Source organism: Cololabis saira, chromosome 3 (genome assembly GCF_033807715.1).
Source record: "Cololabis saira isolate AMF1-May2022 chromosome 3, fColSai1.1, whole genome shotgun sequence".
NCBI lineage: Eukaryota > Metazoa > Chordata > Actinopteri > Beloniformes > Belonidae > Cololabis > Cololabis saira.
In genome coordinates this window covers 34,140,935-34,212,544 of record NC_084589.1, presented here as the reverse complement: position 1 = coordinate 34,212,544, position 71,610 = coordinate 34,140,935, and the positions used below count along the sequence as shown (strand labels likewise).

At 40.1% G+C, this 71,610-nt stretch overlaps 5 protein-coding genes across 5 annotated transcripts in view; 3 read left to right on the top strand and 2 right to left on the bottom strand.

The window, feature by feature from the left end:
* LOC133440631 (hemicentin-1-like) overlaps positions 1 to 1,450 on the top strand; it is a 6,798-nt gene extending 5,348 nt beyond the window's left edge. Inside the window, exons 6-8 of the mRNA XM_061717953.1 lie at positions 332 to 410; positions 802 to 898; positions 1,013 to 1,450. Of these exons, the coding sequence (XP_061573937.1) occupies positions 332 to 410; positions 802 to 898; positions 1,013 to 1,075 (239 nt within the window). The 3' untranslated portion in view covers positions 1,076 to 1,450. The remainder of the gene's footprint in view (positions 1 to 331; positions 411 to 801; positions 899 to 1,012) is intronic.
* Positions 1,451 to 8,758: 7,308 nt separating this feature from the next.
* LOC133440630 (sialic acid-binding Ig-like lectin 5) lies at positions 8,759 to 22,148 on the top strand. The gene is made up of 9 exons (XM_061717952.1): positions 8,759 to 8,815; positions 12,991 to 13,048; positions 14,105 to 14,455; positions 15,010 to 15,381; positions 16,578 to 16,835; positions 16,944 to 17,252; positions 20,313 to 20,388; positions 21,123 to 21,213; positions 21,319 to 22,148. Exons 2-9 carry the CDS (start codon positions 13,009 to 13,011, stop codon positions 21,685 to 21,687), a joined length of 1,866 nt encoding a protein of 621 aa, XP_061573936.1. The 5' UTR covers positions 8,759 to 8,815; positions 12,991 to 13,008; the 3' UTR covers positions 21,688 to 22,148.
* A 13,055-nt stretch (positions 22,149 to 35,203) lies between these two features.
* Positions 35,204 to 37,394, top strand: LOC133440629 (sialic acid-binding Ig-like lectin 12). The gene is made up of 5 exons (XM_061717951.1): positions 35,204 to 35,249; positions 35,370 to 35,711; positions 35,855 to 36,166; positions 36,981 to 37,089; positions 37,328 to 37,394. The coding sequence occupies exons 1-5, from the start codon at positions 35,204 to 35,206 to the stop codon at positions 37,392 to 37,394; spliced, it is 876 nt and encodes a 291-aa protein (XP_061573935.1).
* A 2,517-nt stretch (positions 37,395 to 39,911) lies between these two features.
* LOC133437661 (putative nuclease HARBI1) lies at positions 39,912 to 49,066 on the bottom strand. Its single transcript, XM_061717320.1, has 4 exons — positions 48,837 to 49,066; positions 46,832 to 47,263; positions 45,272 to 45,483; positions 39,912 to 45,142 (listed from the first exon to the last, which is right to left on the bottom strand). The coding sequence occupies exons 1-4, from the start codon at positions 49,052 to 49,054 to the stop codon at positions 44,721 to 44,723; spliced, it is 1,284 nt and encodes a 427-aa protein (XP_061573304.1). The 5' UTR covers positions 49,055 to 49,066; the 3' UTR covers positions 39,912 to 44,720.
* A 13,908-nt stretch (positions 49,067 to 62,974) lies between these two features.
* Positions 62,975 to 67,449, bottom strand: LOC133437644 (putative nuclease HARBI1). Its single transcript, XM_061717319.1, has 4 exons — positions 67,209 to 67,449; positions 65,245 to 65,676; positions 64,867 to 65,078; positions 62,975 to 64,737 (listed from the first exon to the last, which is right to left on the bottom strand). Exons 1-4 carry the CDS (start codon positions 67,436 to 67,438, stop codon positions 64,316 to 64,318), a joined length of 1,296 nt encoding a protein of 431 aa, XP_061573303.1. The 5' UTR covers positions 67,439 to 67,449; the 3' UTR covers positions 62,975 to 64,315.
* Between the last annotated feature and the right edge of the window lie 4,161 nt (positions 67,450 to 71,610).

Genomic DNA, 71,610 nt, shown 5'->3' with positions numbered 1-71,610 from the left:
ACAGAAGGCCCCGAGGACCAGGATGGAGAAACACTGATCTAGACTTACACAGTGATGACAAATGTCTAAGATTATATTATCTAACGAGAGAAACACCAATATTATATGGTTACGTTATTTCCTGTCGTTCAAGAAGTGGACTTGTTTTACACTTTTGATATTTGTTTTGTTCGTTTTGTAATGCTATGACAAACTCTCAATATGACATAGTAGTAGAACAAGTGTTAAGTTATTTGTTTACATGCCACAATATATCCAAATGTGATTATTTGACTTTTCTTTATTGAGTTGAATGCAAATTTTAATCCTAAATTTCCACTTTATACTTCAGATCCTGTGCTGTTGCTTGTATTGGTCATCAAATCCGCCACTCTGTTAGGATTAGGATGTGTCCTGGTGTTTTTCATACGGTAGGTGAGCAATGGTGAAAACAGCTATGTTATACATCTCCTACAAGGTTATTGTGAGAGAATTTGTTTTACGAACAGAACATCAACTCAGTATTTCTTTTTGTAAATACAGGTTTTTATGTATTATTATTATCATTATTATTATCATCATCAATCATCATTATTATTATTATTATTATTATTATTATTTGTTATTGTATGCATTCAGTAGTTTAAGTTTTTTGACCGACATACTCTTAAGTGTGTAGGACTGTAAGGGCAAAATGTTGTAAATGTATGAGGATTTGCTTATCAAAACTCCTCTCAATATTTTGTTGTCTTCCGTACGACCTCAATCTGTGGACCAAACCAGGGAATACAAACACGGCTGACGTGCTCCTGTATTTTCCAGGGCTCTTAATAAGCACTATAACTCCAGGAGTCAGATCACCAATCGAACCATCACATCTGCTGCTGCAGGAAACCGTCAGACAGGAGCAGAAGATGAGGTGCTTTGAATTAAGTGTTACACTTTACAATTAAAACACAAGTTTTAGCAGAATATCTGGTTAAGATAAACTATGTTGAAATGTTAATGATTTACTCTTCCTCTTTAATTGTAGGTATTGAACACACCTGACGACAGCATTTATTACAACAACATTGAGCTTTCAACTCTCAGCTAAGCAGCAGTACCTTTTCAAACTCTGGCAAAAAAAAAAAGAAACAAAATCACACATGTGAAGTACTCGGATCCATCTGCTGGCCCCATCCTAGAGGAGGAGAAGCGTAAAGCAGGGCCTGTTTGTAGAAATGTTGTCACCAACGCTGTGGAGATGGAAGATCTGTATGAAAGAAGTCAAAATGTGAGGCAGGAAGTGTAGCTGGTAGTGCCTATCTGGAGGAGGAGAAGTTAAAAAAAAGGTTGCTTAGCTAACTTAAATAACTGCTTTTTTTGGGCTTGGTACTAAATAATATACAATAAAGCGAAATAATAATAAGGCTCCATGCCTGTGTTGTTGTTGTTGGGATTTTTTTGTTTGATATTTAGATGCAAATAGAATGGAATTTATTTTATTATGTTTTTCATGTCTTTATTCTGTTCATGAAAATTTGTTATATTTCTTTGACAAAGATAAAAATGCTTCTTTTAATGTTTTCTTCTAGTTATCTTACACCGATTCAGACCCAAATTTCTTCCTGACTCGTTCCACACTATGGGTCTACACTTTGTTGAAGTCTAGACAATCATGTAAATTATTCCTAAAAGGAAAAAAAAAAGATTTTCAAAATAAAGCTCAGATTATTACACATCTTTTTTGTAATGTATTGGTAATTCTTTGTTTTAGACTTTTTTTTCAAGCACTGCTTTGCAACATTTGCTGATTATAAAAAAATCCAGAGTGATTATGTGCCATGTTAAAAAAAATGTTATTCAGCAATCAGTCATCATAAATTAAAATATTATTGTGTTGGTTCTGAGATATTAACAGTGGTGAAAGTCAAATGGGCAGCAGCAGTTTAGCAGGATTTAAATCACTGAAAACTCGTCAGAAATGAAATAAAAATTCAAAGACAGGGTTTGACAGATAGTGTAGTGTTAATCTGTCAGGTATGTGTGTTGAGTTGATACAAACACATATTTCCTGACATGAAAGACAGAGAGGTAAAAACAACGACAGACGTTGCAGGTGCATAGTGCATCAAATACCACTAGATGGCGACAAAAGGCAAATTACATTTCGATGTTGGGGAAATGTTAAAATGAAACGTCTTTTCAGTTTATTTACTTTAAAAGTAAATTTGATTCATTTTTCATTAATTTACCATGGTAAATGTAAGACTGCAGGTGTTGGAAAGCATGGCATACTCAAAATATTAATTAAAATAAAGACTACATCACACCTGATATCAGAGACTGCCTCAAACGGAAAAGGCAAGCTTTCCGGGACAATACTGTAACACAATTGAACTGAAGACTATCCAGAAAGAACCAAAAATCAAACTGAAGGAAGCACGAGAACAACATAGTTTGCGTATTAAAGAAGCTTTCTCGAATAAAAATTCTAAACAGCTGTGGGACAGTATGAAAGAAGCTATGGACATGAATTCTAAGAGAGAGAGCATGCAGGTATTGAGGGAGATGGAAAAAGCAAATGAACTCAACAACTTTTATAAATGGTTTGACTGTATGGTGAGTGATGGTGCAGAAGTATGTTGTGACACTTTAATGTCATCATGTGATCCAACAGACAGAATTGTGATCGATCCCAGTGTTGTGGCTAAGGTTTTCAAAACATTACATACTAAAAAGGCGTGCGGGCCGGATGGCATCTCAGCACTTCTTTTGAAAACCTTTGCCGATGAGTTGACTCCAGCCTGGAGCCCTCTGTTTCAACTCTCTGTCGACACACACACCATCCCTGTAATATGGAAAAAAGCTGTAATTATCCCAGTCCCTAAGAAACCTTGTCCGCAGGACAATAATGATTTTAGACCGGTAGCATTAACGTCGACTGTGATGAAAGCACTTGAACGCATCGTGATAGGGAAGCTACAGGGTGAGGTTGAACACCTTTTAGATCCCTGCCAATTTGCTTACAAGTGTAGCAGGACAGTCCTCGGTCCTGTGACGTCACTTCTTGTGGGCAGTGACGGTATAAAAGGGGGGTTGCAATACCTGTCTTTCTCTTGCTCCCGGGGGCCGGGCTTCATTGCCACTTGACGTCCGTCACTTCAGCCCCTGGGTGTGGAGGCTCGTTTGGGTGATTGCTGCATGCTGCGTCTTCACAGGTGCAATTGACGTGGAAAGTGTCAAAGCTCACGTCGCGCCTGTCCCTGTGTTGAATGCTGGCTGCATGCTGCTCACCGCTTGTACCTTTCTGTATGCTGTTTACTGCCGGTAAGTGAGCTTTCTCCCCCCCTGCGTCATCCTCTTTGGCATTGCACCCGCAGCAACCTGTGTGTTTGTTTGCAGGTTGCGCACATGCTGCGCTGACCGCTCTTTCCATGCCGTGATGGCCAGGACTGCCTGATCGGTTAAAGATGTCCATGTAGCCACCGCTAAACCCCTGCTGCTTTGCCTTGCTGTGTGCGTCTTCCTTCTTTTGGAGCTGCTTTGCCTTTTGCCGGAGCACCGTGTCGCTTCGGAGCTCCGTGACGTCAGACGCCGCTTTGGGCTGCTGAATGACTGCTTGCTCGAGCTAACCACCGCTGTCACGGCTGACCCGGCCCGTGTTCGCTCTGCCTGGCTTGGCTGCTGGCTGGCTGGGCGTATTGCTGCTCCGCACGCTGTTGCTGTTGAGCCACATTTTAGTGTCTGTGTGTGCGCGTGTGTATGTGAGAGAACAGTGTGGGACGTTGTGTATTAGTTGTTGTTTTGTGTGTTTGTTGGTCCTGTTTATTTGTATTTTATTTCATTTAGGAACTTATTGTTGGTTTAGTTTCCGTTATTTATATTTCTTTTGAGGTATCTGTGATTTTTGTATATTTTGAGTGGCCAGCAAGTGATTGTTGAGCCTAATTACGTTTAATTTAAGTCTATTAATTTCCTTTTTGTGTTAATTTGTGTTAATTTGTCAAATTGTTCCCTAACTGTCCTCTGATTTCCTCCCTCTCAGGTGCTGAGCTGACGGTGGTGGATTGGTGTCTGGTGGTGGTGCCCCTGCCTTTTGTTGTGTGCTGTGTTAAGTTTTTCACTTTATTTATTTTATTGCACGTGTGGTGTTCCAAGTATCCCCTCTTAGTTGACCCATCCACACCAGAAAGTCTCAGCCCTGATTGGTCCCCTTTTTAATCCCCCTAGTGAATGATATCCTTTTAATTGATCATTTTTATAGTAAAATCTAATAATAAAACAAACCGATTTTTGTATAAATTGAACGACTGTCTCTGCCTCACTTTGTGACAGACCTGAGTGCCTTTTCTGCTGAATTAGTTTACTTTAATTTCCCTGGGTGAAACTCCCAGGGTGGCGTTGTTTGGCAACCTATGCTACTCTGACTAAAAACTACCTCTTCGTGCCGCCACACAAGCATGGCTTAGGCACTGGTGATGCTTTAAACACCATATCACATTTAATTATTAAACATCTCGAAAATTCCAGAGCCTATGCAAAACTTCTGTTCATGGATTTTACATCTGCCTTTAATACCATAATCCCTCACATCCTTTTAAACAAGCTGGAACAGATGAATGTGAATCCTTACATAGTTAAATGGTATTTTTCTTTTCTTACAGGCAGGCAGCAGCAGGTTAAAATCAATTCAACCCTCTCCGAAGTTCAGGTGATTAACACGGGCGCTCCACAGGGTTGCGTCAGTTCGCCTATTCTATTCACATTATATACCAATGATTGTAGGAACCATCACCTAATTATGTTTTTAAATTCTCTAACGACCCGGCCATACTGAGTCTACTGACAGTGGACTCAGATATTGCTTTGTACAAGTCAGAGGTAGAAAGATGTGTGCAGTGGTGCGAGAAGCATAATTTGATTTTAAATGTTAAGAAAACAAAAGAAATGCTGTTTGATCCCAGGTCTGTTGGTGATCACAGCCTAGTCTTTCTGAATGAGGGGAGGGTTGAACAGGTTACAGTACACAAGTACTTGGGCATTTATTTCGATTCTAAGTTACAGTGGGCTCATCATGTAGATTATGTTTGTTCAAGGATCAGCCAGCGCCTGTACTTTTTGCGCAGGCTCAGGGTTCATGGAGTGGATAAAGATGTCATGTTGTTGTTGCATTACAACTTGATTTGGCAACCTGACCATTAAATGTAAAGTACAACTCCAAAATCTGATCAAAAGGGCAGGGAAAATAATTGGTATGCTGCCTCCATCATCCCTGCAGGAGATATTTGAACAAACCCTTATGAAGGAAGGTCAAAAAATCATCTCAGACCCAAATCACATCCTGCACAGGGAATATGAGTTGATGCCTTCAGGCAGAAGGTATATGTTGCCAAGCTGTGAGCTCAATATTTATAAATTCTCATTTATTCCATTATCAATTAAGTTACTCAATAACAGGAAATGAGCTGTGTGTGTGTGTGTGTGTGTGTGTGTGTGTGTGGGGGGGAAGGACGGAATGTGCAATAACGTGTTGTTGTGCAACTCGGGTAGCTTGGCTGTCCAGTTATCGAAGGCTTATTAATAATTTTATTAATAATTATTAATAATTAATAAAGTCGACTATTTATCAAATTGAATGACCAATATGATAAATAAAATCCTCGGGGCACCACTCCGGGGGCCTTAAATCCGGAGAAATTGGATAACTAAACAGCAGAAAATCAGTCTCATATGATTTTTGAATTATCCTGCAGAACAGCAAATCTTACAGAATAACAATGAAGGCGTGATATCCGAACACTAGGCTCTGCTTAAACAAATCAATTTGTGACCAAATCTTGCACGAAATAACAACAACCACTCGTTAAAAAAATCAATCAGGATTTATTTACATACAGGTGTCAAAAGATGATAAACGCAACACCCCAAATAAACCTGATGGCAGAAATGGCTTAAGTATTATAAAACAATTAATTAACTAGAAAAACATCAATAGAAAAATATGACATGAAAGTTAACTGCATGGAATGGAAAAAAGAATCAAAGCAATAACAAAAATGATAAAGAACATCTACGGTTTAAAACATTGTGGCTGCACAAAGATGGCGGGGCTTCTGTGGTATTTAAAGATGGACGCGCCCTCGCCACGTGCAATCAGACCGGATGGCAAACGCAGCATTTAAAACGTGCCTACGGCAGAAAACAGCGCTTTAAAACATGAATGACTAGCAGAAAGTAGTGACTACAAATTAATGACAACAGTCATGATAATGGTGCTGGTGTAATCTCAGCTCTGAACACAGATTTAGCTCTGTAACACTCTTAAGTTACTGATAACCCAGGTCTCACAATCTCACACACAGTTCTGAACACTCTTAAATCCTACTGATCACTGCTACGCGGGCTCACGTCTCCTCTGGGATCCGGAATCGGGTGCCTGCGGGTTTTGTCGACTGGGTCCGCGGTCCTGCTGGGGTTTCGCAGTCAGGCTATCGCGTCCCGTCCCTTCCCTTCCCCTGAAACGGATTAGACAGCGGCGGGGCCGCCTCGTGCCGGGCCGTGGTTCCGGACCAAAACGGAGGCTCACACGCATTCCTAGGCGCGGCGGGGGACCGGTCTCTCCTGCCGTGCTTCCCTCTCTGCGCCGGTCGCCGACGCGCGGCCGTCCGGGTCCCGGGAGAGCTCACGCCGGCGAGACGCCGGCCGTCCGTCCCCGATCCCTGCGCCGGTTCGCAGACAGGGGCTCGGAGCAGGGAGGGGGGGTTCAGTCTGAGCACTCAATCGCAGCTGTGTCCCGATCTGGTTGCCGGGAGCGCGTGGGCGTCGGAAGCTCGGATCTGCAGAAACTTAAAGAGGAACAGAGTTTAGTGAGAAATCGGAGCCTCCCGGGGGACCGCGGCTTCAACGGCCGGACCCCGCAGGGCCCGGTCCGGTGCGGGCCTCCTGCCTCCCCCCAGCCCGGGGGAGAGAGAGGTGGGATCTTTGGCCCAGAGCCAAAAAGATCCAGCTGTTCCAGGACGAGATGTTGTTGGAGAAGGAAAAAAGATGCAGCCGGCGCTGTCTGCGCCGCGGGTCCTCGCCGATCCTCCGACCAGGCCACGTTGCAGATCCCCCCCTTTGGGGGGGGGGGGAAAGCCGGGGTCCCTTTGGCCCGGAGCCAGAAAAGACGTCCTGCTCACCAGTTGAATGAAGGAAGAAGAGGGAGAAGTCTCGGTGCAGCACGGGGTTTTGTATCTCCGCGCGCTGCGATGACGTCATCAGTGCCTCGCTCGGGATTGGGTGCGCGTCGCTCTCAGGCGCCGCCCCATCCCGCAAGGCATGCTGGGATTGTAGTTCATGGCACAGTCGCCATTTTATGAGGCACATTAAAGTCAGTTTCAGGCCGGGGGGGGTTGACCAGGGTTTCAACGTTTGAATACGGTATACATTCCCAAAATGTTCATAAACCTTTATAACAGTCCACATGATCACTGGGGTGGTCCAACAGTGTGCTGCTGTATGTATAGAGGGATGTGCAATAACGTGTGCTGCTGTATGAATAGAGGGATGTGCAATAATGTGTGCTGCTGTATGTATAGAGGGATGTGCAATAACGTGTGCTGCTGTATGAATAGAGGGATGTGCAATAATGAGTGCGCTTTTGTATGTTTAGAGGGATGTGCAATAACAAGTGTGCTGCTCCTGTATGTGTAGAGATATGTGCAATAACGAGTATGCTGCTGTATGTATAGAGGGAAGTGCAATAATGTTGCTGTAGCAAGGGTTTTTTTTTTGTGTAGAGGTGTTTTCAGGACATGCAAAGAGCGGGGGGATATGACGATGTGTTATTTGTTTATTGAGATTTTATATGTTTTGTTATATATGTGGCGCCTGGAGTCTCTAGTTTTGTCCAAGACAAATTTCTCTCAAGGGAGACAATAAAGATTACCTTACCTTACCTTAAAACTGAATGGACTATTACCATAATGGCTGGCTCATTAGCTATTTGGAAAACGTATTTTCCACCAACTGACATCCCCTTTTATAAAAAAAATATCTTTTATTATTTGCCATCTCCGGAAACACAAACAGAATTGGGCAGATTGCTTCACCTCATCATCACTCAGCACATTTAATATCAGTATTAATTGCAACTAGAATCAGCCCATAAGCAGGAAGAAAAGAAGAAAAAGACAAAGACAAAGAAGACAAAGTCAATCACATTATCACGTCTGTTATGGAGGGAGATATCTGAGTATAGAAACCTGGATTTTTGCCGGCTGTGTGGGTAACCTCGACAGGGACGATTCAGCATAAGCGTGTAGGGACATTATTGTTCTTCCTCTGAAACCCTGACAGAAGTTACTGGCGTTTTGGATCTCTGTAATTGTTGAATGTGGCCTACCTATCAGTGGGATGCGTGAACTCATTAATATTCTTGTTCCCAGTGCAAACACCCTTTTTGCAGACATCATCGTTCCAGCAGAACAATAGTGTTTCACACCAATACTCCTGTTTCAAAAAGCTTTTGGTGATACACCCATTATATTTGGAGCTGAAGCCCCAACAAAATCGCCTGACGATGTCTCTGGTTTAAAGACTCCATGTGGTAAAATTGGGATTTTCTAAGAGTCACTGTCAGGGATAATTTACTGTACATGAACATGGATGGTCCAGACGTCCATGATCCAACCTGTCAAAGTTAAGATGTAATTCCAGTCAGAGATCTGTGGGCAGTGACCCTGGTGACAACAGTTTCTAATTAGTGCATATCATTGTCAGAAATGCTTCCTTTTGAACAACTTCCTCTTTTTCACACTTGACTTGACCTCACTTTGACAGATGTTAACTTGTCTGCACCCCTGAAGACGGTGTAAGTCTATTTAACATTATACAACTTCAAATGAAAAAATCAGAAAAGGGCAGCTTTGAAGTTTTATGGTTTTGTGAGTTGTGGATGTTCACACTGAATATACAACGCTTGAAGATAGAGAAACAAAGGAAATAGCGCTGTTATCAGTTTATCTGTTGCAGATGGGTGATCCTGAGTGTCTTCTGCACTTAAACGTTTAGATATAAACAAATGTCTTTGCCATTTTTTTTTAATTAATGCCTTTAGTTTATGTTTTCTTCTTTTATATTTTTTATGTCCTCAACTTTATTATTTGATTGCATCTCATATTTCTGCAGGTTTTCCTGCAAAGATCTTGGAAACAGCATTTATCTCTGCATTGAGCTCAAACGGCAGTACTGGGCTTTTGATGATTGTTTATAATGCAGTTGCTCTGCCCCATATTTCCAATTTGTACAAATTATTTGAAATAATGCATTTTACATTTCATTGTTACTTATTTTCAAACCACAACTAATTTACGTCTCCTACAGTTGAACTACGATGGAAATTTGTTTAGTTTTACTAATCTACAAAAAGAATTCATAATATCCTACTAAAAATCAGAATATTGTGAATAATGCTTCAAATTGTGACAAATTGGATCATTTCTATGTTAAATAACACTACTTCATTTCTCTGTTCTTAGAACTGACTCCTTCAGTTGTGGAGTTTAGTTCCTAAAGTTGCTCAACTTGACCAGAGACTGTTTCAGCTTAAATTTTGTTGATAAATGCTGCAGTTGATATTTCTGATAAATTATGGCATCTCTGACCTCAAAGACATTCAACATTTTTCAGATAGGATTTACAGACCAACTCCACTGATGGATAATGTAATGATGACTTGTGATGTGTTACCAAATACATTTTAAAATGCCTCCATCCATAAATGAAACGATGCAGAAAATCTAGAATATAAAGAATAATTGGTCAAAGAAGTCAAAAATAATTGAAATTGCACACTTTCTTACTAGGAAGACAACAACAATGACCATCCCTCATTTTGAGTTTACCTTTCAAGCACCGTCTGAGCGTGACATTCACAAGACTAGAAGAGTCTGAGTGAACATTTTCATTTCGTAGACATTCTCCGACTTGATGAGCCATCTGATGAAATCTTCAAAGTTCAAACTTTATTTATTTATATAGGGCTTTTCGTGCATAGACCAAGTGCCGCTTTGTGTAACTAGGCAGACATTGAAATAACCATTGTTTTTATTCCAAAAAGCATTAGCACTCAATCAGCAAAGGCCTTGGCCCAACTGGATAAATAACTGAGAGCAACAATAACTGACATGTCTCAGGGGTCTTCAGGTGGGAACCTCGTTTCGCCAGTGTTTTGCTTAGTTAGTCCCACGACCCCTCCAGAACTGATCCAGGTTCTTAAAAAAAAAAAACAGACAGGAACTCTGCAGTGTCATAAGGGATGTCAGTGGATGTTAGTGGGGTAAACGGTTAGCGCTGATCCGTTTAGTTTTAGGCGGGAAACCAGATACTGTGCCGGTCAGACCACAGGAATAATGACAAGGAGATGAGGTGTCTTCTCTCAACAAGCTTATGACGCTTTATTATGAAAAACAATATAATTCAACATCATGATGTTTATGATGAAACCACATAGACAAAAGTGCACAAACTGAACATACTGTATACAGGTACTCTACAGCAGTAATCAAACTACAACAAACTATATTCATAGACTAACAATTGCAGATGTCTGTTACTTATCAATGAGGAAATGCCCGTATTTAATTAAAAGCGATGCAATAAGCTGAGTACGTAACAGAAACAATACTCACTTTTACCATCCACTGAACACTTGGAGTGTCACAGTAAAGCACAGCTCTGAATAAACAACTAAAATCTCTGGGAAACTATAAGAATTCAAATGATGGCCTCACAGGACAATTGTGTCACTTCTGAAGGAGGAAGAAGAAACCACCTTGTTATCTTTTAAAACAGCCGCTGATACAGTCCGTGTGATAGATGAGTCAAAAATATTGCTGGTATTTCTGTATCACTAAAGGCTGAATTATGCTTCTGCGTCAAAACGACGCCGTGTCTACGGCGTGTGGTTTTTGTACACGCAGAGGACACGCCGTCACATGCGCCGTCAGTGACGTGCACCTCCTGAAAATTGTAACTACGCGTCGAGGAGACGCCGACCACACGCAGACGGAGAGGGCTGTGATTGGTTCGTTTGAAAGCGAAGCATTTCCGGTTTCCGGTTTGAGTCAGTAGTGAACTTCCAGGGCTCTTTTCTTCGTTTATATGTGATTTTTTTTGTTTTGGTTTTTTGCACAATAGTTGTCCTTGTCTCTTTGATTCACTGTGACCGGAAAAAGTTGGATAAACCATTCAGAAAAAGATCGCTAACTAGTGGTCGCGGGGGGTACTGCACCGCGACCAAATGGAGAGACGGAGAACTCTGAACGATTCGTGACGGCGTCACGGGTGCGCCGTGTGCTCTGCGTGTGTGTGACGCAGAACCATACCCGCACCTTTAGATGTCATTCTGTTTTTGACTGTTGATCCTTTAATCTGTGCATCATTTTTAGAGGCTAACACTAACAACTGAATAACAGCACCCGATGAGTCACCGCAACAACATAAATATCCCTAACTGGTCACAAATTAAAAAATCTTCCTTATAATATTTCAGTATAACTGGAGAGAAAAGAGATTTCTAAGGCACTGAATCACTTTTTTCTCCAAAATAAGATTACAATAAAAAAAACAAGTAGCTCAGCTTGGGCCCATCAGCAGGTACCGGGGATATTTATACAAACTAATATAGTTAGACATACACATACACAAATCTGTTAATGTTGTACCATCTTGTTCTGTGACCTCAGGTTACATTTACAGTCCAACATGTGCAGTAGAAATATAACAACAGGCTTTGAAATCAGATTTGTTGTATCAGAGATATTTATAATTCTACTCTTTTTGAGGATTTCACATATCCATTACTCTGCATTTAAAGAAAACTTAAAGATTTAAAGAAAAACACATTTAGTAGGGGGCTAAAGGTGTGTGTGTGTGTGTGTGTGTGTGTGTGTGTGTGTGTGTGTGTGTGTGTGTGTGTGTGTGTGTGTGTGTGTGTGTGTGTGTGTGTGTGTGTGTTGTGTGTTTTAAGATTGATGTGTGTTATAACCTCCGTTAGGCATTCATGAAGCGCTTGAAGATGACATTCAGACCTTACCCGGCAACAAAAAAATTATATTTTCTGATTGGCTGGCAGGTTGGTAACTCCAGCGAGCTGCTCTCAGCTTAGAGCTCAGAGCACAGTAACACCTTGACTCGTTTGTAAGAAGGGCTGTTGGAATTACTGTGCAGTGAGGTTAATTTCTCAGCTTGAGAAATGCCATGTGTGCCGTGAGAGCGCGTGAAATGCGTGAAAGCCATGTTATTTCCTTTGCGGCAATGTCAGCCGCCTCTTCGTTTGAACCATCAGCCATTTTCTTGGTTTATCCTTCTCGTTCAGACTGGGTGGGTGGAGTTATGTGATTACACACACATACTGTAAACCGTTTTAAAGGGGGATTTAAATAGCATATCAGCACACACAGTCAAAACAAACAAGAAGATGTTTGTTCTCTTCTTTTTTTTAATCAAAACACAGAATTTACTGACATGGAAAATTGATGTCGGTCATCACAGGGAATTTTGGTATCTGTAATTTTTGGGTTTATTGCCCAGGCCTACACCAAATCAAAGAAAATTGTTTAAAATGGTGTAATTCCATGTCAATAGACTTGCCATAACACTCACGTGTGCAAATGTTTGATCATATACTGTAGAACCTTAGAATGTTGTTATTTTCTAATATGCTTATGACGATAAGTTGACTTCGATGAAAACCAAAGGCACTTTTTATCGTGATATTGACCCAGGAATGTGTGATTGAGGGGGGTGGCCATGAGTGCGAGGGACCAATCAACGCTGCTAGCAGTTTTAATATTTTATACAAATCTATGGGAGAAAATGATCCTAACCTAATGTCTCCTAGCTACAGCTACAGCATTTTTATATGGTAACGCTTTTGATCATTTCAAGATTCTGAATTCTTTTTACTTTATTTTTTTTTACTTTGTGTGTTACTGTTAAATAAAATGCACCAAACATGTGACCTATTTCTTGTGTAAACTACAGACTCGTTTAAAAGCAAAGATGGCTGCAAAGATGTCTTTTCTTCTCTGTCTGATGCAAGGTGAGTTTAACATCTATTAATATTTGTTTTTGAAAAAGATCATTAAAATCTCTAAGCACACCAACCTTCATACTGAACTAAAATACATTTATACATTGTGTTTTGAAGTCGGTAACATCCAGTGTTGGGTAACGCTGTTACTTTAGTCAGAACCTAGTAATGCATTACTCCTTTACTAAAGTAACTCAGTTACCATTACCCTATGGTGTGTTATTTAATCAAAGGAAAGATCTTTCAACGCGAAGTTGACAATAAAAATAATAAAAATGTAGTAATGAAATTATAATTTTGCGTGCATTTGTTTCAGGCTGTAATCTGTAAAGTTCAACCGCTTTAGTTGGAGTTTTCTTAACAAATATGGACAATCCAAATATGGGTTAGGACATAACTTCGCTGCAGCAGCTGAACACAACCATAAAATCAGCAAAGGTTATTTGAGGAATCATATACATTATTTATCAAATTGGGACATTTTATTAGTTTATCTGAAAAGCCACTGTATTGTTTTTTTTCCACCCATGTGACAAGCTAGCATGCAAATTGAACTTTGTATTATATGTTGTGCAACACTGAAATCAAGTTATGAGGTCATTAATAGGAGCATTTTTAAGAATAAACTTTAATGAAGTAACCAAAAGTTACTTTTTACAATTACGCATTACTTTTTGGTGTAAGTGATCAACAAAGTAACTGAGTTAATTGTTAAAATAAATAACTAGTAAGTACTTTTTTTCAGTGACTAGTACAACACTGGTAGCATTAATAAGGATGGAAATGAATACAAATTTGGGGTTTGTGTTATTGAATGATTATATACAGTTTGTGTGTGTAAATATATATATATATATATATATATATATATATATATATATATATATATATATATACACACACAGTATATATCACTTATTTAAAATGAAATAAAGAAAAATAATGCTGAACTCACGTTTGCAATGATTCAATGGAAGATAACAGAATATTTCAGCCAGTGTGCAGCTGTAAAGCTTTTTTCTTTTTTTTTAGTTTAGTTTGTTTTTTTGTTATGTTGTGTTTCAGGTGTCCGGTGTGTAGACTGGGGTGTCTCTGTGTCCAAGAATGTGGAAGTCATGGCGGGATCCCTTCTGACTCTCCACTGTGTGTTTGAGATACCGAGTGAATTTGAAAAGGACCTGAATTCCAGATGCAAAACAAAATGGGGTAGTAAAGACACCATTGATTCAAAGTTAACGGCAGCTATAAAAACAACAGGAGACGTAGCAAAGAAAGACTGCACCACAACCTTCGATAACTTGTGTCCTCATCACTCTGATACATATTACTTCAGACTGGAATGTCGCAATCGCCTGAAATGGTCTTTTACAGATACACTGGTGAATCTTGTTGTGAAAGGTAAGTTCAAAAAGCAAGGTGAGTTTATTTGTATGACACATTTCATACACAGGGGCAACATGAAAGTGCTTTTAAAAAGGCATTGACATCTAAACAAAAAAATTACATGAATGAAATTTAACAAAAAATAAATAAAGAAGGAGAAAAAAAAGGCATTGAGATGTAATCAAAAAAATTACATGAATGAAATTTAACAAAAAAATAAAGAAGGAGAAAAAAAAAGGATCTACAATGAATTGGCAACTTGTCCAGGGTGTACCCTTGCGTTTTGGCTAGTTTGGACAGGCTCCAGCAGACTTCAGTGACCCTAGTAGGAATAAACAGGAATAGATATTGGATGGGTGAATAATAAAAACAACAAAAGAAAGCGGATTATACTTAACTTCTAAACGTTTTTGAGACTTTACGCTTTTTAATCTTAAAATCTCAGTCTGCATCCCAGTTTTAGAGTGTATTTATTTGCAATCGTCACCACAAATGTAATTTGTTTTCTCGAAAAACATGTTTATGTTTGTAAGATCCATTTACAGACATGCATGTATATTACATACTAAGAATCAAGAATCAATAAATGAAAATTACCAACATTTCTGCTCACTTATCAATCAGTAGAAATGTTCCCTCCTTCTTTTCAGAGAATCCTCGCACACTGACTCTGAACTCGTCCACTCTGGAAGTGAAGGAGGGAACCTCAGTGAGTCTGAGCTGCTCTGCTCCGGCTGCCTGTCTGTCTCATCCTCCAACTCTGACGTGGATCTCCACCCTGGAAGACAGTCAGAGGATACTGCAGGAGAATCAGGACAAAACTAACGTGACTTCTGTTCTGAGCTTCACTGCTTCTCACCTCCATCACAGAAATAATTTCTCCTGCAAAGCTGTCTACAGAAAACCAGATGGACATCCTGATGAACCTGTTACCAAAGGTTTAACAGCTGTTATTTCATGTAAGTTATTTCTCTTCCTTTGATTTCTATCTTCTAGCGATCTGTTCTCCGTGAAAATTTGAGCCTGAAAAGTCCTTGTTACATTTGTGAACATGTGGTATTTGTCCTGGAATGATCATCAGTCAATAATACAACAATGATTAAATTAGACAAGACAGATTGGAGTGTTTTCTCTTCTGACACTGCACTTTACATTAAAGGCATTCTCCCTGATTCTCCCTGAGCTAGCAATAATTTTGAAAGAGGCACCTCTAAGCCCCCCCCATTCGGTCCGAATGATACAGATTGGTCCAGGTCCAGGAAGGGAAAGAACCAATCAGATGTCTTCATTTTAAACCACGCCCCCCCGCCCTGTCCCATGCGTGCACTCGCTTCTCACGGGTTCTCCTGGGCTCACAGTGTCCCCTCCCTCCCTTCTGCCACGGACCCCAGTATATAGATATTATGTAGTTATTTCCAGAGCAGCTCGGTCCCCGCTGTGTGTGACCGGGGAGCGGGAGCCGTTAGTCCGCTGCTGCTGCTGCTGCTGCTGCTGCTGCTCTCTGCCCAGCAACAGCAGCAGCAGCCCGCGGGGACACGTGAACAGCCGCAGCCGTGAAAAGCCGCAGCAGCTTTGGCTCGGAAGCTGTATGGGGTCCGTGGGGATGTAGGCGTCTCACGGCGAGAGCGGAGAGCGCCGGTGCACGGCACGGCAGCGCGCTGCGGTACGCCGTAGGCTACGGCGTAGCCATGGCTTTAGAGCCTGCAGCGCACCACAGCGCTGCCGTGCACCGGCGCTCTCCAGGATGGAGACGCCGGTGGGGGCACGTTTGGGTGGGCACAGCCCCCCCCCTGCCCCCCCTAAAACCGGCCTCGCTTACAGGTGAATGAGACATGGGGTAGTTTTGCTGTAAATGTGCTGTCCAAAATGTTTAATAATCGTATGCGCGTTCGTGTTTGTGGGGGCGTGGCTTTGGACGGAGCGCTCGTGGGTGGGGGCGGGGGGGCGGGGCTTAGAGGAAACGTCACTTTCAAATCTTGCTGGCTCTAGGAAGTTGCATAGAATAACTTTAACTGAAAAATTAATGACATAACATCTAGCCTCCTGAAACTGGTGTGGTATGTCACTGCGGTCTGAAACAGCACTTAGGATGTTTAAAGGACTGATGCAACTTAAATGTGCATCTTGCATCTTTAATTTTTTTAATTTTTTTCAGATTCGCCTAAAAACACCAAAGTCAGTCCATCTGGTCCAGTACCAGAGAACACAAATGTGACTCTGGCATGCAGTAGTGATGCCAACCCTCCAGTAAAGAGCTACACCTGGTACAGAGCTGATGGAGACCAGGAGACTGTTATTGGGACTGGACGTGTTTTAACCATCACAGCATCAACTGTTAGCAGGTTCTTCTTCTGCAAAGCTGGAAATGACCTCGGAGATGAACGCTCTGAAAACTATGAATTAGATGTTCAGTGTATGTATGATCGTGATTATCTTCACCTTTTCCACAATTATTGTTTTAATTTCTTTTAGAACATTTTGACATTGATGCAGTTAACTATTTTCTCTACTGTCGTTACAGTTCCTCCACAGATCCTGCTCTCATCTGGCTGCACCAAAACTGCAGACCAGTTCAACTGTTCCTGTGAAATTACAGGAAATCCTTCTCCTTCTGTACATTGGCATTTGGATGGACAACCTGTTAATCAATCTGACACATTTGTCGCCATCAACAAGTCAACGAACGACACACATGTGAGGAGCATCATCACAGTGAATCACCCACAGGAGAGAGATCTTTTAACTTTGCTCTGCCGCAGCGTCAACTCTCTCGGATCAGCCAGTCACCAGTTTCCAGTTAACAGTCTACAGTGCCCAGCAGAAAGTCAAGGTACGTGTACAAGAACATTAACACGCAACTACCCATGTCATATGTCAAACAAGCTGCAACAAAGTCATTCATAATATTTAGCAGGGCTAGTTCAGGGCAAAATGTAGAAAAAAAAGATTCAACCTCTGCGCTATTTGTCTTAATCTACCTGAAAAATGTATGTATTTTAGTCTAAATACAAAGCTGTTGCCACTCCTGTAAAAGTCACCCAAAACGCCTATCCAAGGCATACCCAAAGTAAATTGAAATCTGTTCTTGAACCGTTTGAAGTACATGGATGGTTTTGGTCTCTTTTGAAAGGTAACACTGTTTCAGAATCACTGTAACTGCTACTAGAATGAGTAATCTAAGGGTGCTTTCACACCTGTCTCGTTTGGAGCAGTTGTTCCGGAACAGGGAGCGTTTCCCCCTAAAGATCGGAACGTTTGGTATATATGAACACAGCAATCGTGCTCGGATGCGGCACAAAACAAGCGAGCCGAGATCGCCTAGGAGAGGTGGTCTCGGCCCGATTCCATTCCAGACCTGGAGCAGTTCATTTTTTTTATTTGTAGTGAGAACATAATCGACACAGCAACTGACAGAACTCCATTCATTGTGTATGTGCTCCGCGGCGCAAGGGGAAGAGTCGGCACAGCCTCCACCCCCTTCTCTCCTATTGGACGTGCGAGATGTTGTCACAGTGCGACACGGTGAAATTAAAAAATGTTCAATTCGGGCAGGGTTTGTGCAGCGCAAACGCTGCGGCAGGCGGCCTCTCGCCTGCAGAGCGGTCCGCTCTTGCGCCGGTCGCACATACATGAATGGGAAAGCCGGCGGCGGTCTGCACTTTGCGCCCTCTCTGAGAAAGGGGCTTGTTGTTTATCCCGGGGTGCGGAAGAGGAAACTCCTTCCGCGTTCATTTCAGACAAATCAGAGAACAGTTGGTTCGCGCATGGCATTTGTTAACAGTTTTGAACTACTACATAACAGACGTTTTCCTTGTGAACACAAACCCCACAAACGAGAAACTAAACTGTATCGATTTAGCCCCTGAATCGGAACAAAACAAACGGGCCACAGGTGTGAAAGCACCCTAAGTTTGAACACACTGAAGTAGAAGGCTTTTATTTCAGCCGGAAATTTGTTTTGTAATCAGATGTCTGAGTGTGAGTGAATCTGTGACTTATTAGCTGGGAAACACAATGAGACCACAGCATGAAGCCGTATCTAGTGCAATTTGATAACAATACCACAAAAAATTTGTATTTTACACATGTTTTTGTAAGATTATGTCTTACATTGCTGTTTGTGGATATTTACTTATTAAGTAAGGATTATTACTATAATAATGTATTTTGGACTAAATACTTTATTGGATTGGATCTACTGGACATTTCTGACTGTAACCAGACCATTTTTGTGGATGTATTCTATGAGGCATCAAGTGGTGAGTTGCGTCATCTGCGCAAATCTTTGTTTGTTTGTTTGTAGTGTCCATATGTACCAGCTGCTATGATATCCTGAAATGGTTTATATTGCTGGAATCACAAGAATCTTAGCTTTCTAAGCAAGATTTGTAAGGTTTGTACAAGATTTGTAAGATTTGTAAAGAGTGTGGAGTGAAGGGGGACCGTCATAGCGGCAACGGGTGTTCAGGAGTTACATAAACCAGTCACTTAACCTGCATTTATTTCTGTAGTTTTCTTCTTCGCATAAGCAGTTTTCAAACTTAGGACTTGGAATTGAACCTACTTTTTTTGCTTGACACTTTTGTAAATTATAAGTATAACCTCAGGCCTCTAACTGCATATTTGACTACCTGCCTCAATGACAATGTTCAGGAACTTTTGTGTTGGGACGCTTCTCTCGCTTGGGATAAATATTCATGTAGCTCTGAAAAACTGCTGTGTGTGTGTAGGTTTTGACTTTGATAACATTCAGTTATTGCCATGTTCTCTTCGAGCTACGAGAGAAATTCATTGCAAACATTAAACAGAAACATAGCTACCACCTCAACTCCTTCAACATTGAACCTATCTTGTTGTTTTATTCTACTCTATTTACGTTTTTCCTTGTTTTCCAACCACCAATAAATAAAAGTGGAAAAGTATGGCAAACACCAAAAGTTGTGCACTACCGCCACTAGGTTGAATAGAAAAATTCTTTGCTAAGTCAGTGGATCCTACCAGGTCTGCTACTGTAAATGAAATCACAACTGCTGACAGGTGAGAAGAGGAGGTCATCTCACTTACTTTCCACACTCCTGACTTTTAGCCAGGATCCCCAGTAATTGTTAATCTGTCCAATGTCCAATGGGGAAACTAACTTAAAACGGAAGATTAGCCTTCAGCTCCAGATGTCCATAAACTACTATTCAGCTTTGAATCTTCTTCCAAGACAGTTACATTACCATTTACACCTTGAACCACATCCAAGACATCTTGCATGTGGACCAGGTAAAAAAATGTTGCAGTGGATGAAAGACAAGAGGAGGGCTGGTGTAGGTGAATGACGCTCCACCAGTCAGAGTTGTAGAAACTTTTCAGGTGAGAACTAAAACATCAAGAACCAAAACAAGAAGGTACACACCTTCTTCTGAAGTTTTATAGGAAAAAATGGGACTTCATAATTAAGTTATATTTTAACTTTTTTACAAGTCGATACACAAAGGTGAAACATTTTGATGACATTAGGACGCACCCATGCTGCATGAAATGTTCATAAATTGCCTCATGTACACATTTAGTTTGATTTGCACTTGATTTTGGTATCAACATAAATAAATAAATAGCTCAAGAACCTTTTGGTTCCCCTTAAGAAAAACAGATTGTGGATGAATCTGAAAAGAGGTATAAAATATTTCAAAAGAACCAGTTGTTTCTTCAGTTTATTTTTGTTATTAAGCATTTTGGATGGATACTTTGAAACTGGAAAGAAAAGCAGGTCACTTACACTTTAGATATGATATTTTAAAAAACATTTCTGTCCGAATTTATGAATGAATTACAAAATATTTAATTGTTATGGCCTAATTTGGTCCCCTGATTACGTAATTCTAATCTCTTTTTTGTTTTTCAGATGGAGTGTTGTTGCCTGTTTTCCTCAGTACATTGGGAGTTGTATTAGCAGTGTGTTTCCTGCTCTGTTTTATAAGGTATGTCATAAGTTCAAGACAAAAGTCATTCATATTGATTGTATTAATCACGTGTTTGTTCAGGATTTTAAGCAAAAGCAGAATTCTTGTGAAAATATTTTCACTTTTTGAGCCACATAATATGTGTCAAGTAATCAAGGACAGCAGGAAGCAGGGGTGGCAAACAATGACCTTTATTTTAATCCAAAATGCTGCACAGAGCAGAAACTCCACTTTCAAAACAAGTACATGAGCAGAGGAGAGCAAGTAATAAAAGGCAAAGATCTAATGGAAGACGAATAAAAAAAGAAAAAAAGATCAAGGCTATTGCACAGGAAGATTGTATAACAAGCATTGCATAACAAATTTCTGCAAAGGCAACACATCTTAACCACACGTTAACTCCGATAATCTTTAAGGATGGGCAAATAAATGCAAATCTGATGATAAGCTTCACTTATCACTGAGCAGCAGTAACGCTGGTAATACTAACTAAATATTTCACTGCTGTTTAAAATCGATCATATAAACTATAAGATCATAGAGATTACATTTTTTTCCCTCAACTTCCAAGACTTTATTAATTTTACTTTACCTTCTTGCTGACTCTCACATGCAACGTAAGCATACATGACTCTAAGCCCCTTCATCCTAGTCAGCTGCTTTACTTCAGTGGCTCAACATTAATGTTGTCTGGTTTAGGGATCAATACATGAGCGTCTTTCATGTGATGTATGTTCATTTGTTTTTTTCAGGGCTCTGAATAAACACCGTCACCACAGTAGCCATGTCACAGGGGAAACCATCACTGCTGCTTCTGGTGAACTAACAAGAGAGGAAAATGAGGTACTTTGAATCGCGTTTGACCTCTTTCTACAATTTACAAAGTGGGATTGGAATACATTTACTTGCACTAAAAATTAACAGCTTAAGCTTTTGTTTTAATTGTAGACAAAAGAGAATGACATTTATGTCAACTGCAGTGAAATGAGACAAGAAGCTGCTGCCCATTCTATTGCTGGATCTCAGTTAAACAGCTCCCACTCACCGAACCCTGGGAATGCAGAAGATTTGATTTATGCCGATGTGAAATGGACAATAAAGAGCAAGAGAAAGAGGAATGAGACCTCTGTGGACACAAATCCATCTGGTAGCTCCTATCTGGATGAGATGAAGTGTGTAGCAGAGGGCAGCGATTTTCTGAGCGATGCGCTGGAGATGGGACATCTGTGTGAAGAAGTGAAGCCTAGAAATGTGAAGAAAGTGGACTGTGAATACGCTCAAGTTAAATTTAAAAAGAAGGCTGCTCAGCTGACATAACTACTTTGGCTCAGGCTTGGTGCTGAAAAATAATTGTCTTGATCTAATGTTAAATCTCATCAAGCAAAGCATTGAAGAACCTAGAATTATTTACCTAACCTACGAAACAAAAATTTTAATAATAACAGAATGCTTATTGCCAAACAGATTAACATCTTTTCTATATCAACCATATCATAAATGTAATTTAGTAAAGGCCTCAGGTAAAACAAACAGTAAAATTACAGCAAACAACAAGTTCAGCCTCACGACGGACTGCTGGACAGGAGCTCTGGTACCACCATGATGACACAAACTCTCAAGAAAAGGAAACTGTCCTTTTCCCCAGTCACCAAAACGATCACACACATATGAACACGTATAAGAGAGGAACATACTCCCACATCCACAGAAATGTTTTAACACAAATGTAAAACATTATGTGTATTGTAAATAATGGTAGAATATGGTAGTAAATAATAGTAAAAGAGGAAATGTATAATGAACTGGAATTTTAAAAAGAACTGAAAGTTAGCTTTTTTTTGTTCCTCCTCTCTCTTTTTCACTTCTTCCCCTTTTTTAAAAAAACTTTTTATTTATGATTTTTTTTTTTCACATTAAAAAACATATTACAAAACAAACATGTGAGGTCATGGGATGATTAGTAACTCAAGTCAACTTTAACAACTTCACAGTGTAATGTCATTCTTCCCTTTTTTTTTTGTTCTTATTTTTTCCTTTTATGAAATATGAAATGAACAAACATACTATTCCCCCAGTGAAAACAGACAACAGTAACAAAAAGCAGAGATACCTTTTTTTACTTCTCTTTATTAAAATTCAGTTATTTTATTCCATTTTCTGTGGCACACATCCAGGACCTCGGGTGAGGCAAAACTAGTCGATACTGTGCATTCACACTGGAAGCTTCACGGCATAATAAGTAGTAAGCTGTAAGTAAACTTTATTTATGTAGCACTCTTTACAGATAAAATCTGTTTCACAAAGGGCAGCAACCCAAATAAAATAGTAACATAAATAAGAAGCAAAATGGTGAGTCAAAGAGCTGGGTCTATCAAACACTGTCTAACTGGCGTGGGAGCACAGAAGATGAGATCCAACACTCCTCCAATTGTCATTTCCTGTGGATGATGAGCTTATCACCTTTTTGTGTAGATGTAAAAGCAGTGTCATTTCCTTTTTTTGTTTCTTCAGAACTGATAAAGTTTAGGGCAATAATTTAGTACAGGAAGAGAGAGGCCTGAACATGGGCTCACACATACGTGCTTTAGAGACACGAGATAGCTAGTGGCACTTGGAGTATTTCGTTTTCAGATAGAATTTTCTTTGGCATTATGTTTTTGATTTGGCTTTTGTAACTCCTTTGACTGACCTGAATATTATTGTAATTATGATCATACTGTATTTGTATCCAGAATACTTAATTCAATATAGCCTACTCCTTGTTTAAAAACTCCTGTCTTTGTCTGCATCCAGTTATGAACACTCAAACACTCTTGGTCTTATTTATCTAACATGCTTTTCAAATACCCCCCCAGTTATAGACAACAGGTCGTAAATGGTTTGGGAGCTCACCTGGGAACAAGGGCGTCTGATTGTGGATGGCTATTATGCTTCCGGTTTTTGTTTGCCCAGTCTACCAGGCTGATGGCAACACGGCTGTAGCTGTGTTTAGTCAAGAGGCCTTTTTTGGAGATCGTACGAAGGCGGGTTTATACAGATGTAAGAGGTTTTGATCTGGTTAAGACCCACACGAGCCTTTGTCTGGCCCTAAGGTTTTTTTAATTAAACTTTGATTTGTAGTCTGCATATTTAATTTAATACTGTTATTCACACTCATGTATCTCAGAGTTGTTTCTTTTTAATACCCCTGGTCATAGATTACCGGTTGTAACAATCTGATGCCAGCCTTGAGTCGTCTCTATTCAAAGTTGGAGTCGTGTCCAATTCACTTGAGAAAAATATGTGTCAGAGTCGTGTTCCCTATTGAATAGAGTCAAGTCCAAGTCAACTTGGGCCCAGATGTCACACCTGTAAGCTTTTAAAATACATGTCTTCAAAACATAATACAAACATTTGATGAAATGCAATCTTTCTTTGTTCCTAGTCAGACACAACCAAGAAGTTAGAATGTTGGTGCAACTTGAGTCTTTGCATTCTTGTGTCTGGCTCATAGATCAATGAACGCTGCATTTGGTCACGTGACCCATTGTATTCTGAAGACCAATTTTGAAACTGACAGCAAAATATCTGCAGAGCTGCCGTCAGACATTTACACGGGGATATATTGTTTAATATGTTAACTCTAGGGCATAATAAAAAATGACTGTTGCGTTTATCCTTCCATGGATTCAAGCAGGTGTTTGCTTTGTGAAAGGCGGTAGCATGACAATTACGCATGAAGAAGTGATAACAGTTAGCGATTGGCTTACCTGAATGCCAATCAATCATATTAGAAATAAATGTATTGCTGAATATAAACATTGCTGGCGTGGTGATTTTAAACCCATCACAACTCTACTGATTGAGACCAAAACGTTTTTTTTTTTAAATCAGGCTGTAAATATTTTTATTTCAGTGGAGATTGAGACACTTTTGGAGACAGCCTCTATCGGTCAGTCGAGGAACTGCAATGAAACTTATTTCCCCATGAGACTCAATGCGGAAGTAGGATGGTTGGCACTTCTGCCTTTGAAGTCTGGCTTCCTGCCTTTGAGTGACTTCCTTTCTTAACCCTGGTTTATGCTTCTCTGTCAACTCAACGCAAAGAGAACTTCATTTAATCAACGCTGTTGTTTAACTCAAAGTTCTGCATTGAGGTGGAAGTGATGCAAAGTAATTCGCTGCCAAAACGCTAAGGGGTAAATCCACAAAGAACAGATTGCACCCGCAAATAGCGCTGTGAATTGCGCTGCATTAGCGCCCGCAATTTGCCCCGCTTTAAAGGTATTGTGACATCATTTTTAACATGCTTTTAACACTATTAAAAGTCTTGGCCAACATCCCTCAAATGTGTCTAAAAGAGTGTAACAAGAAAAACTTCACTCTAGTACTCTTTTCCTGGCTTTTTATTACAGTGTTTTTTTGCGCCGTGAAAAATGCTTCCTTTCCCCCTTTCCTGTCAATCATTGCTCCGCTCCTCCTCCAAACCTCCTCCTCCTCCAGCCATACGCTCACAGCGGCGTCGGAGAGTTAAGCCGAGAGCGACAGGCGAAGCATGCACGGAAAAGCAGGAGGGCGAACCACAGCAAACAATCATAAAAATAAAGGCATGCAAGCAGCACTGTCCCCTTATCTTAAGTCCAGTCAGTGGCCGCGGGTCTTCTTAGCAGTTTTCCTCCGGTGATTAGAACAAAAGAGGCTCTAAACGGCTTCTTGTTAAGCCTCATTTATGGTTCCGCGTTAAATCGACGCAGAGCCTACGCCGTAGGGTTCAGCGTATGGTGCGCGTCGCCGCGTAACCTTACGCCGTAGGCTCTGCGTCGGTGTAACGCGGAACCATAAATCAGCCTTTATGGTGCGCTGGAGAGGAGAGGAGACAGGGAGCTGGGTGGAGGGGGCGGTGATTTAGCGGATCGTTACGTAACGATCCGCCACCAAACCACATGCGCCGTTTTTGCATAGTTATGCGGAAAATCACAGAAAGCACACAATACGCTGAATGTTAAAAGTTTGTTGTTTTTTGGGTGTAATTGATGTCAAGGCACCCAACAAAACACAAAAAATCAAGAAAAATGTGTTTTTCATGTCACAATCCCTTTAAGGTCCTATTCACAAAAGATTTTGCTCTAATGATATACCGGAGCAAACACGCCCATAAAGTTTTGCGGCTGAGTGCAATTTGCACTTGTCTCAGTAAGTGAGCGGAGCTGTTTCCAGTGTTCTCCATATTTCTGCACACACATTGGTCCATAATGAAAACTGCAGAAATAAAAAGTAAAGCGAGTGAAAATAAAACGCTGTGAGGCGCAAGGGCGCAATTTCCACTGGGAACAGGGGGGGCATGTCCTCCCCCACTTTTCAAACTCATGCTTTAGTCCCCCCCAGCTTTTTTACAGTTTAAGAACTAACGGTAGGCTCAGCCTGTATTACAAATCATCAGGACACTGTGCGAAGAGCCCCGCTCCCCCTCCTCCCTCCTCCCTCCGCGCTGCTCAAGGATGATTTATGGTTCCGCGTTACATCGACGCAGAGCATACGGCGTAGGTTACGCGGCTGGCGCACCGTACAGTGCGCGTCGCCGCGTACCCTACGGCATAGGCTCTGCGTCGATTTAACGCGGACCATTATTTAGGCATAATTAGGCTTAACTAGTGTGTGCGTATGTGACAGACGCGCATGGGACGATTGTGAAATACGGAATAAACTGTTTTATATGAATTCTAATTCCCAATTCAGTAACAATTCCGTATTTCAAGGGACGGGTGGCAGCCCACCCGTCCAGCTGCTGCATCTCCAGCAGCAGCTGAGAGTCCTGACTGACGCTGAGCTTCACAGGGACACGATCAGCGCTATTTTATTATAAGTCTGATATATGTTGTGATATGTGATGACATTATTAAGCTGTTAAACACACACATTCTAGATTTATATGTTTATATGGTGGAATTGTTATAAGCAGCCCCTTACTGTATGGATGAATCCTGAGCTCCTGTTATTTTTATTTTTAAATCCGAGAGAAGTCCACAACCCAATGAGTTCCTATCTGACCCAACAGAGCTAGCCTGTGGGGTCCCACAGGGATCAGTCCTTGGCCCTTTACTCTTTTTACTTTACATGACCCCTATTGGACAGATTATCAGTGATTTCAGTGATGTTTCTTATCATCTATATGCTGATGATATTCAGCTCTACTGCTCCTTCAAGCGGACAGAGCTACACAAATTAGATAACTTAATAGCCTGCTTGACTGCCATCAAAAAATGGCTAAATAACAATCTCCTTCAACTGAACTCCGCTAAAACGGAAACACTGATTATTGCCCCAGATACCGCTATTCCCCTCATAAAGCAGCATTTAGGTCATTTAGGTCCCTCTGCCCAACCTAGCGTACGTAACCTAGGAGTTGTGTTTGACAAGGACATGTCCCTGGATCACCACTGTAAACAGTTGGTGAAGAATTGCTTTTATCATCTCCGGAATATTGCTAAACTGAGGTCTATGATCTCAAAAACTGAAATTGAAATGATAATTCATGCCTTTGTGTCATCTCGCATTGATTATTGCAACTCTCTTTTTATGTGTTTTAACAAAAAGGCTGTAAATCGCCTTCAGACTGTGCAGAACGCGGCAGCAAGGATCGTAACTGGAACAAGGAAAAGGGATCATATTACCCCGATTTTATACTCTTTACATTGGCTACCAGTTCATTTTAGGATTCATTTTAAGATTTTAGTACTGACTTTTAGAGCCCTAAATAATCAAGCTCCCGTGTACATTGCTGAACTGCTGAGACCTTACTCTCCCTCACGTTCATTAAGGTCATCAGATCAAAAACTCTTGATGGTCCCCCGCACCCATTTTAAAATGCGAGGTGACTGCTCTTTCCAGGCCAGTGCCCCTCGCCTCTGGAATGCACTTCCACTGACCTTACGCAGCATTGAGTCCACTGACAGTTTTAAGAGAGAACTTAAAACATATCTCTTTAGACAGGCTTTCCCCTGATGTTGATGTTTCCCTGGGCATCTGTGAAGTTACCTGTTGTTGTGCTATTGTGTGTTTTATATTCTACTGCATTTTATCCCTGATGTAAAGCACTTTGTGATTGTATCTACGAAAAGTGCTATATAAATAAATTTTACTTACTTACTTAACCCCACTTGATCTGACTGTGTACAGTCATGTCTGACTATAGATTTCACCCTTAATATCATTCAGTATCACACAGGCTTGAATGACATTGAAGAGAGAGAGAAACAGAGAGACGGGGAGTGAGGAGTTTGCGCGCAGTTTAATACACGCTTCTGAAAGACGGTATTTGCTCCACTATTTTTGCGTATGGCAAATAGCGCTGGCCTTTGTGAATTAGGCGCTTTTTGCAATGAGGCTTATTTGCATAGAAAGGGGGCAATTTTGCACCGAATGTATGAATATTACCTAATTTGCATGCATGCAAATGGCACCGGCGCAGACTGCCACTATTTGCTTGGCAGCGCAGTTTGTTGAGCAATTCGCCCTTTGCGGGTGCTTTGTGAATTAGACGCTCTCTTTTTGTCTCATTTGCACCGGATTTGGATTGTGGATTTGGCCCTAAGTTTTTTTTTAAAAGGATCTTTTGTGAAACTCTTGGTTGAGTGTTTATCTTTCATTTGATTTTTTTCCAAGACAGGATGATGTTACAGTTGGGGCTGACCGATTGGGACCAGCAGATGCTTTTGTGCGGCCAGTCCGAGAGCCTACAATCTTGCTTTCAGGTTGAAATAAGAAAAACTGCTGTTTCTTCACTGGCTGCTGGAGGGTGGCTCCAAAGACAAGTCAGTCAGTGTCCACTGACTCATGATGAAATGTTTACAACACTTTTAAACAGTGTAATTAAATAAAAAAGGTTCCATTCAATTTCACATACATTATTTATTTACATCCATCCATTTTCTATACCCGCTTTATCCTTTGCAGGGTCACGGGTCTGCGGGTGCCTATCCCAGCTAATTTCAGGTGAGAGGCAGGGGTTCAACCTGGACGGGTCGCCAGTCCATCACAGGGCCACATAGATACACAGACAACCATCCACACTCACACCTACAGGCGATTTCGAAATATCAATTATCCCAGCATCCATGTTTTTGGACTGTGGGAGGAAGCCGGAGTACCCGGAGGGAACCCACGCAAGCACGGGGAGAACACAAACTCTGCACAGAAAGACTCCCGTCGGGCCCGAGAGTCAAACTTAGAACCTTCTTGTTGTGAGGCAACAGTGCTAACCACCAAGCTACCGTGCTACCAATATTTATTTATTTATTTTTTATTTTTTGCACCACCTCTGGTAAATTTATGTTTAGCAAATTTTTTTTCCCATTTCAAAGCCAAACATGGGTGACGCCATGTCTGTCATGTGCTGTTTTACAGTGTATGGGCCAATCTTGCTGAAGCTGTGCGATACTGCCATCTCATGGTAGCTCGGGTTTTGTATTTTGTATTGCAGTGAGACACTTGCATCTGAAAGGGTTTGTCATGTAGGCCTATCCTTCTTTCACTTTTGTTGGAGGCAACCACATCAACCACAACATCAGAAAAAGGCTCAGATTTCATTTATTGAGATAAATTTTGTGCAAGTGAGAAGGGAATTTGAATTCTTTACATCTGAATGGGAATCATTCAATTTGAACCTGAATTGGTTGATTTGAATAATTGCTTTTAAAATCTGAATCTAATTGGACTAATTTGAAATTGAATGTGTATCACGATAAAATCAAATTGTATTTCATTGCTTTATTCATTCTCACTTTTCAGTTTCACTTCTCTTTATTCAAATTCAGTTTTTCTATTCCATTTTCTGTGCCACACATCCGGGACCTCTGGTGAGGCGAAACTAGTTGATACTGTGCATTCACACTGGAAGCGTCACGGGCGTCATAGGCATCTGGCTGCCATTCATTGTCTATGAAAACTCGCTGCGAGAGGCGTCGGAGGCATTGGGAGCAGCGCGATGGAGGCGTCCAGACCTTCAATTTGAAGTTGAGAGAATCTCAAATGAGCAAATGAGCAGCGGCGACGCCCAAGCAGCGTCCAATCACAGACCGGGATTCCCAAAGCAGGGCACCTTGCCCAAAGCACATTGTACTTTCGTGTACACACAAACATACACTCATTCACATGCACACATGAGCATAGCTGTGCGCACATCAACTTATTTTTTATCAGGAATGCATCTATTTCATGTAGCAAACTGACATTATTGCTAATTTGACTGCCCTTTTTACCTGAACTCTGCTCATGTAAAAAATGTGGGCTAACTGATGGTATATGGTCTTAATTATATTATTTAACTACATCGATCCAATGCAAATTCATCAAACACAGTTTAAACAAGATGACCAAATTCACTACAACCTGGTGTGTCAGTGGTGCTCACCAGGATCAATGGCTTGCTGATATGATGTCCATCCTGTTGATCTGGGGACCAACCTCGTTGAGGAGAGCATCAAACTCACTCTTATCTACGCGGAAATAACGCCGAAACCAAGCATCGTCAAAATGGAGCACCGGTATCAGATGATGAAATATCCGTGGAGTTGCCGGTTTGCAGCACTTTGTGGACCCAGATCGGCCGACGGCGCCAAGCCCTGCACTTCCTCAGCTAATGCACTGCTGAAATATAAATAAGGTTTGCCAAAGTCCGATCCATGGATGGATGGATGGATTGGATGGATGGATGGATGGATGGATGGATGGATGGATGGATAGATAGATAGATAGATAGATAGATAGATAGATAGATAGATAGATAGATAGATAGATAGATAGATAGATAGATAGATAGATAGATAGATAGATAGATAGATAGATAGATAGATAGATAGATAGATAGATAGATAGATAGATAGATAGATAGATAGATAGATAGATAGATAGATAAGAGTCTAGTTGAACTCTAACTCTATAACCTCTCTAATAAAAAAGAGAGATAATGAGATAATACCCACATATTGTGGATTAGGATCACCTGATAGATCTCTCCAAAGAGTTGCTAATCCTGAAAGTGTTTTCTTAGGCGTGGTTTGCATTTGCCGTGTGCCAATCTTAATTTATTCTTCCCCATATATACCGTGCTTTACTCATCTTGTTAAGTGTTTCCTTTAATATGTCAACAAAGGTATACAAATACACCTTGTGATTGCAGAGATATACTAATTAAATTAAGAATATGCAATGTCCAGCAAAAGAGGCTTCGGGTTCATAGGGTTAAACTAATTTATAGTCTGTAACTGCTTTGCAATAGAAATGCGATAGTGTGAAGAGGGACGTAGGTAGTGGACATTCAACAGAACACATGCAACACATTTGTCACACTGAATGCACCTACAGCATCCCAGTCGTCTGTGGCCCTGGTGTGAAGAAGAAGGTTTCAATTTCTCTGAAAAAGTGCATATTTATTTTTGGAAATACCATATGATCAAGTTCCTCAATTTCTAAAATGACTTGATTTGTCTTTGGGAGGAAGCTCACTTTGGACGAAGTTGACTCTTCTGCACAACTTAAGACGATGTAAGTCATTATATATTTAAGATCATACAATTTCAAATGGACAGTGGGGAAAATGGTTAACATTTTATCATCTTTTGAGCTTTTGATATTTTAAATGGAATTTACAAAGCTTAAGGTTAAGGAAACAAGGGCAAGAGCTCCATGTTTAGTTTATCTGTTGCAGATTGTTAATCTTGAGTATGTTAAACGCACAAACCTCTACATTTAAACACGTTTTTGTAATGACTGGCTTTAAAACTCAATGCTGTGATTTTCTTCTTTGGGCTCTTTTGTGTTCACAACCTAATCAACTGATTGTTTTTTATTGTTCTGTAGATATTGCGACAAAAATATTGGAAACATTTATCTCTGTATTGAGATCACACGGCAAAATTGGACTTTTGCTGATATTTTTTATAATTTAGATGTCCTGTCCATTACATTAAATGTGCACAAATCATTTTTAATAATGCATTAACATTTAAAAACTGCTCATTTCCAAATCAACAACTGATTATTGTTTCCCATACTTAAAAATGAATTAAAATAAGTTATGAAATCTATTGAGTAAATCCACTGAAATAATTCATGCTCAAAGTTTTTTCATTGATATTTCAAACTGTGAAACTGTTTACAAAGAAAATTGTCCTGTGAAATAACACTGTTCAAATAAGGTGGGGTTTTTTTTTTTGATAATACCCTAATTTCTTTCCGTTTCGCAACTTGCCCAGAGTCCGTTTACAGAGAGCCTGGACACTTTAACTTCCCAGTGGTGCACTGGGAAGTTATAGTTTCCAGGCTCTCTTGAAACAGACTCTGGTCAAAACACCTATAATTCATAAATAGTATGCTTCCAAAATACTTCTCAATGAATGTGAAATAGCTAAATCTAATTATGTAAACCTAGGCATTGACAAAAAAGCTTAAATTATAAAAGGTTAAATTATAGTTTCTCTTCTGGATTCGTGGTGCGAGTGGTGGTGATGGGGTTAAGGAGTCCAAATCAGGATTCAATCTCAATGCCTGTAATCCCATTGTTAAAAAATAAGGAGAAGAAGCTGAGGGACTGAGACTAGTGGTGTATGTCGTAATGAGTGCGGAACCGAAGTGTGCCTCCATGTTGCGTGCGTGAAACAAGACGGAAGACACCAGTCATGTTCATTGAACTCACCTTAATAATACTTTTTTTTTAACTTCCTCAGGAGGTGGCAAAAAAGAGGTCATCAGAGTTCATGCCTTTCTTATGGCAAATTATGCAGATAATGTTGTCATACATGGTAAAACAGGTCATTGGTACATTTTCCCCTGACAATCCCCTCTTCTGGTCATATAAAACTATTTTTTTTGTTTTATGTTTACCACAAACTCAAGAATGCAGCATTATCTAAACCTTCCTTATCTGAATTATTATCATGCTACAGTGTTTTTGTGTCAACTTTATTTCCTCCTGACTCTGTAGTCTTTCCTCCATATTTATAAGCTTCCCCTGTGTCCCTCTAAATATTTAAATGTGGTTATTTGTTTTTTTGTTTGTTTGTTTGTTTTATTTCTATTTCTATATTCTTCTTCTAACTACTCCTCCAACTTCATTATCTCTTTTACGAGTCAACTTTTTCTCAATAAAGTATTAGTTCATTCTTTCAGACATTCCAAACGTTCAGATTCATATTTCTTTCTCATAGTTTGAACTATGCCGGACTTGGGATAAGGTTGAAGCCTACTCTTTCCTGACCTCGTTACAGCAAGAAGGTATGTGCACACTTTCTTTTATAGATGTCTCTACCAAGGGGCAGGGCTTCAGGGGGGCTGGAGGGGCGGTTGCAAGTGAATCTCCAAATATATTTTGGGTAAAATAATTTCCTCAACAGCCGTCTATCAACATCATACGTCATCATCGATCACTTGTCAACAGAGCGCAGTAATCCTACAGCCTAAACATGAGCGGGAGTTGTAAACACAAAAGTGAAGCGATATAACGCAAAGAAAAAGAAAAAAGGGAGCAAGAAAAAGCCAAATTGCCCAAGCTAGACGCATATTTTATTCGCCCTAATCCTCCCCCTGTGGGAGATGAACCTGACGTTGTTAGCAGCGATTCATCCCCGGGCCCGTCCCGGGGATGAATCAGGTCATGAGACGAGAGGCTCCAGGCTGCAAAGGGTCTGGTCATATGCCCCGCCCGCCGGCCCGGCTGTGATATGTTCTGCTACTGTCTCTACCCAAGGGTGATCCGTTTACAGTACAATTCCTGAAATGCAATGTGGTTCATCTTTAGCCACAACCACAATAAAGGCTGATGCAGTATCTTTTAACTGAGCCTCAACTCAATTCCAAGACTGAATCCAATCCCTTGCAGCAGCCATTAGAGAAAGCAGGCAGACCAGATCTGCGTTAGATGACTTCCAGAAAGTAGTCCAAACAACAGACGGGGCAGCGTCAGGAAAGAGAGGGCAGCTAGTCTACTACCTGTGTCAGTGTGCTATTAACGTGTTTGTGCTGCTAATTAGGCTGTTTGTTGTTGGTGCAATGCCATAAGATACTGGGATACTTTAGTAACCCCATAGTGTCCTCTAGTGGCAGAGTGAACCCAACCCACCGGCTACATACCACACCCATTTTCTATCGGTGCCAACTGGGAAACTATTTTAAATCGATGGTCACTAGAACACTAGGCTGCTGCTGGAGGTCGCAGGCTGGATGACCATAACCTCTCCCTGTAGTGATATCGGAAGATGGTGGATATTGGGATGGTGGCTGGCTGTTTTCCTGGTAGTTCTCCTGAAGGGGGCGGCAATGGTGCTAGGGGACAGGGCTGCAGGGTTAGTCATGTCTATCAGAGGATGACTTACAGGTGCTTCACTGGGGGTGCTTGGCTGCATTGGAGACAATTGGATGTGTTTCGGTGCCGTCCTGATCACCACCAAGCCAGTGTCAGAGTCGCCCTCATCCTCTTCCACTTCACTCTCAGTGAGCAGGTGGGACTGTGCGTAGCAAGTTGGGCAGTCCTGTTGAACCTTTCACAATGAATGTTGCCCTGGGGGTGATAGGGAGTAGTGCGGCTCTTTTGCACTCCATACAGTTTGCACAGCTGCTGGACACTTTCAAATTGTTTCCCCTGGTCTGAGTGCAGCCAGGCTGGGACCCCATAATGGTATTACCACTCCTGGACCAGTATCCTGGCTACTGTAGAGGCTCTCCCCGGTGGGTATAGCCTGGGTGAATTTGGAGAAGGCTTCAGTCATTATTAAAACATTCTCCTTACCATCCTGAGAAGGTTCCAGCCGGGTGAAGTCGATAGCCAGGATTTGATTTGGTATTGCAGGCAGCAGATGAACCATGGGGGCTTGAATCCCGGGTTGGGTGGACTTACCAAAACCACCTTGTTCACATTTGGCACACCACTTGTGGATGTCCTTGTTCATCCTTGGCCAGTAGCACCTCTGCCTCACTAGCTCAGTGGTCCGCTCTATCCTCTGGTGGCCATGGTTTTGGTGGAGCTGGTTCAAAACCTACTCTTTGATGCTCTCTGTCAAAAGAAGCTGATCCTCACCCCCATCTGAGCGCAAAAATCGGCGATACAGGAGGGCATTTGTCTGAATCAACTGAATCAACCCACTGCTGCATCAGTTTATGCACATGTGGGCTCAGTCCCTGTCTCTCAGTCTGGCTTGGAATCCCTTTTCTCACCCCAGAACTGAAGGAAGGTGCCTATTGCTGGGTCAGGGTGCTGTAGTGCCTGCAGGTCAGCAGAGGTGCGAGAGGGTGAGACAGTTGCTGCAAATTGTGTAGCGTGTTCATTCTCACCTCCCCCAGTGGCCAGTTGTAGGGCCGCAGGTACCCTGGTTCCTGGCAAGGCTTGTTCCATCTTCTGGGAGGTTGTAGTGATTCTTGACAGAGCATCTGCATTTTTGTTGGTGCAGCCTGGGTGATATCGGACACTGTAATCAAATGCGGACAGTTCAGCAACCCACCGCTGCTCTGTTGCCCCCAATTTTGACTCAAAGGATTATTGTCAGTTTTTGGTGTTGGGATCTGATATTGTTCTGGAGTAATGCCCTTGCAGCGCTTTTTACACGATAATTAACTTTTTGTTGCTCCTAACACTTTTCATTCTAACCACATTTGGGTCTTCAACATCACCAATCCCTAACAAAATTGTTTCTTGGAAATTGTCCAAACCGCATGTCTTCATCAAAACATTTTTAGCTGGTAGTGCTAAAATATTACTTGTTTCCACATTATTTAGATGTTGATTTTTTTAGTCTGTCTTTTAATGTTCAATTAAATATACTAAACATGTAAACTGTGTTTTTGTAAACTACAGACTCAAACAAAGATGGCTGAAGTTCTAACTTTCGTTCTTATCGGCTGTTTGATGCAGGGTGAGTTACCATCCATTAATATTAGATTTGTAAAAAAGCTTATTAAAATGTATAACCGTTATCTTAAACATTCATAATTCAGTATATTGTGTGTCTGTGCGCATATGTGTGTGTTTCCAGGTGTCCGGTGTGGAAGCTGGTACGTCTCTATTCCGCAAAATGCAGAGGTCATGGTTGGATCCTTGTTGACCATCCCCTGCTCCTTTGACATAGAGAGTCGATACAATAATGACCTTAATTCTGACTGCAAAGCATTGTGGGAAACTGAAAATGAGAACGTTGGCAAAGATTTAAAGCTAACTACAACTATTGAAACAACAGGAGATTTAACAAAGAAAAACTGCACCACAACCTTCAACAACTTGTGCCCTCATCACTCTGATACATATTACTTCAGACTGGATTGTCCCTATCGCCTGAAATATACGTATACAGATAGAGCTGTGACTATTGCAGTAAAAGGTAAGTTTTAAGGGAATGTTTAAATGTCATACTCAAAGACATCTTAAAGTGATTTTAAGGGCATTCATACAGAAAAGAATAGAAAAATAAATGTATGAACAAGTTTATACTTATTGAGTGGTCCAGATATTTCTTCCTTCCAGAGAATCCTCGCACGCCGACTCTGAACCCGTCCACACTGGAAGTGAAGGAGGGAACCTCAGTGAGTCTGAGCTGCTCTGCTCCGGCTGCCTGTCTGTCTCATCCTCCAACTCTGACGTGGATCTCCACCCTGGAAGACAGTCAGAGGACACTGCAGGATAATCAGGACAAAACTAAAGTAGTGACTTCTGTTCTGAGCTTCACTGCTTCTCACCTCCATCACAGAAAGAAATTTTCCTGCACAGCCGTCTACAGGAAACCAGATGGACGTCCTGATGAACCTGTTACCAAAAGTTTAACAGCTGATATTTCATGTAAGTTTAATTTCTCTTCCTTTGATGATTTAAATTGTCTGGTGATCTGTTATTTGTAGATCCAATGAAATTTGATCCTCGAATGTCCTTTCCAGCATGTAAGAAAATATGATAATAGTTATATTAACATGTTTTCTTTAGTATGTATTTATACAGGATCTTCAGTCATTAACACAGTTAAAGGTTCACATTAACTTAATGTGAAAAGTTCACATTAACATTAAATTAGTGATTTAAACTGGACAAGAATGAACAGAGGAATACATTGCCTCTCTTCCTTTCAATAATCTTAAATAAATGTGAAAAAAAGTCTCTAAAGTTTTTTTTTGTTTCTTTACACAACTAACAAAAAATGACTTTAATTGTCTTCGATTACATGATCTCAAGATAAATACTGGTACTTTACACAGAAATCTGAATTATAGGGTACATTTAAGAACACTAATTAGTGCAGCCTCTTATATCACTTGAACTGTACGATACATTTTTATTTCCAACTGGCAGAATTTAGCTTTGTATAGTGATAACTATTTATTCTTTATCACTAATCTGTTGCATTCAGGCTATAAGGAGTCAAATAATTTGATCAGCATATCACGAAATTCAGTGGTTTGCTTTAAAATGAGTAGCCTACCTCACCTCAAATATTTATGATAACAAACCAAAGATTCCTTAACCTGGTGTTCTTCATTGCTTTGGTCTAAACAACCATTTCAGTTTCAGTTTTTAATGTGGAAAAGACTTATCTAAGCCCAATATGCATCTTTCTTGTTTTTTGGTCTTTCTTTTTTTTTTTTTTTTTTTTTTACCTCAGATTCACCTAAAGACATCAACATTTCTGTCAGTCCATCTGGTCCAGTACTAGAGAACACAAATGTGACTCTGAGATGCAGTAGTGATGCCAACCCTCAGAGCTACACCTGGTACAGAGCTGATGGAGACCAGGAGACTGTTATTGGGACTGGACGTGTTTTAACCATCACAGCATCAACTGTTAGCAGGTTCTTCTTCTGCAAAGCTGGAAATGACCTTGGAGACAGACGCTCTGAAAACTATGAATTAGATGTTCAGTGTATGCATGATCGTGATTATCTTCACTTTTTAATTTATTTTAGAACATTTTGACATTGATTCAGTTAACCTTTTTCTCTATTGTTACAGTTCCTCCCCAGATCCTGCTCTCATCTGGCTGCACCAAAACTGCAGACCAGCTCAACTGTTCCTGTGAGACTGCAGGAAATCCTTCTCCTTCTCTGCATTGGTATTTGGATGGACTACCTATCAATCAATCTGGCAAATTTCTTGTGAGCACAGAGTCTTCAAATGAGAAACATGTGAGGAGCATCATCACTGTGAATCAGCCACAGGAGAGAGATCTTTCCACCTTACTCTGCCGCAGCTTCAACTCTCGGGGATCATCCAGTCACCAGTTTTGTGTCAACAGTCTTCAGTCTTCAGAAAGTCAAGGTCTGTTTTACATACAGTATAATTGCTCATGTCATATGTTAAACAACCTGCATTTATGTAATCCACAATATTTAGCACAAAGTTTAGAGCAAACATAGCATAGAACGGAAAGTATTCTACTTTTTCCACAAGGATGACAGCGTTTTAATGAAGCGCAGTCGGTCAGAATCTTCCTCAAATATCATTGTTTTTTAGAAAAAACAACAAATTAATGTCCAGAGATTTTTTCACAGGACAGAAACTAGCTTAAGCTTTTTGCTTTTGCTGTCATAAGTTTTAATTATGCTCACGTCATAGTGAGCTGCTGGTTGATGTAGATTCACAAGGTCGTTTGTTATTGTGAAAGGACATTTTTCTTTGAATAGATCGCTTCACTTGTTGTTTATTATATTATATACATGTTTATTATATTCTAAAGGGGATGGTGTAAAGGAAATTAACTGTGGGATGTATTTGTTTTTTGCAAGCATGATCTGCCCTTCTCTGCCTCTGATTGGCTCATCAGTCCTCATTACGGATGGGAATTGATAAGATTCCCATCCGAAGATAAGACGATTCCAATTTAATTTTCGATTCGGATATCGGATATCGATTCCCTTAACGATTCTCATTTGGAAAAAAAGGACAATAATAGGTTGATTATTATCACTGATATAACATTTTAATAATAATAAATTAAATATTCTTCTGTAGAAATGAACAAAGTACAACATAGATTCTTCTGTGGCAGTTCCACAAGAATGTCCAACATTCTTCTAATAGAAATTAAAATTCTCCTTTTTAAAAGGATAATGATATGAACTGAACACTGAAAAATAAAACTATGTCAGCCAGTGACAAAAACAATCAAGTCAAATCCAATCAAACTGTGCATTTTGCAAATCTGCAACCCTAACCCCCCTGACGAAATATCCACTTGACAAGTATTGCAAGTTGCCCTGTTGTCGTTTTTATTACTGAAATGTAACCAGACTTTTGAGCGTTTGAATCACTTGAGCCATGTTTACTAGTGACTGCTGGCTTACATGCGTGGTGACGTCATTTGTGCCGAGTGGTATTGAAAAAGGAATTGTTTGAAAAATTTGCAAACAATTCCTACGAATTGAAACCCAGGGAACCGCTCACGCCTACACCTAACCAGTCTAACTAACCAAGGCAGTGAGTACTCACCAGTTGGAGACAGTGTAGGGTGGGTCATCATGTCATCACCATCCTATGAAAGAAAATTGGGCAATTTGGCTTTCAGACACAACTGAATGATGTTGATCAGATTGGTCTGAGAAGTGGGTATACCTGATGCTGAATGAAAAATAGGTGGGTATACTCCCATGTACTTTGCTCTATACTACACAGAAAATACACATAGAAACAGAAAATAAATGTGGAAAGTGAAAAACATTAAGTTCATTTGTGGCTTTGAGAGGAAGATATACAAGCCTGGTGTGGGATCTTTTTATTTGCACAGCTCTCACTCAGTTACAGATACTCAATGTTTGTGGTGTTATACACTTTAAGATTATAAAAATAGAAATATTTGAACACTGTCGGATTGTAGCATCCCTCGTGACGAGAGTATTGCGTGCCAGGAATAGCTCACATACATATTATGCTTGGTTTGCTCTTCATTTTTGTATCAGCAAAAAAAAAAATCAAATAAAGGACTCTGAAAAGAGATGTAAAAATATCTAAAATGAATTGGAAATTCCATCATAATCATTACACACTTTATAAAGGAAGAGTGCAATGAATGAGGGCAGATGTTGGAAAAAAACTAAATCACTTATTATTCCCTAATTTCATGACATGACTGCATATTCTAATTTTAATATTTTATTTTGTGTTTCAGGTGGAGTGTTGTTGCCTGTTTTCATCAGCACATCTGTGGTTTTATTCGTGGTGTGTATTCTGCTGTTCGTTACAAGGTAGGTGAGTGGTTCGATACACTACAAGGTTATTTTAAAATAAATAGTTTGACTCACTTCACTTGCATGTCATGGAATACTTGAGAGCCCTGCTATTGAGTAAATTCATGTGGATGCACATACTGTATTTAATGGCACGCCTCCCTCTTTAGGAAGAACATTTTTGAAATTATAAGCGTTTCGTCTTCACATGGATATAGCCTATAATTGATATATATACACACACATAAAAATACTCAGGGACTAATTAGAAAAAGGTGGGGGTAATCAGGATGTGACCAAGGAAGGACATCAAAAAAGATTTTTTTTTTAAAAGATTTATTTTACAAAAAAACAAGGCACCTTATGCATTCCAGAAGAACATTTGCATCAAAGAATACTGAGCGACCAATTACAGCGACAAAACGATAAAACAAAACAAAGAAGATAGAGAGTGAAAAAGAAAGAAAAGGAATAAACAATAAAATAAAAGAATAAAATAAAAAATAAAAAACGCAAGTGATCAGTCAGGAATTAGGGTACAAAGATACTTATGAAGATGCTGGGCTTTTTGAATCACGCAAGATTTTAAATATTTTTTGTACTGAATTATTTTGTTTAGATATGCAATAAAGATTGGATTAATTTTCAAAAAGCGACATTTATGAATAAAAAATGTAGCCAATATAATTAAATTATTGATTCCAAAGTCTATTTTTTTGTCCTTCACTTATAAACCAAATGTAATGCTTTCAAATGTAAGAATAGGAATGGTTTGATCATTATAGGTTATCCAGTATTGGAAAGCATCCCAAAAGGTCCTAGTTAGGCTACGAGAGAAAAAAAGATGCTCTAAGGTTTCAATGTCTGCGTTACAAAAAGTACAAATATTCAAATATAAATTAAACCTTTTAAGTAAAAAATCATTACATGAATAGACCACATTCATTATTTTAACTTATTTAGCCTTAGGTGGAAGTGGAAAGGAGAGGTAACTGGTTCTCATCTTAATTAAATGCCTCCAAAATTCCTGAAGATTTTCGACGGAAAATCAAACCAAAAGCCTTTAAAAAAAAAACCTTTCACATTGTTTAACAAAACTTTGTAACCATTTTAATTTGATGGTACCATTCATTGGATCAAAGTCAATAGCATTTAGACCCCCTTCTTCAATAGATTTCACAATGTCACCTCTCCTTAAATAATGATGCTTATTTTTCCAAATAAAGTAGAAATTATTTTGATTGATTAATTCTCTTGATTAAATTGTCAGGTATATCCAATGAATAGGCTGGATATATAAGCCTAGATAGACTCTCCATTTTAGTAAGCAAGTCTCTTTGGAGCCAACTATTAAGAATAGTCCTACAATGCTGTATGTTATTTACTATATTAGAAGTTTCTCTGACAGTTTTATTTTTTGTGACTATGATCCCTAAATACTTAACTTCAGTCTTTACTGGGATATTATACACATTAATCAGAGGGTGATCATGAATAGCCAATAACTCACACTTCTTCATATTCAAATGTAAACCAGAGGCTTTCGAAAACAGAGATACCTCATTCAGTACTGCCGGAATCTGTGCAGTGTCCTTTAAGAACAAAGTGGTGTCATCCGCTAGCTGACTGATAACCAATAAACTTCCCATCACATTTAGTGGCTGAATGTTTAGACTGTTTTTTATAAGGTTTGCTAATAATTCAGCCACAATAATAAATAACGGTGAGCATGGACAGCCTTGACGAATACCTCGTTTAACTTCAAAACGCCTTGATGTTCCAAACGGCAAAGAAATCTAACTATTAATATCAATATATAACATTTCAATTATCCTGATGAACTTTTCCCCAAATCCAAAATATTCCAGTGTTTGTATAATGAAAGGATGCTCAACCATGTCGAAGGCTTTGTAAAAGTCAAAAAACAAAATAACCCCATCATCTTCAATTAAATCCCTATAATCTAATAAATCTAATACCAATCTTATATTGTTATGTATGGATCTGTCCGGAAACCAGACTGGGTGTCACTTATAATCTGTGTCATACCAAAGATCATACCGCCCCTTAATCTGTCAGCAATCACATGTGTAAGCAGTTTTTAATCAGTGTTCAGTAGGGTAATAGGGCGTAGATTGTCAATATATCTTTTGTCTTTACCTTGTTTGGGTATAAAATGTATTAATCCCTGCTTAATTTGTAGGGGTTAAAGTCCTATTCCTTATAATGTAATTTATAGCATCAAACAAAATCCCTTTTTATATCCTTCCAAAAGAATTTATAAAAATTTGAGGTCAGACCATCTTGTCCTGGAGCTTTTCCAACGACTATTTTCTTAACCGCACTGGTTAATTCTGTCATATGGATCTCAGAGTCACAAATCTCTCTAAACGCTAAATCTATCTTGGGGATATTACTTTTAACACTTTCTAGAAAGGCCGTCGAATCATCAACAGAATATTCTGATGAATAAAGTTTTGAATAAAATCTGTAGATTTCCTCAGATATCATTTTATGATCTGTACATTCAACATCATTAATCATTAACCTGTTAATTGCCTTTCTCTCTCGTCTCCTTTTTTCTAGTCCATTGAAATAAGCTGTGTTCTTTTCCCCTTCTTCTATCCATTTAACACAAGCTCTAATATATGCACCTTGTGCTTTTTTAAGATATAGATTATCAGGTTTCTCCTGTAACCTAATAAAATTACTTTTATCAAGATCAGAGATGAATGTCTTGTTACAACAAACACTTATATCCTGCACCAATTGGACCTCATATTCTCTTTGTTGTCTACATTTAGATTGGCTAAAATTTATAGAAAACTCTTTCACTTTAAATTTGAAAAATTCCCATCTATTACTACAACTAACTATACTCCTATCTTTCTTAATCTTCTGTAATAAATCTTTAATAGATTTAACATATGCCTCATCTTTTAACAGCTCTGCATTAAACTTCCAATAATCTTTTTAAAATTAAGTCCTACTTTCTGGATCCAATACAAGATGTATTACACAATGATCTGTTAAGGGAGTGCTAGAAATAGCCACATTTGATACATACCTCACAATTTTGGAAGTAGCTAACCATAAATCTATTCTAGATTTACAGCTGGCATTTGGCTTAACCCATGAAAATTGTCAAACTGCTGGATTCCTATCCCTCCAAATATCTATTAAATTATTGGAGTCAATAAAATCAAAGAAAATCTTATTATAATGGTTAGCATTGTATTTAGAGGGGCATCTATCCTGCCATTCATCAGGTGTCAAATGTAGGTCTCCTCAAATTAAAATAAACTCAGAATGAGAAACTTCCTTATAATCAGAAATAACATCTGCCACTTTCAATAACAACAATTTGTTTAGGTTACTATTATTGTATCCATAAACATTTATCACAATGACAAAGTTCCTTCAACATTTAACACAGCTGCAAGCCAATGACCATCTTCATCACCTCTGAAAGTCATGACTTTTCCAGGGCATCTATTGAAACATATGGCTACACCACCTGAACGACTAGAGCCGTGGCTAAACAGGATTTTTTCACCCCACTGGTTGGACCAGAAGGTGGCATCAGTGTCGCCTGAATGAGTTTCTTGTAAAAAAGTACAGTGGGCTTTTTGCCCTTTACAAAATAAAAATATAGCCTTCCTCTTCACATTGTCTGGAAGTCAAAAAAGATATTGCAATTGTAAGAAAAACTGTTTCAAAATAAAACAGGAAGTTAAGCATACCAACTTAACAGGAGTACAAAATCAAAGGGCAGCAAGTAGAAAAACACAGGTTTAACATAAGAAGACTCAAAATAAAAGAAAAAGAGATTAAGACCATAACACCGTAAGAAGACTGTGGAACATTCTATATTTTCTCCAAAAGCAACACACGTTAACATTTTTAATTTTGAAAATAATAGAAGATGTAGAAAAAAGGAAAATTTTCTGATAGTAAATTTGAGTATCAATCAGCAGCAGTAATACTGGTAACATCCTCCTTATGATATAATCCTTCTTTCATCTTCTCAAATTTCCCTCCAACCTTTTTCTGACCACATAAGCACACATGACTCTAAGGACTTTCATACTTTATCTTTTGTCTGATGTTTTACTTCAGTTGCTTAACATTTTTCAAGCCTCTTGGTCAATCAGTTAATGTGACCCACTTTCTGTTGGTTGACCAGTCTAGTTATTTTTCATTTGTGATTTTTTTTTCCCCAAGAACTTGCCTCTTCTGTGGCCTTACTCAATGGACCAATACATGAGTTTCTTTTACATTTAATATGTTCTTTTGTATTTTTCAGGGCTCTGAGTAAAGCTGAAACCAACACTGCTGCTTCTGGTCAACTTTTTAAAGAAGATGACAAGGAGGTACTTTAAATTGAGTTTTACCTCCTATACGTTAATTTTAATACTCAGGAATCTAATTAAATTTACCTGGACAAAAATTAACCCATTCAAATGTTTGCTTTAATTCTAGACAACAATGGATGACATTTATGTCAACTGCAGTGAAATGAAACAAGCTGCTAAGGATCTGGGCTGAACAGCGCTAACTTGCCAAACTCTGGCAAAGCAAACGATTTGATTTACGAAAATGTGAACTAGAAGACCAAGAGGAAAAGAGGAATGGATCCATTTAGTGGCATTTATCTGGATGACGGGAAGTCTGTGTGAAGAAGTGGGGCCTAGAAATACGAAGGAGATGGACTGTAAATACAACAAAGTTGCATTTAAAAAGAAAGCTGCTTAGCTGACATAGTTAACCATTTTATATCAGGCTTTGTGCTGAAAAACTATAATCTTGTTGTGATATAACGTTTCATCAAAATATGAATTGGATAATCAAATAAAATAAACTTGTTTTCTTTTTTTTTAAGGAATCGTGCCCAATATTTTTTTTCCTTTTTGTTTTGTTGATTATGTTATTTTTGTATTTTGTTCTTGCTGTTGCTGCTTTAAATTGAGCACATTGTTATAAATTTTGCAGGGTTTTTTGTATGTTGGTCTATTTTTCTTCTTCCTGGAGAAATTGTTCTGGATTTGTTCAGGTTGTATCCAAAACAGACCCAGGATACTTTGGTACTGACATTGTACCATCTTCGTAAAAAGGGGTGAAGAAGGTGGACAGAGGGGGATGTCTGGTTCAATGGATGGATTAATGATTCAAGACATGCAGTTTCATTCCACACTTCCCTGCGGTGACAGAAAGAAGGCAGTCAAATGGTTGCGGACAGCCTGGGCAGCTGTGTTGGAACGGTTCTTTGACATATGTGAGGGATCTATGGGCCCCATCAGATTTGAGTCCCCTGCTACCAGGCTTCGCCACTCCCCAGGCTCCACTAATCCACCTGAATCATAGTCCGCAAAGCTTGGTGGTATGTATTTGGTCTCTGGTGTGTTCAGATCGTCAGTGTAGGCCAGGTAGTTGTGCAGGACAACACATGCCTTTACAACATCCACGGTCTTCTCTGGCAGGAACTCAACATGCCGTCCAAGAATCCTCCACCTTGCCATCATGATTCCAAAGCTGTTTTCAATGACCCGCCTGGCTCTGGAAAGACGGTAATTGAAGTTCTGCTTCTCCATGCTCAGATTTGCCCCTGCGTAGGGAAGTACACAGTAGAGTATTAACAAATGGAACATTGTTGCGTCACAATCATGTGAAGTACAAAGAAAAGTAAGTGGCCATTAGAGAGACAACTAAGTTTGAAATTATGTCTCTGCCATACCTGGGAAGGGGGACATGAGATTGCTGTGCAGGGGGAAGGCAGCATCACCAACAATCACATGGGGGATTTGGACTTGTGTTCCAGGGAGTTTCGCTGGTGCGGGCAGATTGAGCTCATGGTCGAGCAGCATCGAACCAAATTTGCTCTCCTTGAAAATGCCCCCGTCACTTTCCCTTCCATATTCGCCCATGTCCAACATGGTGAAGCGATACCTATCAGAAAGAAATTGAGCATTATTTTAAGTTACTTAATAATTTCACTTATCTAAAGGCTAATGAAACACTAAATATCTATGGAGGATTTTTTGTGCCAAAATTAAATAAATAAATACATAATTAATTAATTAAATTGGGAATTAAATATATCATTAATTAATTAAATGTGTCATTAATTAATTAAAATTAGAATGAAATGTCATTAATTAATTAAAATACAATTAATTTTAAGTAAAAATATATATTTATTATTTCAGCATTTAATTAATTAATGACACATTTAATTAATGATTTCGTGTTGCGTGTGAATCATGAAATGTAAAACTGCACTTAATTAATTAATGACACATTTAATTAATGATTTCGTGTTGCTGAATCATGAAATGTAAATGTAAAACTGTCAGTTTCACTCGTCAAACTCAGTGGGCGGAGCTAACGCAAATCTAGTGGAATCCACTGCTTTGGTCTGAAACTGGAGAGGAAGCCTTTCTAAACATGACAGCTGTGAGTTGCGTGTTGTAGAGAGTTGCCTGATGCAGCAGCAGTATCTGCTGTGACGGAGCCGCTGGAGCCGGAGGAGTTCTGCTCAGAGCTTCTTCAATTAAACTCGCTGCTTCTCTCAGGAGCTCTGGGCGGGATTTTGACATTTTGTACACCTTGCTGTTTCAACATTTGAGGTTAGAGGACCGAGGTTTCAGTGTTTGCCAATAAAATTTTGGAGTAGAGTAAAAATTTTGGAGTAGAGTAAAAATTTTGGAGTAGAGTGTCCAAACCAACGTAGAGGTGAATAATGCCACCTAGTTTATCGGAATGTGTCCACAAGCCCTGCAACAATCCATTATGTGGATTCGATTTGCCTTGACTTGATGTGCAGGGGAACCAATGAGGTGTTTGGAATCCGCCCACTGAGTTTGACGAGTGAAACTGACAGTTTTACATTTACATTTCATGATTCAGCAACACGAAATCATTAATTAAAATGTGTCATTAATTAATTAAATGCAGTTTTACATTTCATGATTCACACACAACACGAAATCATTAATTAAATGCGTCATTAATTAATTAAATGCTGAAATAATAAATATATATTTTTACTTAAAATGAATTATATTTTAATTAATTAATGACGTATTTCATTCTAATTTTAATTAATTAATGACACATTTAATTAATTAATGATATATTTCATTCCCAATTTAATTAATTAATGATGTATTTATTTATTTAATTTTGGCACAAAAAATCCTCCATAAATATCTGCACCCAATACAACTTTTTTATGTAATGCAACCCCTGGGTCTTCGGTTGTTTGCTGTTTTCAATAATAATAATAAAGCAATACCTTGCATCACATGTTGCCATCATAACTATGGAGCGAGAACCCTTGAAGTAGCCACTCTTGGAGCGTCGCGGTGCCTTGATTTTGATGTGCTTCCCGTCGACGCTTCCTATACAGTTCGGGAAGTTCCACAACTGCCAAAACTCTGCAGCAATACCTTCCCACTGGCTAGTTGAAGGGCATGGAAGAAATTCAGGCTGCAGGACCGTCCATAAAGCTTTGCAGACCTCTGACAGTATACCAGACGCAGTGCTGGAGGACAACTTGTAGCTCGCTGCAACAGACTGTTGGCTGCCACCAGACGCTAAAATTTGCAACGTAACTGCAAGTCTTTGGGCAGCATCAACAGGCATGGAGTGTGTGCTCTGGTGAGATATCAGCGGCTGCACACGACTAAGCAGATCGTCAAATCGACTTGGCGACATTCTAAAGTTCCTGCAGGAGCAAACAAGAAAAAAAAGCAAGAAAAGATGTGAGTCTGAAAAGTTGTCCAGGAGAAAATAATATACAATACAATTAGTGATGCACCGCTTGTTCGGTAACCAAAATCGTTCGGCCGAAGATGGCAAAAAAACACTTTCGGTGTTCGGTGGAATAAGTGGGGAAAAAAACGAACAATTAATAACGGCGTTGTAAATCGTTGGCCAACCAAAAAGTAACCACATAAGAATTTTACCTAACATTCACCAGGAGGTGGAACAAAAACAACATAACGCGGGGAAATTAAAAAATGTTCAGTTTTTTATGTTAAATAAATATTTTCTACCTTTTAATTTTGTAAAATATTTTTTTCTTTGAAAAGCATGCCTAAATCAAATTTATTTGATTTATGCAATGGTGAAAAAATTGGCAAAATAAATGAAAAACTGCAAAGAACCATGTTCGGTATTGTTCGGTATTCGGCCAAGTGTTTATTATTATTTTCGGTTTCGGCCACAAATTTTAATTTCGGTGCATCACTAAATACAATGCATGAAAGCAGCATTTCCAAAAGGTAAAAGCACAACAATCCCCATGATAAATCAAAATTATGAGATAAAAGGTCATAATTACCTCATAAATACGCCTTTTTATTTCATAATTCCAACATTTATGGAATTATAATCAGTCAACAAGGCCCCGATCCCCCCTGCCCCCCGACTACTACGGACTGCCCCCCCATCCCACTCCACGTTACATTAACGTAAATATTCCCGTAACATTTGTACAGACTCACATCCAACACTTTAAAAACCCCATATTGTACATTTCTGTCTATATTGTTCATTTCTGTTTATACATTTTATTTGTCATCTGTCATCCTACGTCACTTTTTGTAAAGATTCATATCCGGCACTTTTTTATCCTCATATTGTACATTTCTGTTTATTTCTGTTTATACATTTTACTTTATTCTATCTCTTATTTTATCTCCATATACTTGTTTGCTTTTATATTTTTATTTTTATTTTTACTGTATTGCACCAATCACCACAACAAATTCCTTGTGTGTGTTATCTAACAAACTTGGCAATAAACCCCCTTTCTGATTCTGATTTCTGATTCATTGTATCCCATAATTTTGTCTATCTCTAAACTATACATTTTAATATAACTTTTTATCACATAACTTAAACTTTAAACCGAAATGTCATATTTATGACAATTTGCTCCCTTCATGACTTCATAAATGTAATGAAAGATATGAAAATTTTGAATTTGGATACAGGAAGAAGAAGCGGAAATGACGGTAATTGCGTCATGATGTTCTCCGCGCGTCGCTGTTTTGATCCAGATAAATGATTAATTACCATGTACACAGGGATAACCCTGTTTGCTCACACACGTAAACGGAATATTATCAATAACCCGAGTTTTGACTGCATGTGAACGTAGTTCCTCCAGTTCTGCAGCGTTAGCCCCGCCCACTGCAGCGTTGACAGCACCAGCTTTATCCACCAAGCAGCGATGCAGCCGTCAGGAGACTGTTGACGCTTTAATGTGAATGCAGGGGGAGAACAATAGTTACCCGAAAAGCATTTCTTCATCAATGTCTCGCAAAGGTCGAACAAGCACTGAAAATTCGCCCGTATTCTGCCTCGATTGGTTCGTTGGGCGCACATTCCATCTCCTCCGTCTCCAGACCCTTCTTCTGTTGCGAAGAACTCGATTCAGGATAAGGATACTTTCTTCAACATTCAACAACTGCATCTCCAGCAAGATTCTCTCCTCTCTCTCGAACGCCATTGTTCACTGTGACCGGAAAAGCCGGAAGCTAAACAAAGAATCAACCAGAGACGACGGGCAACCATTCAGGAAAAGAACGCCCTGGCGGCCTGGGGCGGTACTGCACCGCGGCGAAATGGAGTGACATTTCACCGAGAGTTTTTTTTTGTTTTTTTTATTGAAACAACAAACAAGGCACATAAACGTCATATCAGAATTACAACCTTTTGCCTTGGATTGAGCAACATCAGTATTACAAAGTATACACTGAGAATCGAATTATCGTACAACATAAAATAAAAAAAAACTCACAAGGGCCATCTCATATTACAGTTTTTCTCAGTCGCTTTGGTGCTATTCTCAGATCCCTCTTAACATTTGCACAACACTTAGTGCATTTCTCAGAACAATTATCACAAACTGCAAAACCTAGTGGATGACCTGCAAAAGCGCGTCACTTGCTCAAAATGGATTGTCTATCCCTCAAAAGCAAGTACTCATGTCAATGAAACTGTCAGTGTCGTCAAAATGAGAAGTCCTGTCACCATCGTTTATGAGCATGATAGTCAAATGGCTTTGTCATGTTTTCATTAGGACACTATATTCTCTAAGAGTTTTCTAATGTAAAAAAAAAGGTCAGGACTTGGTGACACTACCTGAAAATGCTCAAGGCAGAACTATACACTACTTGTACAGCCATTTGAAAACTACAGTAAAGTTACACATTGCTGTAGTTAGGGGAGTAACTGAGTACAAGACACTGAATATGTATGTTTCACATTTTTACTGTATGCTCTTTGCAATTCTACAGCATTGTGCAAAAGAAAAATACACTACAGTCACTAATTTACTGTAGAACAAACATAAGAAACACCTTTTTGGTAAAGCTGTGCACAAATGTGAACAATACACTATAGCAGTACATATTCTAACTGAACATAGGTACAGTAAATCATTCTGGCACATCCAGACGTTCCTGTCTGTCTGGCCACATATTTTCATCTACATCACAACGGATATCATCCCTTGCAATGCAACGAGGAAAGTATCTTCTGGAGTGGCGAATCCACCCTCTGCATGAATCTGCTGTGATGTCGTCACATGCTGCATCCATGGCTGCTAGCAGGGCCATTTGTGTATGTGGACGCCGGTCATAAACCTTCCACCTCCAAGCAGAAAAAAACTCCTCAATCGGATTAAGGAATGGGGAGTAGGGAGGGAGATACTCGACCAGCATCCTGTCATCATGTGCAGCAAACCACTGCCTGACCAGAGGTGAAAGGTGAAAACGGACATTATCCCATACAACCACATAATTGCTCTGTTGGCCTCCACCCCTCTCATTCTCGGGGATTATATCCCTGTAAAGAGAGTCTAAAAAAGGGAGCAGGTGTTGTGTATTATATGGACCAATGCGTGGGATATGGGTGAGGACTCCATTCTCCGAGATGGCTGCACACATTGTGATATTTCCTCCGCGTTGGCCTGGGATGTCAGTGGTTGCAACTAAATGCTTCACACACCTCCTCATGAGTGAAAACTGAAGTTCACCTGAGAGCAATTGTTCAATTTAGAGAGATTTCCAGGAAAAAATGATAAAGAAAGGTATTACAGTAAATTAGCTTGACACAATTTGATAACTTGTTCAACAATTTTGTATGTAATGACTAAAGCAATGAAATGAGGACTATTAGTTTTTTAGGAAATGACTATTCAGCGTCCATAAGTATAGTTCATTTTGACTGACATGACATAAACAAATGATAATGTTGTAAAACAGCAGAGAATTGTATGAGAGCAACTGATACATGTCCAAAAGCATTTGCAATTTGTTCAGAGGAAGGAGAAACTGCTACTATGATGTGGACAAAGGACTACATGTTGTGGAGGTTGAACTAATAGTTATGAGAACTTTCATTCTGATCTGAGAATAGCACCAAAGCGACTGAGAAAAACTGTAAATCATCTCTTTTAGGCCTGTGTTGAAAAAATCGATTTTCTGATTCTAAATCGATTTTCATATTAATTCCTAAAAATCGATTTGTATGTCTAAAGATCGATTTTTTGTTTTGTTTTTTTGATTACAATTTTATTTTTTATTTTATTTTTTTTCATCATTACATTTTTGCCTGGTGAACTTTAATCCCAGTAGTCCCAGTAGTTTTGAAAACTCCTGAACTAAATTAACTTTTCTTTAGAGAAAATGCTGGACATTTCAGCTTAAATTTCTAAATGTTATATTAGTTCAATGAAGTTCATATTATCTATATTTACTATAGCTTGTTTGGGTTCTCTGTTATCGGACACGGTTTGTCATGAAATGTCAAAAAGTGTGTCTGGTGACAGAATAAATCAGACGAGCTAAAATTATTTGTTTACTGCTTGAGCTGTTGCAATTTCTTTCTTTTTTTGCACTTTAAATGGATATTGAAATGCCTATTTGAGTTATTTATTTCTTGGTTATTTCACAATAATTATTGTGAAATTATTATTTCAATAGTTATTTTACAGTCATACAATCCAGGCAACACTAACCCAAATCAATATCGAATCGGATCGGATCGAATCAAATGGTGATAATCGATTCGGAATCTTAAGAATTGGAATCGAATCGATTCTTGACATTTGAATCGATACCCAGCTCTAATCTCTTTCCATTAAAGAAAATAGTTTAAGGGCTTTCTTTCTTTAACAAGACTCAAGGACTTACTCAAGAGATTTAGCTAATTTCTCCAATGGGTCAAACACGGTTTGGTCTTAAAATATCTACATTTGTGAATGAAAGATTTTCCCAATAACACCAAATTATTAAGGACAAAGTCCAAATTTTTTGTCTTCAGCAAAAACACCAAATATAACTGTCTTCACTGTTAAATGTAGCTCAATGTCCTTGGATTGTAGCCAGCTCTGCATCTCACTCCAGAAATATTGCACTGATTCACAATGAAAGAAAAGATGTTGCAATGTTTCAATTTCCCTTTCACAAAAAACACAATTATTCAATTCAAAATTAAACTTTAATCTCATCTCATTGAAGACTCATCCTTTCGCAGAGAGCATGCACAATCTCTGATGTCACGTCAAAAACTATTATTTGTAGTTTAAAGTGTTGCAAATTCACATTACAAATCATGTTTTAATAGCAGAAAAAAGACTGCATTTCCCACGTCTGCCCAGCCAATTCCTTGTCCAATCACGACGTCTAATCTTGTTTCATTTTTTGTCTTTTTTGCCACACAGAATGGCACAAATTGCTAAAGGCTGATTTATGGTTACGCGTTACACCAGTGGTCCTCACTCCTGGTCCTCGAGAGCCGCTGTCCTGCATGTTTTTGATGTTTCCCTGCTCCAGTAAACCCTGATACAGATGACTGTGTCACCAACAGAACTGTGCAGACCTGGAGGAAAGATTGGTGATGACCACTAATTAGAATCAGGTGTGTTGATGCAGGCAAACATCAAAAACATGTAGGACAGCGGCTCTCGAGGACCACTGCGTTACACCAACGCAGAGCCTACGGCGTAGGGTACGGCGGTGACCCGCACCGTAAGGTTACGCTGTTGATTTAACGCAGAACCATAATTCAGGCTTAAGGCAGCGCGTTTGAGCATCTTTAGTGTCTCCCACTTCGGGGGAGACACTTTGCAGTTCCAGGACACAGAAGTCCGACGTGAGGATCATGAACATATAGTGTGAGCAGACGGGTCGCATCAGAGCAGCAGTACAGTGTGAGACCATAAATCGTGGGCTGCAAACCTTTGAACTCAGCGATCTAGTCGTGCAGTGTGAGATGGGGCTGAATCAAACGATTTAAAATATCGCACAGTGTATGTCCAGTTGACGTGCCTTTGTAAAATATTCTATTTTCATGGTAAATAATTCATGCAACCTGATCTCACAAACGCCTACGCCTACAAACGATAAGTAAAGCAGCTGCTCGAGGGAAGGAGCCCGGGCGTTTCTGCAGGGCCGGAGCTGGGAGCCGACGGATACAGGACCCGCCCCCCTTTTCCCCTTTCTTTCTTGAACAATTACCTTTTTGAATATTGACTACTTGGACTGCCTCCTGTGCCTTGGACTATTTTATCCTTTTTATTAAAAAAAAAGGACTTTAAGCCCCTTTTTAGCATTTCTATTGTGTTCTTTTAAGCATTTTACTCTGGTGTTTTAATGGTTTTAATAAATTATTTAAACTATACTTGGACGGTTGTCGTTTCTTAACAGTGGAAACAAATCAATTGCTGGTATCCAAAGAACCTCACACCCTGTGTGACATGAGCACCACGGATATTGTACTATGCGAAGTCAATGGGATCCGTTGTCGTGATATATACACGGATTATTACATTATTATTATGTATATATTATTCTTTATCGTAGTGGCTAAGTTATGAGTTTTTGACACGCAAGTTACTGTTTGTTACTGTCAGTTTGTAAAAGCATGTTTTTAACGCTGTTTTAACAGTGTTTTATTGATGTTTTAATGGTGTTTTGACGGGGAGTATTTAACCGTGTTTTCTAGTATTTAACGTAAATTCAAGTATTTAACCATGTTGTTTGCTGTCGCCATGACGACGGGGGTGGCAGATCAGATGTGAAATTATCATTTTTAGCACGAGCCACAACAGTTTCCTACTTCTAATCAATCATAAGTGGTGCTTTAACCTGACCAGACCTTAACCAGAGCGTCGTCAAAAACTCAAAATATAATTTTAATGGCTCTTGAACCAGGGAGTGGATACAGGCGATATTTAAATGCATTGTTTTAACCATTCTCCTAGGCTCTGACTTGACTCTAGACTGTTTTGATCCTGTAGACCTCCCTGAGCTGACCTCACTCTACAATAGAGCTAAGTCAACCACATGTATGTTAGACCCCATCCCGACTCGACTATTCAAACATATTTTTTCTCTTATTGGTACGACAATACTGGACCAAATTAACCTATCCCTAAGTTTAGGATATGTACCACAGGTTTTCAAAGTCGCAGTAATTAAACCTTTACTTAAAAAACCTTCTCTTGACCCAGACACCTTAGCTAATTATAGACCAGTTTCCAACCTTCCATTTGTATCTAAAATTCTGGAAAAGGCAGTTTCAAGCCAGCTATGTGACTATTTGTATAGAAATTATCTGTTTGAAGTCTTTCAGTCAGGGTTCAGAATGCATCATAGCACAGAGACCGCACAGGTTCGAGTCACGAATGACCTTCTTATGGCCTCAGATAAGGGATTAGTATCCATACTGGTTCTACTGGACCTTAGTGCTGCTTTTGACACTATAGATCATGGCATTTTACTGCACAGGTTAGAGCATGTTGTTGAGATTAAAGGGACAGCTCTACGTTGGTTTAAATCATATCTATCTGACAGGTTCCAGTTTGTTCATGTACATGAAGTTTCTTCAGAACAGTAAAGGGTCTGTTATGGTGTTCCGCAGGGTTCAGTGCTAGGGCCAATCTTGTTCAGTTTATACATGCAACTATTGGGAAGTATAATCCAGAATCACGGCATACACTTTCATTGTTATGCTGATGATACGCAGCTCTACTTGTCTATGAAGCCGGATGAAACAGAACCGTTAGTTAAACTTCAGGCATGTCTTAGGGACATCAAGGGCTGGATGTCCAGAAATTTCCTGCTTCTAAATTCAGATAAAACAGAGGTTATCATTCTTGGTCCAGAGCATCTTAGGAAGGGATTAGATGGTGTTGCGATGGCTTCCAGTGCAACTGTGAGAAACCTTGGTGTTGTTTTCGATCAGGATTTGTCGTTTAAACCATATGTTAATCAGGTTTGTAAAATAGCATTTTTCCATCTCCGTAATATTGCAAAGATTAGGAAAATCCTCTCGCAGAGTGATGCAGAAAAACTAGTTCATGCGTTTGTATCTTCTAGACTAGATTACTGTAATGTGTTGTTAGCAGGATGTCCAAGTAATTTGCTGAATAGGCTCCTGCTGATCCAAAATGCAGCAGCACGAGTACTGACAGGAATTAGCAGGAGAGACCACGTCTCTCCAGTGTTAGCGTTGCTCCATTGGCTCCCGTAAAATTCAGAATCCAATTTAAAATTTTATTACTTGCGTATAAAGCCCAAAACGGCTTAGCTCTGCATTATTTGCAAGACCTGATAGTGCCTTATGTTCCTGGCAGAGCTCTCCATTCTCGGAGTGCAGGTTTACTCATAGTTCCTAGAGTATCCAAATGTAGATTTGGAGGGCGGGCGTTCTGCTATCAGGCACCACTACTATGGAACCAACTTCCAATCTGGGTTAAGGAGGCTGACACCACCTCCACCTTTAAAACTAAACTTAAAACCTTTCTGTTTAGTAAAGCCTATAGCTAGTGTTTAGTAAACCTCTAGCTGGTGTTGGTAAATCTCTAGGTAGTGTAAACTCTATTGTGCCAGAGTCGTTCCTGTAGTTTCTTGTGCTGGCCCTTCCCCTCCCTTTTCTCTCTTTTGTCCATGTTGCAGCATCCTTTGCCGGACACCGGAACCTGCAGCGTGGGAGTGAGGGGCAGGGTAACGGCCCGGGCAGGCGGGGGAGAGGTTTGTCCGTCAAGACTCCTCTCCCTGGCCCTGCCCCTTCTCAAACTTTCCCCGACCCTGCACCCCAACCTGGGACTTGCTGATTGGGCCTGAGCTTCAGGAGCTGCGTGCTGGCCTGCAGTCCCCACCCCTGGTCATCCCGTTGCTGCTTCCACCTGCCTGCTGTGCTGCTGCCGTCCCTGACCCACCAGTCTGGCCCTCGGCAGGAGGGTCCCCTCTTATGAGCCTGGTCCTGCTCAAGGTTTCTTCCCTTCTAAAGGGGAGTTTTTCCTTTCCACTGTTTGGCTTAAGGTTTTTTTCCCACTAGGGGAGTTTTTACCTGCCATTGTTTATGTAATAACTGCTCGGGGGTCATGTTCTGGGTATGGGTCTCTGGAAAGCGTCTAGAGACAACTTTTGTTGTATTAGACACTATATAAATAAAATTGAATTGAATTGAATTCTCCCATTTCGTCAACCACAGGGAATTCCCTGGGCGTCCCCTCTACGTCATAGAGTGACGAGTGGAGATCCTGATCACGTGACGAGTGCCCCGACGTGGACGTGGAAGTAAACGTTTAAATATGTCGTTCTTTTGAACGGTAAATATTAAAATAAAGCTTACACAGGTACATTTACAACTTATATTGGATCACTGTGAATACATCAGTCAGTTACAGGACGTTAAATAAAGTATTGTGGCGGACACGGCGGCCGATAGGGGGGGACAAACGGGTCTGTTGTCCCGGGCCCAGGGTAGGGGGGGGCCCAGAGCTGAAGGAAAAAAAAAAAATAATATATATATATTTTTTTTTAATTCTCATTAAATTATGGAATCATTTTTCAAAATGTTTCAAAATATGCCTATTTGTGGAAAAAATATGTAGTATTTGAGTTACATAAAAGCTTGTTATTTGTTTTCTTCCTAATTGTCCTTGTGGTCAAGAACCCCCAACACAAAGGTTTGGCGGCTGATCAAAATTTGACGTTATCATTTAATTCAACCATTAGAATGGTCAAAATGTCCGGTCAGCACAAGTCCGGTGCTCAGAAAAGAAGAGAAAAGAGAAGAAGAGAAGAAGAAAATAGAGGCCTCATAGATTCTCTACAAAAATATTTTAAAAAGGTGGTGACAGTGAAGCTGGAATTAATAAAGTCAGCGTAGAGTAGGGTTGCCAACCGTCCCGATTTAGGCGGGACATCACGCATTTGAGCCAAAATGAGCGCATCCCGCACGGGACGCTCTTTGTCCCGCCGCAGCGGCCGCACGGTTAAAGGGAGGATGCATATATGTTTTCTCTTTGTGCGCCACGCATTGTGTGTCTGTCTGCCTGCCTGTCTGGCCAGCTGAATCCTAACGGCACTAGGACCGCTCAGTATGCAGTGCTCACGTGCTAATGTGCGTGTGATTCAGTCTCTGTGTGTGTGTGTATGGGCATGCGCGCGGTGTGGGTGTGCTGCGTTGGTTTGTGAGGAAGTGAAACGCGTGCCAATATTTACATCTAGTCTCGCACGGAAAAATGAGCGCTGCTGCAGGAGCGCTCATTTCTTTCTTCTCAATCAGTCAGGACCATAGACGGATTACCGCATGGGCAAAGTGGGCATGTGCCCAGGGCCCTGGAGCCAATGGGGGCCCTCGGCTTTCAAACATTTTTTTTTTTTTTTAATGTGTAAATTAAAATAAATTTAAAAGCTCATAGGGCCCCGTTTTGTGTGATACGTTCATATATAATCGTAAATTGTAGGCTATAATTACGATAAAATGTGCATTGTGCGGTCAGTGTAGACTAATTCTTACTTTACAACTGTCCTGAACGCATCAGGGCTGTGAGCCGTTAAATCGACGCAGAGCCTCCGCCGTAGGGTACGGCGAAGCCTACGGCATAGGGTACGCGGCGACGCGCACCGTACGTGCGCATCGCCGCGTATCCTACGCCGTAGGCGCGGCGTTGGTGAAACGCGGAACCATAAATCAGCCTTAAACAGTTAGCCAATTTGCCGACTCGGCAAATTTGCGGCCATTTAGGAGATGAGCGCTAAACTTTAAAAGAGGACTAAGCATGTACAAAGTTTTATGGAAGAGTCAACTACCATTGGTGAGTCAGTGGAACCTTCATAAATAATTTATTTACCAGAATGTTGTGGTAGCCTCCTTGACCACCTGCCTATTTGAATGAGCTTTGTGTTGTTGTAGACCGCCGAGTCTATTCTCTGTTCTAGAGCACAGAAATGATGTTATAGACCGCTGTGTCTATATCTATCTATATAGATTGTGTGATGTTCTTTTCTTTGTATTTAAGCTGTATCAAAGATGGAACTGAGTCAGTCCGTGACTATCTGAGTATTCAGCTCCATGTGATTGACAGCTGTCAGGCCTGTGTGTGTGTGTGTGTGTGTGTGTGTGTGTGTGTGTGTGTGTGTGTGTGTGTGTGTGTGTGTGTGTGTGTGTGTGTGTGGGTGTGTGTGTGTGTGTGTGTTCTTCTGAACAAGTTTGTGACTTTACTCTGCTTTCTGCAGCATATGCTATAGGCTTGGCTCAATAAAAGTGAGAATAAATGTTGTTTGATGGGTAGGATGAGATGTTGTTGAACGTTAAAATGACTATCATAAGGGCCCATGGAGAATGCTCCGCCCCCTCTGGACTGAGACCCACACTCCGCCACTCCGCCATCCACAATCACACAGTGTGATTGTGGATTCTCTGCGCCATTGTGAGACCAAACTGAGTGATTGGGGAGGGCATGCACCGTGCACGTAGGATATTATTGTAGGTAGGGGCCCATAGCGAGTTTGTGTCCAGGGCCCGTGGTCACGATAATCCGTCCTTGGTCAGGACCAATCTGTCACAGACACCCCTGCTTCCCAATGATGGACACTTAAGTCTTAAGGAGAGACAGAGATTGGGAGAAGGCAGACACTGTCCGCGGTGCTGTTGTGTGTGTGTGTGTGTGTGTGTGTGTGTGTGTGTGTGTGTGTGTGTGTGTGTGTGTGTGTGTGTGTGTGTGTGTGTGTGTGTGTGTATTTGCTTCAGTGTTATATATTGCACCTTGTTGATTTGTTGTTCAGAAGATTTTGCAATTCTGATTTTGCACTTTTTTTGTTGGAAAAAAAAGAAATGTTAAGTTACTGTAAAGTTAGTAAGTTTCAAATAAGTAGGCCAGGCAATAACCTAAAACTGTTTGCACAACATGGTTGCACTAGTGGGCCTACGATTTAATTGATTATTGCTGTTACACTGTTTACATTGTTTTAAACTGTTAAAACACAAAAAAATGAGACAGCAATTGTCATCTTCTTATTTTGCACATTGTGCTAAAAATAAATACATACTTGAACTATAAGTGTCTCACACCTCAAATACAAAACTGATCAAACTGATCATGAGTTGTTATTACAATCTTGTTACTGTAAGTGTATTTAGTGTAATACAGTAGCCTAATGTGTTTGTATAGTCTGTTATAGGCATTGTGCCAAAATGCTGTTATTTATGCGTTTTTGACCCCCAAAAACCCCAAAATTTTTCTGAGTTGCCAGCGGCCGGGAGGTGTCCCTCATTTGCAAATCTGGATGTTGGCAACCCTAGCGTAGAGCAAGGTAAGAAACAGTGCAGCCAACGTTTACCAACCTTGTAACTTAACCTAACTGGCTATCTCTAATGTTAATGTCCATTAGCTTGTATAAAAACCTGAAGAGCAGAGGGAGAGGAGAGAAGGAGAGATCTGTGCGCAGGGGGGCCCATCTTAGATTATTTTGTCCCGGGCCCCGGCAGGACTGTCAGCTGCCCTGGTGGCGGACACAATTATAGATCTCGCACCCATCATGACTGTATGGAAGGGGGCGTGGTCACGGGGCTTTTTATGGTTGCTTAGCAACGCGTGTTCTGTGTCAGTTGTCAGCTGTCAGTTGTGATTCTGTTGTCTGGAATAAAGTCCTGTTTACCAACCTCTGGAGTCGAGCTTCATCCTGCCACAGTATCCTAAATAAACAAACATATTTAAGATTCCTTAACATATATCATTTCTATAAAATGTAGTTACTAATTCAGATGCACTACATAATATATATATTCAATTGATATGTGTTTTTTTAATGTTTTTATATGTTAGGGTTAGGGTTACTGTGGGTTTAACCCAAACTAATGTGACTACAAATATGGCGCTGATTAGCATAAAGCTGTATAGCATGACTTTAGGGAAATGTAGTTCTTAGCAAATATTTTTTTTTTCACAGAAATGGAAGTTGTTAATACTAAAATAAGAGTGCAATAGGTAGTTTAAGAGCATGATACACACATTTGTGTAAATATATTTTAAATATATAATTGTTAAATGTGTGAAAATTAATTTTAACCATGTTTTACCCTTATATTATAGTGCCACCTATTGATGACTACTCAAGCTCCATCAACTTCAGCACCCATGCCTCAAGTGCAGCTCGGATTTGGTCAACGTGCTAGCAGAAGCCATAAGAGCCAATCGTCTACCAACCTGTTGGAAAAACGTTTTGGAGACCCATTCATAATTGGGAAGGCCTTTAGAGACAAAGGTCAACTACCAACATAGTCATACAAGAAAACTCTGGCACGGAGACATCCTCAATCATTCCAGTCTGGGTCTCCTCCACAAGGCAGCCACATCAAGAAATCCTTGTCTATGCGCTGTTAGACTCGAAGAGCGATACAACATTTATCCTAGATGAAGTGGCCCAAGACCTCAACACAAACAAAGAGATAGTCAGTTTGCGGCTATCCACAATGGCCGGGTTTCCCAGATCAGTTAAGTAGTTCTTAACAGTGAAAGACTTCTTTCAAACCTTCTTAAGGAGCCTGTGAAAGAAAATCGCGTTTCCCAGAGTTGCTCTTAGCTTAAGAATCTCTTTCATTAAGAAGAAAATGAAAGATGCTGCTGACCCAGTCTTTACAACCATCTTAGTGAACAAAGACTCACAGATCCAGCCGCGTCAGGCAAATCAATATCACACCAAGCAATGAGATATTAAAACAATGCACCCCGCACAAATTGTGATCTATTTTATACTTTAGATTTATATTGTTTAGCATTTATTGGTGACAGCAAAGGGGGAAAAAAAAGAAAAATAAGGAATAACAAGTGTGTTCCTGTATATGCTTTATGCATTACGCACAAATAAAACGATCATCATGAATATCATTTATTTGATAATTTGGCTGCTATACAGCATGTTCTCGCTGAAAATCAACCGCGTCACCGTGCGCGAAGCAGAACTGTTTTTATGAACGCATTCGTGCGTCAGACTCAGCACTTCAGTCCTCTGGACGTGCTGTCGGACCGGGCTGTCCAGGCAGCCGGGACACCGATCCGCCTGCCCGAGCCCGAGCCCGAGCACCTACATGTGTGATGACAGGGAAGCAGCAGCTAAAGAACAGGAGCCTTTGATGAATCGTTCATTACAGTCTCAAATATAATCAATGGTGTTGGTTTATATTAAAGAATCTTTTTGCCCAGAAGAAAAAAGAGCGAAGACAACGACCCATAACTATTTTCTTCTCTTGAAAAAACCCACCTGCACCGCGGGGTTTAGGATAAAAAGACGCTACAGAGTCGGGATGCAGCGTCTCAGAAGAAGAGCAGTGGAATACGTGCGAGGCGGGGCTGATCTCCGCAATTAGAAGCACTCTATAATTGTAAAAAGAATTTCACTTATCACGGGTTCTTTTTGGAACATAACCCCTGCGAAAAACCAGGGATTGCTGTAATTCCATGTTGCGATTTGCGAAACTCGCTTTCTCTTGGCTCATGTTTTTGAACGCACACACACGTCCACCACGTTTCCTCCCGGTCTCTGTGTGTGGGGAAAAAAAGCCTCACTGTAGCCAGAAATAACGGAGTAACGCACCGTTTGGATGAAAAAGGGTCATTGAATTATATTTATCATCTTAATTTTTCATTATAACGCACAGGCAGCAGGGAATTAGTGCGTTAGGTAGCAGTGCTGCGTGTGAAAATGCGCTGATAGTGATCGGTGATCGATTTGCCTGGCATCGATTGATTTGGTTTCAGAACCGGACAGCTGCTCCAAAGAGCGTCTGAAAGAGCGAAACTAAAGGACGGTGTTAAGAAGTCATCTGGGAAACACCCGTATCTTAGGGTTCTCTCTTAAGTGAAACCTTCTTTGAACCTCTCTTAAGTCCTTAAGAGAGGTCGGATCTGGGAAACCCGGCCAATGTCTGCAAGGTCAACAGTCATACCCTGTCAGAAGTTGACAAACCTAGAAGTGAGAGGATACAACTCAGAGAAAAGGATTCCATTGCCATCAACTTTCACAAGAGAGTTGATTCCGGCAAACAGGTTGCACATTCCAACTAAAGAAACGGCTCTGAAATGGCCTCATCTCAAACAATTAGTTGACAAGATTCCACCACTACTGAATTGTGAAGTAGGTCTGCTGATTGGTTATAACTGTCAACAAGCCCTTCTTCCAAAGGAAGTCCTGCAAGGTGAAGAAAATTATCCCTATGCGTACAGAACTGATCTCGGCTGGAGCATTGTTGGCTGCTCGAATCCAGCAAGCGACTTCATTGATGCAATAGGAACCAGACACAGAATCGTAGTACGACAAATAACACCTGCCATGCAACTATCAGCTGAGTTTAAGAGAGGTACACTTTGTGTGTAGAACTGAAGTCAGGGATAGGGATGGGCATTCGATGAAATTTCCTTCGACGATCAGGGAAATTAACGATCAATTATCGATTAATCATGTTTTTTCATATTAACAAATACAAAAAAAAATACAAAATACACAGTTTTGTTCCTCAATAAAATATTTATTTTAAGAACAGTCCAACTCTCTTAGGCAAACTGTTTGTCCTCAGTGACGCTGCGACGTGCTGCTCCCTCTCTTTCGCTTGACCACTCACTCTCTGTGGTGGCTTGCGGCTGGTTGGTTGGCTTTGGTTTACACACAAGGGACACGGGTGGCACAACGGAGCGGATGTCTCTCACTGGACTTCGCTACAAGTAATAACTGTGGACCTCTGAAGCTAAAGCAGATGTTAAAGGACTTTCTAAAGACTTAAAAGGAACCTCTTTTCAGGACAAGCAGCCAACGAGGTATTTTGTTATACGTAGATAATATACGTGTTATAAGTTTGCTATACATGTGCGTCTTTTGTACATGTATGCCAAGTGTTGTTTTGTTTCATGCTGTACAATTGTTATTTATGTAGTATGTAGCCCCAGCAATAAACGCTTGTTTTAAAGAATGACCTGTGTCTGTCTTGCCTAAAGAGAGCTACAATTGGTTTCTCTGTCAAACTCTTTGAACTAACCTGTTAAAGTGACCTACAAGTACTAAAAAGAAATAACATATAATAAAGATAAAATAAAGATATAAAAGAAGAAAAAGAGATAAAGACCATGACACCGTAATAAGACTGTGGAACATTCTATATTTTCTCCAAAAGCAACACACGTTAATAACATTTGTAAGTTAGAAAATAATAGAAGATGTACAAAAAAGGAAAATTGTCATAGTAAATTTGAGTATCAATCAGCAGCAGTAATACTGGTAACATCCTCCTTATGATATAATCCTTCTTTCATCTTCTCAAATTTTCCTCTAACCTTTTTCTGACCACATAAGCACACATGACTCTCAGGAATTTCATACTTTATCTTTTGTCTGATGTTTTACTTCAGTTGCTTAACATTTTTCAAGCCTCTTGGTTACCAATCGGTTAATGTGACCCACTTTCTGTTGGTTGACCAGTCTAGTTATTTTTCATTTGTGATTTTTTTCCCCCCCAAGAACTTGCCTCTTCTGTGGCCTCACTCAATGGAACAATACATGAGTTTCTTTTACATGTAATATGTTATTTTGTATTTTGTATTTCTGAGTAAAGCTGAAACAAACACTGCTTCTGGTCCACTTTTTAAAGATGACAAAGAGGTACTTTAAATTGAGTTTAACCTCCTATATGTTAATTTTAATACTAAGGAATCTAATTAAATTTACCTGCACAAAAATGAACACCTTAAAATGTTTGCTTTAATTCTAGACAACAATGGATGACATTTATGCCAACTGCAGTGAAATGAAACAAGCTGCTAAGGATCAGGGCTGACCAGCGCTAACTTGCCAAACTCTGGCAAAGCAAACGATTTGATTTACGAAAATGTGAACTAGAAGACCAAGAGGAAAAGAGGAATGGATCCATTTAGTGGCATTTATCTGGATGACAGGAAGTCTGTGTGAAGAAGTGGGGCCTAGAAATACGAAGAAGGAGATGGACTGTAAATACAACAAAGCTGCATTTAAAAAGAAAGCTGCTTAGCTGACAAAGTTAACCATTTTGTATCAGGCTTTGTGCTGAAAAACTATAATCTTGTTGTGATATAACGTTTCATCAAACTATAAATTGGATAATCAAATAAAATAAACTTGTTTTCTTTTTTTTTAAGGAATCGTGTGCAATATTTTTTTTCCTTTTTGTTTTGTTGATTATGTTATTTTTGTATTTTGTTCTTGCTGTTGCTGCTTTAAATCGAGCACGTTGTTATAAATTTTGCAGGGTTTTTTGTTTGGTTGGTTGTTTGTCTATTTTTCTTCTTCCTGGAGAAATTGTTCTGGATTTGTTCAGGTTGTATCCAAAACAGACCCAGGATACTTTGGTACTGACATGGTACCATCTTCGTAAAAAGGGGTGAAGAAGGTGGACAGAGGGGGATGTCTGGTTCAATGGATGGATTAATGATTCAAGACATGCAGATTCATTCCACACTTCCCTGCGGTGACAGAAAGAAGGCAGTCAAATGGTTGCGGACAGCCTGGGCAGCTGTGTTGGAACGGTTCTTTGACATATGTGAGGGATCTATGGGCCCCATCAGATTTGAGTCCCCTGCTACCAGGCTTCGCCACTCCCCAGGCTCCACTAATCCACCTGAATCATAGTCCGCAAAGCTTGGTGGTATGTATTTGGTCTCTGGTGTGTTCAGATCGTCAGTGTAGGCCAGGTAGTTGTGCAGGACAACACATGCCTTTACAACATCCACAGTCTTTTCTGGCAGGAACTCAACATGCCGTCCAAGAATCCTCCACCTTGCCATCATGATTCCAAAGCTGTTTTCAATGACCCGCCTGGCTCTGGAAAGACGGTAATTGAAGTTCTGCTTCTCCATGCTCAGATTTGCCCCTGCGTAGGGAAGTACACAGTAGAGTATCAATAAATAGAACATTGTTGTGTCACAATCATGTGAAGTACAAAGAAAAGTAAGTGGCCTTTACAGAGACAACTAAGTTTGAAATTATGTCTCTGCCATACCTGGGAAGGGGCACATGAGATTGCTGTGCAGGGGGAAGGCAGCATCACCAACAATCACATGGGGGATTTGGACTTGTGTTCCAGGGAGTTTCGCTGGTGCGGGCAGATTGAGCTCATGGTCGAGCAGCATCGAACCAAATTTGCTCTCCTTGAAAATGCCCCCGTCACTTTCCCTTCCATATCCGCCCATGTCCAACATGGTGAAGCGATACCTATCAGAAAGAAATTGAGCATTATTTTAAGTTACTTAATAATTTCACTCATCTAAAGGCTAATGAAACAGTAAATATCTGCACCCAATACAACTTTTTTATGTAATGTAACCCCTGGCTCTTCAGTTGTTTGCTGTTTTCAATAATAATAATAATAAAGCAATACCTTGCATCACATGTTGCCATCATAACAATGGAGCGAGAACCCTTGAAGTAGCCGGTCTTGGAGCGTCGCGGTGCTTTGATTTTGATGTGCTTCCCGTCGACACTTCCTATACAGTTTGGGAAGTTCCACAATTGCCAAAATTCTGCAGCAATAGCTTCCCACTGGCTAGTTGAAGGGCATGGAAGAAATTCAGGCTGCAGGGCCGTCCATAAAGCTTTGCAGACCTCTGACAGTACACCAGACACAGTGCTGGAGGACAACTTGTAGCTCGCTGCAACAGCCTGTTGGCTGCCACCAGACGCTAAAATTTGCAAAGTAACTGCAAGTCTCTGGGAAGCATCAACAGGCATGGAGTGTGTGCTCTGGTGAGATATCAGCGGCTGCACACGACGAAGCAGATCGTCAAATCGACCTGGCGACATTCTAAAGTTCCTGCAGGAGCAAACAAGAAAAAAAAAGCAAGAAAAGATGTGTGAGCCTGAAAAGTTGTCCAGGAGGAAATAATATACCATACAATGCATGAAAGCAGCATTTCCAAAAGGTAAAAGCACAACAATCCCCATGATAAATCAAAATTATGAGATAAAAGATCATAATTACCTCATAAATACAACTTTTTATTTCATAATTCCAACATTGTATTCCATAATTTTGTCTATCTCAAAACTATACATTTTAATATAACTTTTTATCAAATAACTTCAACTTTTAAACTGAAATGTCATATTTATGACTTTGCATTCTTTATTTTTATTGTACCGGTGGAAATGGCTTTCCATACTATTTATTTATTTAGTAGTTTAGGGACATGTGCTTGCATTGATCATTTAAAATAATGTTAGCGATTTCTAATTTTGGAATGTCATTCATTTTTAAAGATAGCCAATTTCTAATTTCACGCCAAAAAATTTGTGAGACAGGACACAATAGAAACATGTGATCAAGTGATTCTTCAGATTCATTGCAAAAAGCACAGGGGTCAACTTCAAATGTAAATCTTTGTCCCAAGAATTCAGCGGTTGGATAAATTATATTAATCAATTTAAAATGAGTTTCCTTGACTTTGGGGGGAATGGGCCATTTAATATAGTTTGACTGGGCTTTTTCTAGTATAGACAAACTTAAAGACTGTGAAGTGTCAGAATATAACCCTCTGTGATAGTTGTTAAATGATCTCGACTAAAAGACAGCACTTATAAACTTGTTGTTACATTTCTTATCTAATAACCCATAATCCTCAATAACTAACACAGGAAGTGCTGTCTCAATATCTCCATACATTAGACCAGGAAGTTCTTATAAACATGGAGAAATGCAAGACCACGCCACACTTTTGGAGTGAGGAGGAGACTAATCACTTCATAAATGTAATGAAAGATAAACATTTTGGCATTTGTAGACGGTAGAAAGTACCGGGATAGCAAGATTTACAAAAAGGTGAGCGAAAAAAAAGTGCACGAAGCAGCATTTGTTTTGAATTTGGATACAGGAAGAAAAAGCGGAAATGATGGTAATTGCGTCATGATGTTCTCCCCGCGTCGCTGGTTGGATCGAGATATCCCAAAATGATTAATTACCATGTATACAGGGATAACCCTGTTTGCTCACGCATGTAAACTGAATATTACGAATGTTTCAGTAACCGGAATATTAGCAATAACCCGAGTTTTGACTGCATGGCTGCGTCCGAAATTCCATACTTCCACCCTAATGAGTATGCAATTAATTAATGCACACTACTGATAATTTTCAAAAGTGTGCCGAATTTAAGTTTACTTTTTAGTATATACTTTTCAGTATGGCATTTCGGGCCACTGCATGTGAACGTAGTTCCCTCCAGTTCTGCAGCGTTAGCCCCGCCCACTGCAGCGTCGACAGCACCAGCTTTATCCACCAAGCAGCGATGCAGCCGTCAGGAGACTGTTGACGCTTTAATGTGAACGCAGGGAGAGAACAATAGTTACCCGAAAAGCATTTCTTCATCAATGTCTCGCAGAGGACGACCAACCACTGAACATTCCCCCGTATTCTGCCTCGACTGGTTCAACGGGCGCACATCCCATCTCCTCCTTCTCCCCGTCCTTCTTCTGTTGCGAATAATTCGTTTCAGGATGAGGATACTTTCTTTGACATCCAACAACTCCAACTCCAGCAAGATCATATTTCTCTCCCTCTCGACCGCCATCTCTGCCATTGTTCACTGTGAGCGGAAAAGCCGGAAGCTAAACAAAGAATCAACTACGGACGACGGTAAACCATTCAGGAAAAGAACCCACCCCCTGGCGGTCTGGGGCGGTACTGCCCCGCGGCGAAATGCAGTGACGGAGAAGTCCGATAGGAAGGGCTCACGACCACGTAGGTTCTGCCCACTTATTTTGGTCATGTGAATTCAGTTATAAATTTTGGAGGGACTTCCACAAGTATATTGTTGATTCTGTCTTTTTTTGATTTTCATCTTTATTTTAAGAATGTTATTTTTGGTTTTCATAGTTTTAATCACAAAGATAGGGACGCTTTCTTTTTTATTAATCTGTTTTTATTTTTAGCAAAATTTCACATACACAAGTCCAAATTCATCCGCAGAAAACCTGAACTCCTTGTACTTAAAAAAGAACTTGATCTATATATAAGGACAATTTACTCATCAAAAAACAAAAAGGCACAAAAAACCATCGGCATCTGTAAATTGTTCAATTTGACTACATGAAACCTACTCTCGCACATTATGTTGTTTTTATTTTTATTTATGTTTAATTTACATTCAACTGTCTTGTTCTTTATATATTCTTTTGTTTATTTCTTTTCTATATGGTGCTCGAATGTCTGTATTTGTATGTTACCCTTGTTCTTAATTTTGCATTGTATTTTGAGATTTAAATTAAAAAAGAAAAAAAAACAAAAAAAAAAACAACGTAGGTTCTGCGTTGATTTAACGCAGAACCATAAATCAGGCTTTAAACTTATAATGCTCGGTATCTCATATGTTATACAACAATCTCTGAGACCTGTGAACCACCTAATAATAAAAGGAAAACATTTTTAAAAATGAAATAAATAAAAGACCTAGGGGGTATTCCAAGAAGGAGGTTTAACAAACACTGAGTTAAAGTCTCATCTTGAGGTTATCTGAACCCATGACGACTAAACCCGCTCAGTTGGTTCCAACACCGGTTATGAATTAACTCAACTAACCCCGCATTTGTTAACCCAGAGTTGTGCGCGTTCCCGGTGAATCTATAAAGACATCATCTATCGAGGGTCGAAACCCGAAAAAATGGCTAAACGAAGAGCAACATATTTCACAGAAATGGAGCAGCAAGTCCTCCTCGAGGCGTACGAGGCGGAGAGAGGGCAGTGATTACAAAACAATGATCCAATAATACATCTGCCAAAGCACGTGATATGGCTTGGCAGAGAATTACTGATCGCGACAATACGTAAGTTTAGGCCATTATGTGAATTTTTACATGAATGAAGCAAACAATGGGCAAATGAATTGGAAAAAAAAAGTGAACACTCTGTATTTCTTTATTGAAATGATTGAGACAGATTTGATCACGCACTCTGTGAACTTCTGCCATGTCAACCTGCTGCTGAAAGGGTTCCTCCGGTACCGGCTCCACAATGATAGAGTGAGGTAGCAGTGCTGCGTGTGAAAATGCGCTGATAGTGATCGGTGATCGATTTGCCTGGTATCAATTGATTTGCTTTCAGAACCGCGCTGGTGGACAGCTCCTCCAAAAAGCTTCTAAAAGAATTCAATTCAATTCAATTTTATTTATATGGGTCTAATACAACAAAAGTTGTCTCTAGACGCTTTCCAGAGACCCAGAATATGACCCCCGAGCAATTATTACATAAACAATGGCAGGTAAAAACTCCTAGTGGGAGAAAAACCTTAAGCCAAACAGTGGCAAGGAAAAACTCCCCTTTAGGAGGGAAGAAACCTTGAGCAAGACCAGGCTCATAACGGGGGACCCTCCTGCCGAGGGCCAGACTGGAGGGTCGGGGACGTCAACAGCACAGCAGGCAGGTGGAAGCAGCAACGGGATGACCAGGGGTGGGGACCGCAGGCCAGCACGCAGCTCCCGAAGCTCCGGCCCAATCAGCAAGTCCCAGGTTGGGGTGCAGGGTCGGGGAAAGGTTGAGAAGGGGCAGGGCCAGGGAGAGGAGTCTTGACAGACAAACCTCTCCCCCGCCTGCCCGGGCTGTTACCCTGCCCCTCACTCCCACGCTGCAGGTTCCGGTGTTGTGCATTCATGGCGCTTTCGCACTAGTACCGCCTTAGCCCGGCTCGGCACGGCGCGGCTCGTCACGCCTCTACCCGTTTTGTCCCTGTTTGTTTTTCCACAGCCAGGTGAGAAGTGGGGGGGTTGGGGTGAAACGGCTGTGACGTACTCGATTGCGCAACACCTTTGTTCGTGTCGGCGCTGATGAGAAATCAGTTGGAGCCGTGAGCGGCTGAGAAAAAAACAGCCCGTCTACATCCCTTTTTTAATTCTCTCGTCAGCCCCCAGGTTTATGAACATCTGCACCTCAGAGTTGGATCACCAAACAGACCTTTGCGCTTTATAATAAAATCACAGCGAGCCGCGAGCCGCCAGTCGCCCTGACTCCCGTTTCCTGATTCAAACGTCTGCCGGCCCCCCGACCAATCAGCTGCCTGTAATGTGATGACGTCGGAAATAGTCCCAGCTCAGCCCTGTTAGAACCTTGCCAGAATGGTTACAGAAAAAGTATCTGCTTGGAGCAGCTCTACCCGCCTCAGCCCCTAGTGCAAAAGCGCAAGACGGGGCTGTGGCGGGTAGAAGCGAGCTGAGGCGGTACTAGTGCGAAAGGGCCATTAGAGATGCTTTTCACCACCGGCATAGGATGCTGCACCATGTACAAAAGAGAAAAAAGAGAAGAAAAGGGGGGGCAGCACAAGAAACTACAGGAGCGACTCTAACACACTAGAGTTTACACTACCTAGAGATTTACCAACACCAGCTAGAGGTTTACTAAACACTAACTATAGGCTTTACTAAACAGAAAGGTTTTAAGTTTAGTTTTAAAGGTGGAGGTGGTGTCAGCATCCTTAACCCAGATTGGAAGTTGGTTCCATAGTATTAGTGCCTGATAGCAGAACGCCCGCCCTCCAAATCTACATTTGGGTACTCTAGGAACTACGAGTAAACCTGCACTCCGAAAATGGAGAGCTCTGCCAGGAACATAAGGCACTATCAGTTGCAAATAATGCGGAGCTAAGCCGTTTTGGGCTTTATACGCAAGTAATAAAATTTTAAATTGGATTCTGAATTTTATGGGTAACCAATGGAGCGACGCTAACACTGGAGAGACGTGGTCTCTCCTGCTGATTCCTGTCAGCACTCGGGCTACTGCATGTTGGATCAGCAGGACCCTATTCAGCAAATTACTTGGACATCCTGCCAATAACACATTACAGTAATCTAGTCTAGAAGATACAAACGCATGAACTAGTTTTTTTGCATCACTCTGCGAGAGGATTTTCCTAATCTTTGCAATATTACGTAGATGAAAAAATGCTACTTTACGGACCTGATTAACATATGGTTTAAACGACAAATCCTGATCCGAAAACAACACCAAGGTTTCTCACAGTTGCACTGGAAGCCATTGCAACACCATCTAATCCCTTCCTAAAATGCTCTGGACCAAGAATGATAACCTCTGTTTTATCTGAATTTAGAAGCAAGACATTTCTGGACATCCAGTCCTTGATGTCCCTAAGACATGCCTGAAGTGTAACTAACGGTTCTGTTTCATCCGGCTTCATAGACAAATAGAGCTGCGTATCATCAGCATAACAATGAAAGTGTATGCCGTGATTCTGGATTATACTTCCCAATAGTTGCATGTTTAAACTGAACAAGATTGGCCCTAGCACTGAACCCTGCGGAACACCATAACAGACCCTTGACTGTTCTGAAGAAACCTCATGTACATGAACAAACTGGAACCTGTCAGATAGATATGATTTAAACCAACGTAGAGCTGTCCCTTAAATCCCAACAACATGCTCTAACCTGTGCAGTAAAATGCCATGATCTACAGTGTCAAAAGCAGCACTGAGGTCCAGTAGAACCCGTATGGACACTTATCCCTTATCTGAGGCCATAAGAAGGTCATTCGTGACTCGAACCAGTGCTGTCTCTGTGCTATGATGCATTCTGAACCCTGACTGAAAGACTTCAAACAGATCATTTCTATACAAATAGTCACATAACTGGCTTGAAACGGCCTTTTCCAGAATTTTAGATACAAATGGAAGGTTGGAAATTGGTCTATAATTAGCTAAGGTGTCTGGGTCAAGAGAAGGTTTTTTAAGTAAAGGTTTAATTACTG

Bases quoted from the DNA above. Each gene is read 5' to 3' on its own strand.
- LOC133440630 (XM_061717952.1), top strand. From the start codon at position 13,009: ATGGCTGCAAAGATGTCTTTTCTTCTCTGTCTGATGCAAG. The intron at 14,456-15,009 runs GTGAGTTTATTT...AGAATCAATAAA, and splicing joins AGGTAAGTTCAAAAAGCAAG to TGAAAATTACCAACATTTCT. The intron at 16,836-16,943 runs GTATGTATGATC...CTGTCGTTACAG, and splicing joins CTATGAATTAGATGTTCAGT to TTCCTCCACAGATCCTGCTC.
- LOC133440629 (XM_061717951.1), top strand. From the start codon at position 35,204: ATGGCTGAAGTTCTAACTTTCGTTCTTATCGGCTGTTTGATGCAGG. The intron at 35,712-35,854 runs GTAAGTTTTAAG...TCTTCCTTCCAG, and splicing joins TGTGACTATTGCAGTAAAAG to AGAATCCTCGCACGCCGACT. The intron at 37,090-37,327 runs GTACAGAGCTGA...CTATTGTTACAG, and splicing joins AACCCTCAGAGCTACACCTG to TTCCTCCCCAGATCCTGCTC.
- LOC133437661 (XM_061717320.1), bottom strand. From the start codon at position 49,054: ATGGCGTTCGAGAGAGAGGAGAGAATCTTGCTGGAGATGCAGTTGTTG. The intron at 47,264-48,836 runs GTAACTATTGTT...TTGCTCCTGCAG, and splicing joins GATGAAGAAATGCTTTTCGG to GAACTTTAGAATGTCGCCAA. The intron at 45,143-45,271 runs GTATGGCAGAGA...TTCCCTACGCAG, and splicing joins TCTCATGTCCCCCTTCCCAG to GGGCAAATCTGAGCATGGAG.
- LOC133437644 (XM_061717319.1), bottom strand. From the start codon at position 67,438: ATGGCAGAGATGGCGGTCGAGAGGGAGAGAAATATGATCTTGCTGGAG. The intron at 65,079-65,244 runs GTATTGCTTTAT...TCTTTCTGATAG, and splicing joins ATGGCAACATGTGATGCAAG to GTATCGCTTCACCATGTTGG. The intron at 64,738-64,866 runs GTATGGCAGAGA...TTCCCTACGCAG, and splicing joins TCTCATGTGCCCCTTCCCAG to GGGCAAATCTGAGCATGGAG.